The sequence below is a fragment of the Mustela nigripes genome, chromosome 5, assembly GCF_022355385.1.
Source record: "Mustela nigripes isolate SB6536 chromosome 5, MUSNIG.SB6536, whole genome shotgun sequence".
NCBI lineage: Eukaryota > Metazoa > Chordata > Mammalia > Carnivora > Mustelidae > Mustela > Mustela nigripes.
In genome coordinates this window covers 126375070-126447158 of record NC_081561.1, presented here as the reverse complement: position 1 = coordinate 126447158, position 72089 = coordinate 126375070, and the positions used below count along the sequence as shown (strand labels likewise).

The following is a 72089-nucleotide window of genomic DNA, read 5'->3' as shown; positions in this document are numbered from 1 at the left end:
GGTTTGTTGAATGACTGAATGAGAAGTCTTAGTAAAAATACAAAATGTATTGTTTTCGTCTCTACAAAAAAGCAAATAACTTGTTTCATGAAATCAGTTATATTCCTAATATTTTAAGCCCATTTTATTTTTAAAGACTTATCCATTTATTTTAGACAGAGAGAGTGTGTGTGCAAGTAGGAGGAGGGGCAGAAGGAAAGGAAGAGAGAATCTCAAGCAGATCCCAGCTGAATGTGGAGCCCAAGGTAGGGCTTGTTCTCATGACCCTGAACTGAAATCAAGAGTCAGATGCTTAACAAAATGAGCCACCCAGGTGGCCCATTTTAACAATTAAAAACACCATCAAACTTGGTATCACAGAAGTGGAATACAACCAGAGAGTATTTATTTTCCACTTATTTATTCATTGACTTGTCATTACACATGACTCCTCATAACTAGAGGGCCTCAAAATTATAGATTCTTCTAATTTAACAAAGAAATACTTTAGAGCTGCAAGAAACAATATGGTTCACTCAAAGACACATAAGGAATGATTTAAAACTATAACAACTCATTGTGTAGAGTTAAATAGAATCAAATATCCAGCTTTTAAATTCCAATGTTTGTATTTAAAGATTCTGAACCAAAAATATAATTTAAGTTACTTAATATCCACAAACTGATTAAATATGGTTAAGTGCCTTATTACCTATGGAAACTTCTAAACAAGATACACCTACTTCAGTAACGTGAATTAACATGAAGTATAAATTTTGTTGCAAGTAGTCCATTCCTTCTGATAAGTAAAATTATATATTTGCTGACTTTATAACAAAAGTTAATCATTTTTGTCCTTTACTGAAACATTGTTTAACCTGTAAGTAGAGACTGCCCAAAGACAAAATATTTGGAAGTCAAGTCCGGTGACTTGACATCTGTATTTATCTATATTTTTCCTCCTTAAATGTTCTTTACCCAACCTTTGAAGGAGGAGATGCAGCTTTCCTTATGTAATTTCTCCACATGCCCTCTCTGCCATCTTTCTTTTTAAAAGAGCAGTGACCCCTAACCAATTCTAATCTTCCCAAACTCCACATGCAATTGTGTAATCTGACCACCACCTTCAACTAGTTTCTGTTCCTCATCACTCACATCCAGTCTTTCATCAGATACACCTGAATACTGTCATTTTAATTAGGCTTAAATCCACCTTTTATCACTGGGTTTTCTTCCTGTCTTTCCAAGGCTAAATGCACTGGCTATAATTCTTTCCTCCACTCCAGGCTGCTGTCAGATTTGTTTCCAAAAATATGACCTATCTCACCACATCCCATCACAGATCCTAAATTTGCAATGCCTTCTTACTGTCGACAGAATTTAATTCAATTTCTTTATTATAAGTCTTTAAAAATCAAGCTTTGGCTTCTATCTAACTTAACATTTTCTCATATCAGTCAAATGATTTAGAAAACATGTCATGAGTGATCTACCAAACATCTCATTTGTTTTCATGAACCTTTATATATATATTATTTTGGAAAAACTGGAGAACCGATTCCATCTCCAACTCCCTACCTCCCCCCCTTTCTTTGTTTCCTAAGTGTGTTCTGGTACTTTCTGTAATTAGAAAAAAAAAATCATCTTGATAAAATTAATCACAAATTTACAAAAAAAATTTGAAGTTGAATACTTCTGGGGCGACTCCAAAGATGTTCCAGATTTAATACAGCATACATGCTCAGTATTCATCATTACAAGAAAAAAAAACTTCATATAAATGGTTATCCAGACTTAATGAGAAAAAAATGACTTACCAACAATGACACAGGTACTATTCCTTTTTGAAGTTAGTTTAGTAATAATAGGGGCTAATACCTTGTCTATTCAATGAGATAGTTTTTCAAAGAGCCCTTAAGTCAGATCTACATATAAACAAAAAACAGATCATGCTACGTAGAATTTTGATTGACACTCAGTGATGGTCAAAATAATCTAGTTTTGTTGGTTGGTCAGTTGGTACATGCAATGCATCCAGGCATTCAAACAGACTGAATATTTTTCAGTTCTATGGCCTGCTTATTCAGAGGAACTTAAGTTGGCCAAAAATGCAACCAGTCTTTGAAACTCAAAGATGTGATCATAAAACTGTATGAACTCATTTGTTCAAATCAGTATTAGTACTTGTGCTAATTAGTCTCAAAATTGGTCACGTTTTGGCCTAGACCTCAAAAGAATCAGCTGGGTTTTGTTTTGTTTTCAACTGGACATCTTGGAGAGATTACCTGGTTAAGTTTTAAATCAAGGTCAGTTTTATTTATCCAACTTTACTGACAACAGAGAAGTGTTGTTTTTTTATTAAATAATGTAATGTTTTGTTTTGTTTTTTAAGGATTTTATTTACTTATTTATCAGAAAGAGACATAAAGAGAGCAGGGGAGGAACGCCTGGGTGGCTCAGTTGTTAAGCATCTGCCTTCAGCTCAGGCCATGACCTCAGGGTCCTGGGATTGAGCCCGCATCAAGCTCTCTGCTCAGCGGGAAGCCTGCTTCTCCCTCTTCCACTCCCCCTGCTTGTGTCCCCTCTCTCACTGTGTCTCTCTCTGTCAAATAAATAAACAAAAATCTTTTTTAAAAAAATAAAAAAAGATAGAGAGAGAACAGGGGAAGGGGCAAAGCGAGAGGGACAAGCAGACCCTGAACTAGGTGCAGAGCCTCAACATGAGGCTCAGTCTCAACCCAGAGATCACTGGCTGAGCTGAAATCAAGAGTCAGGTGCTTTAACCAACTGAGTCACCCAGGCTCCCCAACAACAGAGAAGTTCTTAATCTAGACTCTCTAGATGATGAAACCTAAATACCTTTTAGTCATGGGACATATCTAATTCAAGAAGGGTTTATTCCAAAGTTGAGTATCTTCTGCCAAAAGCAAGACTGTGCGCAGAAAATGAAGAGAACAGATAAGGAAAGCATCATGAGACCTCTAATGTCTATACACACCAAATGTAAGGACTCAATTTTCCCAGCATGTATCTCACTTAGGCCAAGCAATTCTCATCAACTTCAAAGGGAGAGATGTGCATCCACAGATCCAAGTTTGCAGTACCCAGGGCTTACTCAGCGGGAATACATACTATAATTTCTGGTCCCAGGCTTCATTTTTTAGTCCAAATCAACTCAGCTGGATTTTGAAACTTTAGTTCTTGCAAATAATCAACTATCCCTTAAAATATCAAATCAACTTGGCTTTATTTCACACATCGATCCTATTGATTACTTAGGATAAGCCATAGTATGGGTTTGTACATTGACATGGACATGTACATGTACATGTACATTGACATGGAAGATGTAAAATACAGAGCAACATGCTATAATGCTACTGTGTAGCATTATAGTATCAAATTACCAAAATTGTTTCTGGAAGTGATCTTATGCATAGCAAAGAGAGAATAAGGAGATATAGTTTGCCATTCTGCTGTTCAAAAATTTTTTAAATATAATTCTGTTTACAAGTACTATTTTTCATGTTTAATTTGATACTTTACTACCAGATATATTATCTTCTAATGTAATTACTTTTATATGATAATTATGATCGTGAAAGTCTACAAAGAGATTAAAGGGCACTTTCTAAGAAATAGATGTCTGGATTTAAATTATGTAATTTTTCTGCTTTAGTTTTGGTGTTATCAATTTATTATTATCATTATTAGTAGTAGTAGTATTAAATAGTTATGAAGTGGCACGTATAGAAATAACCTTTACAAATAGCTGAGGCTTTAGGTCTAAAATATTTTTAATCACAGATTTCAAAAGTTGACACAGTATATCCCCGTTATCTTTTTTTTTAGTATTAGTTTTGACTCACTCTAGCACTTTATACACATCAGCACCTGTGCCCATTTAGCAAAGAATTTCAGTACAAATCATTTCTGAATTGAATAGACATCTCTAAGAAGCATTACAATTGTTGCAATATTTTTAGAAACCGAAAACAAGGAAATAAACAACTTCAGTAAAAGTGATTTAAATAACAAATAACGTATCTTTATAAACAGCTTATCTCCTTGAGAACAAAGAATAAACAAGGAGACAAGGGTTTTTTTTTTTTTCTCTTTCCACTATTAAAGCAGATCACAATATGAATGGGTGAAATGTCATGAATAATTGGAGAAAATCACAGAGTAATCTTCTGCAAAAACATCTGATTTATTTAAATTGTCGCTGTTTGTCTTATTAGAACCTTTATTTAACCTTGTTATCCACAATGCAGTATTCAAGCTGGTTTATCAAAAATATACTTTGGCGGGGCGCCTGGGTGGCTCAGTGGGTTAAGCCGCTGCCTTCGGCTCAGGTCATGATCTCGGGGTCCTGGGATCGAGTCCCGCATCGGGCTCTCTGCTCGGCAGGGGGCCTGCATCCCTTCCTCTCTCTCTGTGATCTCTTCCCTTCCTCTCTCCTACTGTGATCTCTCTCTGTCAAATAAATAAATAAAATCTTTAAAAAAAAAAATGCTTTGGAACTAACCATATTTTGAAAATTTTGACTTTCTCTGATGTAAGCTACGGTAATGTAAACCTCCTGTGACAGCTGTCTTGGTTGGGACCTAATTAATTGACATTGCGTTACACCGAAATGCATGTGAAAACCAATGTTTTGAATCTAAAACAGCAGTAAATAAATCAAGGCTTTGAAACATTCTGTTAATAAATTTAAGCTCAGGTTTCTGGTCAAGAGGGTCAACAAGCTTCCCACGACTAGATTCATCTCGATGCAATATTCATTTAATATCCCCTCCTCACAAACCTAGCCAATATCACCAGTCTCTCATGGTAATGATTCAGGGCCTCATCTTAGGATTTTCCATCCATATTCTTTCTTTCTAGATAAAGCCTATTTCCTTATAGACTACTGCACAGATTTCAAGGCTTAGCATGTATCTAGCACTGTTCTAAATGCTGTACAAATATTAACCCTTTAAGTGCCCATAACCACCTTGTGAGGAAGGTACTCTTATGTTCCAGACCTCATATATGAAGAAATGGAGGCACAGACAGGCAAAGTAACTTTTCTAGGGTTACACAACTATAAGGATTCGCCCATCTTCTCTCCCAAGCCCTGATTACACAGAATTGATTTTTTCATAGTATTGTCTTCAAGTCAGATGCATTTATATAAAACACAAAATTCTAGCCAAGAGATATTTGTAACATAAAAACATACCAGCATGGTAATATGTAAATAATGGCTGGGAAAGATTAGAGAGAACAAAGCACTATGGAGATCTCTCAGTCTAACATTAACCAAAACTAAGCTGTGGCAGGGGAGAAAAGCATGGATGAAAAGAAGAGAAAAAAGATGGCTCATAGTTATAAGTCTAAGTGATTAGAAAAATATTGATAATATTTACAGCAAAAAGGATGTAAATATTAGCTATTGCTTAAAGGTTAATGGGCCAGGATGATTTTAGACATGTTGAGTTGGATTTAGCCAATAGGAAAACAAATGGAAATAGCATATGGGTACCTGCTTAAGTACGTGACGTGATGAATGCCAAACATCGTAGTGATACACCCACTCCGAGTTGAGATCTTCATAGATTTGGGAGCATTAAACAGCCTAGTGGATCAAGCCCTGGTCCAGCAGGTTTGGTCAAGCTCTCTACCAAACCCAACCCACAAGTTCTGGGCAAATACATCTCTTACACAGATAAGTTTCCCAATGAATAGTGAGAAGAGTTTACTTTCTTTACAAATATGATTAGCAACCAACCTGGTACGCCTGGGTGGGTATGTCCTGGTGGCTAAGGTCTTTCCCTAGAACACTGGCACCAATTCACAGGGATTTGCCGGGACTTCTGTGTCCCAAAAGGTGTTGTGGTGCTGTTTGCCTCCTGACATCCTCCTTGACTTGGCATCTCACAAACTTGGTCTCAACAGTCTTCAGTTGCTTAGTGAAGTGGTTTCTTTGGGTCAAACCAGGGAACCCGGGGCAGGTATTTTTCAAGACTATTCACTTTTCTGCATTCCCACCGCTTACCATCTTAATTCCACCAGAGTGGTCTTTCTAAACCCAAAATCAATCAAATCACTCTTATTCAGTGGTTTCCTTTAGGAATTCTTTAGATAATATCCAGAACCATAAACATGGATTGTATGCCCCCTCACATTACCATTGTCCCTCTTGGCCCTAACCCTTTCTATTCCCTCTTCATTCCAGTGGTACTGAACTATGTGTAGCTCCGTAACGACGCCATGCTCTTTCTTTCCCCGGGGTCCCTGTGTGTGTTTCTCTCTATCTCCAGAATGCACCTCCTACACATATGCACACCCAAATCACAGGCACCTTGCCTCTCCAACACCAATGCTATGCCTTAGTTTTGCTGCTGCTTCCTTCTAGAATTCTTCCCATACTACCCTCAAGACTGGGCTACGTGGCCCTCATCACACTCTTATTCATGCTTATGTCTCTATGACCAGTCTGAAAGATCCTGGAAGCAAAAACTGTATCTTGTTTGCCACCTTCCCTCTTCTCCATACTCTCCCTTCCCCCAGCACTGAGCACACTGATTTATTGTGGGTGCTCAGTACCTATATATTTGCCACATGAATGGCCAGAAGAGCCTAAAAGTCCTAAGAGGGACATTATCTGTTTGGCTAAAGAGACCATGTGATGCCACTGGTTCTGGAATGCGACCCTCTCCCTACCCCACCAATTAATTAATGTATCTTGTATTCTTGAGACGCTCTAGATCTTTGCTACTCATTGTGGTCTGGGGACCAGCAGCATTGGAATTACCTGGACCTTGTTAGAAATACACAATCTCAGACTTTCTCCTGGAACTCCTGGATCACAATCTGCATTTCTACAAGGTCCCCTGGTGATTTGTATGCACAGTAATATTTGAGAAACTCTGCTCAATTGTGGGCACCACCCACATTGGTGGGCACACCCGGGTGACTCAGTCCTTAAGTCTGCCTTCGACTCAGGTCATGATCCCAGAGTCCTGGGATCGAGCCCCACATCAGGTTCCCTGCTCAGTGGGAAGCCTGCTTCACCCTCTCCCATTCCCCCTGCTTGTCTTTCCTCTCTTGCTGTGTCTCTATCAAGTAAACAAATAAAATCTTTAAAAAAAATAAGTAAAAATAAAAAAGATAACATTGGTGGTTCTTTCCTCAGAAAGCTGATATTCCATTTTCTTGAGGGAAGGAATGCAAATGCCTGGTTTCCAGGGCTCCCAGAGCTGAGGAATTATTTTTGCCCTAATCCATGTATACACCAACCTTGCCTGTCCTTACGTGTTTTAAATGAGTCACTCTGCATGGCAGGGGCCCTTCTATCTCAAAAGGAATCCTGTTCCTGCCTCCCACTCCCCCAGCCCTGGAAATCAACCACTCAGCTGGAAACAGGAATTTCTCCTTGTCGTGGCTGCTTTTGACTTCTAGACAGTGAATCCAATGTTATCTATCAGAAGAGCCTTTCCTCTCCCAGGAATGGGCCTTCTATCCCTGATGTCTGAGCAATCCTCAGCCATTGGCTGGGAGCAGCCTGTGGGAAATACAGCCTTGGAGCAAATGCAGTAATAAATTTCAGAGCACAGCAGCTGAGGCCATAGGTTAATTATGTTTCCTGAGGCTGGAGATCTGAGAGGCACATTCTCACGGCTACCACAAAGAGTAAGGAGCAGATATAGGGGGAAAAAAGGAATAATTAGTGGAGAAGAACTTGAAAAAAGCAAGAGAGAGTGGTTCTGATGTTAATAAAACCAGCTGGTCACTGCCTGCTTTACCAATACAGAAGAGGCACTAAATCACACACACAAAATAACAAAATGCAGAATTGTTTGTGTTTTGGAGGAGATGTTTTGCAAAGGATCTCAGGGTGGGGATTAAGACCCCTCAAGGGCATGCCTAAAACACAACAGGTGGTCACTAACCTGCCAGCTGAGAGTGAGAGTCACCTTACCACCAGGTTTTCTTTGCCTAGTAGTGTATGCAACCTGGACCTTGGCTAGCTCCAGCTCCAGTTCCAGCACCTAGTCTCTTTAAACAACAGTGTAAGCAAAAATACATAGGAAAGTAGTGTGAAGATGTATTCAGCTAAAGTATAAGCCTTCCGGGGATTTCAACTCTGAGACTAAGATGCAAACCCATGCTGATTCCCTGACCTCGGAAGCAGGGCACTTCACCTTTGAGAGGAGAGGAACGATGCGATGTGTGACTGGAACAGATTAACACCAGCCTCTGATTCTCCAATACCAACTTGGCGTCCCACAATTGAAATCAATTCTGAGACACATTACCTGAAGTTGGCACAGACCCTACAGGTTAAGGACTCAGTCCTATGCATAAGACTGTCCCCACAGCCACAAATGAGGTGCCAAAGCTAGCCACTTCTGCTCAGCCAACTTCGGATTTGGGGGTGGGTCTCATAATCTCCCCCTCAGGCTTGAAAATTTGACTCATGGATACCAGAAAAACATTTTACTTATGTTTGCTGGTTTATCTCTTACATTTGGTTCAAACACAGCCAAATGGAAGAGATGCATAGGGCAAGGTCTGGGGAAGGGGTGTGTGGAAATTTTATTTCCTCTTCTGACTGCCATCTTTCAGGCATTGAAATTTCCCAACCTTTCCTCAAGTATTCGGCCTTTCTGGTGACCAGTTCCCATCTTGAAGCTAACTAGGAGCCTGCCCTTGAGTCACCTGGTTAGCATAAACTTGGGTGTGGTCAAAAGAGGCTCCTCAGGAATAACAAAAGACACTTCCACTACTCAGAAAATTCCAAAGGTTTCAGGAACTCGGTGCTGGAAACCAGGGACAAAAAAAACAATATATTTTTTATTACACCAGATACAGTCACAGATAAAGACTCAAAGAGAAATGAAATTCTCATGTGACTTCTAGTATAATAATAAACCATCTCAAATTACTGAGTAAAGAATAAATTTTAAAAATATATATATAAATGGTGTTGCAACAACTAGGTAGTCAAATGGGGGGGTTAGATCCATACTTCTCTCATGCCAAATGAAATTCTAGGTGGATCAAATTTTTTTTAAAAAAAACCTACAAATAGGGGTGCCTGGGTGGCTCAGTCCAGTAATCGACTGCCTTCAGCTCAAGTCATATTCTCCAGGTCCTGGGATAGAGCCCTGCTCAGTGGGGAGTCTGAATTTCTCTCTCTATCTCCCTCTGCTCCTCCCCCACCACTCATTTTCTCTCTCTCAAATAAGTAAATTAAAAATCTTTATAAAAAATTTAAAAAGTTTAAAAAATTAAGAACCTGGGGCGCCTGGGTGGCTCAGTGGGTTAAACCACTGCCTTCGGCTCAGGTCATGATCTCAGGGTCCTGGGATCGAGCCCCACATCGGGCTCTTTACTCAGCGGGGAGCCTGCTTCCTCCTCTCTCTCTACCTGCCTCTCTGCCTGCTTGTGATCTCTCCCTGTAAAATAAATAAATAAAATCTTTAAAAAAAAAAAATTAAGAACCTATAAATAGTCTGGAAAAAATGTGTGTTTTTTTTTTTTGAAAGATTTTATTTATTATTTGACAGAGAGAGACACAGGAAGAGAGGGAACACAAGCAGGAAGAGCGGGAGAGGGAGAAGCAGGCTCCCCCCAGAGCAGGGGGCTGGATGCCAGGCTTGATGCGGGCCTTGATCCCAGGACTCTGGGATCAGGGGAAGACAGATGCTTAAGGACTGAGACACCCAGGCGCCCCTGGCTTTTCTTTTAAAAGAGGAGGAGGTCTTTCTAAGTATGCTTGGAAACTCAGAAGCCATAAAAGAGAAGATTGATAAATTCAACTACATAAATTAAATTACAAAATACACGGTAAAAAACCATCACCGACAAAGTTAAACTGGGGAAGATATTTGCAACTTATATCACACAAAATGGTTACCTTTTAATATTTTAAATTTACTTTTTAAAGATTATATTTCTTTATTTGATAGAGTGAGAGTGAGAGAGGGAACACAAACTGGAAGAGTGGGGAAGGAGAAGCAGGCTTCCCACTGAGCAGAGAGCCAGATACAGGACTCAATCCCAGGAGCCTGGGATCATGACGTGAGCCCAAGGCAGACGCTTAATGACTGAGCCACCAAGACACCCCAAACTTTTAATATTTAATAAACTCCAATATATCAAGAAAAAGAGCAAGTCAATAGAAAAATGGGCAAAGCATTTGAACAAATATATCACCAAAAAAAAAAAAAAAAAAGGAAGACTAAAAAGTTTGATAACATTTCATGTTGGTGAAGCTATAGACAAACAGGCACTTTCATACACTGCTGAACAAGGTATAGACTGGCTAAACCTGTACAGAAGACATTTGGCAATACCTCTCATAAACAAATATATCCTTTGACCTAGTAATTCCATTTATAGAAATTTAGCCTATAAATATAATCCTGTGTATGTGTAATGATAGAATATTCAGGCTATTCATTGCAATACTGTAATAATGAAAGGTTGAATCCCCTATATTTGTGAATAGGGGGTCAAGTTAAATTATGGCACATCATGTAATGGGATAGTTTGCTACAGTACAAATATGGAACTATCTTCAAGATACATTATTAAGTGAAATACAATATTATATAAATTTTTATGTTTATATATATATATACACGTTCTAGTATACTACTTAAGGGACCCAACTCTCACCTCTTATGCTTCCACAGTAACACAGGTACACTAACAAATTATTTTTCTAGAATTAGGCCATTTAGGAAAACATAAAGTTGGTAATAGATTTCTAACATCTAAGTCTATCCTTATAATATGCTGATGTCTTCCTATTCCTTTCCCCACTGCAATTGCCACTCTCTCTTGAATTACCAGTGTTAACAGCTTGATTATATCTTTCCATACTTTTTCCCATGCACATACAGAAATCTGCCCATATAGATGTACATATCTTTATATATTATTTTTGTTCTGTTTGTTTAACCAAATGACATCATACTGGACAGATTTTTCTGTGATCCTCACCAACGCATCATGATCACTCCTCTTCTAATCCTAATAATTAAAAATTGATATATTCTCCATCCAGACTCCATTTTTCTGCCCAGACAGAGAAAAGTATAAATAGTGTCTGTACTTTCATTCAGCCACTAAATTCTCTTGTTAATTCCAGTAGCTTACTCTTTTTGGATTATTCTAGGAATACAATCATATGTCCTGAAAAATAATTTTCCTCCCAATATTTATACCAGGAGGCTCTTCTTAGCTGTCTGGCTGCTATGTGGCTGTGCCACTCTCTTCTGTAGCTGCTTCCCACTGCAGCTACTGCCCAAAGCTGCTCTGCATGGCATCCAAGGAATGAGACAGAAGATTCCTATGAGAATATCCCATGAGGGCTTTGTTCAAGTGTCACAGATCATAGCACAATACAATGGTTCCTGGTCTCTTGGCTCACATATATTCTAATTCAAAGTGTCATCTCATAGGGACCAAAGGCAGGCTCTCTCAAAAAGTGCCACCGTGGCATATTATTTTAAGTAAAAGTTACTCAGGAAACAGTCCATGCAAGCACACTCAGACCCTCCTCGCTCCCCTCTGAGAGCAGGAAATAAATCTTCCACATGGAAGGCTTCCTTCCTGTACTAAGGAAAAAAAAAACCCTCCTCACTGGGAATCAAGACTGTAAAGTCTCCAAAATTATGGAAAAAACCTTGTTAATTTTTACTACTCTATTACCCCAGCCCAAATTCTGCTCAGAATTACTTAATTAGACCTCCCAACCTTCTGTTTTCTGTGTCCTATTAATTCCTCACAGATTTATTGTCTCATTTCTGAAAAGTATAAAAATTCCCTGCTTTGGTCATTTCTTTGGATCTCAATTTCATTATTGGGCCTCCATGAGCATGTAATTAAACTTGGGTTATTTTCTCCTGTTAATCTGTCTCACATAAATTTGATTCTTAAACCAGTTGGGTAATCTTGAAAGGTAGAAGGAAATTTTTTTTCTCCCCTACAATCTATACTCAATTCTTGAGCTCACTGCTATAATCATACCAGCCAAGTTCCCATTTGGTCTCTGGCAACAGGAGACAGGCTCAGCAGGGAGTCCTGTCTGCACATACTTATTCTAACTTTACCCTTACTCTTTGAAAGATACTCAAAGAAGGCTTCTTTGACCACCCTGTCTGATGAGCTTGCCTTAAGGGACTTAAGGGATACAACTCTCTATCAGATTATTCTAGCTTTATTTCCTTATAGCACCAATCATATTATTATTGATTCTATCACATTATTCTAGCTTTATTTCCTTATAGCACCGATCATATTATTTATTGACTTACTATGTTTCCCCCAAGGACTCGATAGCCAACCTGATGAATTCAGAGAATTTCCGTAACTTATTTACCCTTAACTCACTACTATCTACTCTTAACTCACTACTATTTACAGTTGAAAAATACCTACTAGACCTTCAAGAAATATTTGTTGCACTAATGAACGTTGATTTTTCAGAAAATAGTCTGTATTATATTTAAGTAATTTCTTTATTCCAACTGTTCTTAGTGTTATTAGGAATGGTTTTTAATGATCTGGGCAATTTTTCAACTTAAGGGTCAGATTATTCAAAGTGAAATTTCTGAAACTCAATATACTTTAAAAAATGCAGACATAGTTGCAGAACTATGCCATAAACAGAGATAACCCTCTAGGCAGGGATAGAAACATCCTTCTACCTCAAAGTTCGAAATCTCCATTTGCTACAGATGAACTACCATCTACTGTTTTTTTTTCCAGGTGGCTCCCCCCCATCCCCCAATTCTTAAAAATTCTTATCTGAGTTTAAAATGCTGTAGAGGGACGCCTGGGTGGCTCAGTGGGTTAAAGCCTCTGCCTTTGGCTCAGGTCATGATCCCAGGATCCTGGGATGGAGTCCCGCATCAGGCTCTCTGCTCAGCAGGGAGCCTGCTTCCTTCTCTCTCTCTGCCTGCTTCTCTGCCTACTTGTGATCTCTGTCAAATAAATAAATAAAATGTTGTAGAAATATGTTTACCACTTTTCTTTCTTTCTTTTTTAACTTACTGGAACTTTGTGGGAAATGAGGGAAGAAAGTTGCAGTTTACCCAAACACAGGTCATTAAAGGCAGGTTTCAGCCCACTTAACTACGTTATTTTGTTCTCGAGAGCCCAACAGTCTCCAAATGGTTTGACCTTAGTGCTGTGATCTGGCAAGGTCTTTGTCTGTATTCCACTCTCCTACTTAATCACCTACCATTTAACAATCTAGATACGCGTCTGGTCAAACTGTCACGATGATGTCAAAAACAGAATGTGAGGCACGTTAATGGTTATCTAGAAATGCATTGTCAGTGGTTCAAGGTAAGACCGGTGAAAGGTTGACACAGAGTTAGCTGGAGTTTCATTTCGACTGCGGGCAAATCCCACAAATCTAGCCGTTTAACTTTTGTTCTCGCAGCCCCCTAGACCGTGAAGATCATTTCCGTGCTCCCTCCCACCGCTCCAGGCCCAAACGACTGCAGAGAGACAGGAAGCGTCCACCCCCGGACCCCTAGGTCCCGCCGAACCCCGGCCTCAGCCTGGCGGCGACGCGCTCGCCCGGTGCATTGTGGGCACTGTAGTCTGGCCGGAACCTGTTCACGACTACAAGTCCCGTGACCGTCATTGCCCCGCGGCCTCCTCGCCCTCAGTTCCCCTCCGCGGCCTCCGCTGGGCCTCCCCGGCCCAGGGCGCGGCGTCCCGGCGAGTCAGCTGTTTCTCGCCGGGGCCCAAGAGGCGGAAGCCGGAGAGACGCAGGGAGGAGCTTCGCGTGCGGGGTGAACGCCCGTCCTACGTGCTCGTTCGCTTCGCGACCGCTGTGCGCGAGCCCGGTGTCCCCGCGGCGGGCAGCAGCGGCGGCGTCGGTGGAACGCGGAGGGGGCGGAGGGAGTCCGCGGCGGCGGCGGCTGCAGTAGAGAAATGGCGGAGACCGTGGCGGACACCCGGCGGCTGATCACCAAGCCGCAGAACCTGAATGATGCCTACGGGCCGCCCAGCAACTTCCTCGAGATCGATGTGAGCAACCCGCAGACGGTGGGGGTCGGCCGGGGCCGCTTCACCACCTACGAAATCAGGGTCAAGGTGAGGCTGTCTTTCTCCCCTTCGGAGAGACCCCTCCCGCCGTCCGTGGTCTCCCCCTGTCAACCCACGAGTGGTCCCCTCCGGCGGCTATAGCCGCCCAGGCCGGGAGCTCCGGGCTGACTCGGTCCGGCAGCCTTGTCCCCGGGCGGGGTCTTGGGCCAGGGCCCCGCTTCCTCTAGGGCTTACTCAAGGGGTCTGCAGAGTGAGCTGAGGCCAGCCCTGGTATGTGGAGAAGGTGCTCGAAGAAGAGGGCGTGGGTTGAGCGCCGCTTGCCCCTCAAGCAGCTGATCTGGGAATGACATTTGAGTTGGAAAGGTGTAGATCTTTCGAGAACACAGTGCTTCCTCGGGAGGAGAGCTGGATCTGACTGAGAAAGGGGCTTTGCGCAAAGTTGAAGTTTTCCCAGTCTTCTTGACCTGGAGACTTTTTTCCAAGCTGGTTGGTTGTTCCAGGCCTTTCCCGAGCTACCAAACTGACTAGGTTGTACACTTCTCGGAGCAAAATTTAGTGGGTGTTCATAAAAGCCTGACGAATTTGGTAGGGCTGAGCCTGGAGAGAACAGTGATAGACCTTAGCCTTCTGGGCCACCATCGTGCTAAAGGCTGAGGTGTGGCGAGTGTTGTCTACCTCACAATCCAAAACTACAACTGCTTTTAAGAAAGCCTATTCCCTTAGGGATCTTACTCTCTTAATTTCGAGATTTGCACTTAACTGAATGAAGGAATCAGCTGAAGTAGAAACACACTTATAATTTCGTAGCTAGTGTTTGATAGCAAGTAATTCAGATGATTTGAAAGATGCTAATTGAAAATAGTGCTTCACTTTCACTGTAGTTCAGGATTAAAGAACTTTCTTATGTATGAAAGTATCTTTAAAAGTTAATGACTTGAATTTAATGAAATGAATTTAGCTGTTAAAAACGGCAACAGATTTTACTAAAAATTAAGAATTTCACTTTACAGTAATCGAAATTTACATAACAAGTTACTAGTAATGTTTAAATGGAGTAATTTCTCATTAACTTGTGCATTTTTTTGTGCATATGGTTAAAAAACAACCTATAATTTGCCATCTTCACCATTTCTAAGTGTGCAGTTCAGTAGTGCTAAGTAGATTCATGTTGTGAAATTTATGCATTTAAAAAATATGTGTTGCTAAAAGAATTTTAATAATCAGACTTTAAAATGTGAAACTAAAGTTTATGTTCCAAGTCAACCTAGTGTCCCTACGGATTTGTAAACTGTGAGCTATATGCAGTTTTGTGAAAAAATCCAGCCTCCAGTATACTCAAGGAAGTGTTTTACCACAGAAGCCTAGTGAAAGAGTAAGGCCCCCGGCCCCTTTTTTTTTTTTTTTTTAACTTTTGGAATGATTTTAAAATATATGGCAGAATGTTCACTAAAAAGAACTTCCTCTTTTACCCTAATTCACCACCATGTTTTCCTTTATTTTTTGTGCTAAAACAGAAGTTGGTATTCCTGTTTCTAAACTTCCATAGTTAGTACTTCCTGTCATACAACTGAAGCAGAATCTTCTGCTTCCACTTCCTCCATTTAATAACTTCGTGTTTATCTTGCTGAGTGCATTGTATTAAAAGCATTGTATTATAATTTAATCATTTAAAAATACATCTGATACTTGATTACTGCATAGCTGATGGGACACTTTAAAAATAGTGTTTATGGTATGATCATTTACATTTTTAAGAATAATCCTTTTTAAGAGTGGTTAATAAGTTATGGAATGAACAAAGAATACACCTGCATTGGTTTGTATTATATAAAACAGTTTTTTGTGTTGTTAATGATGGTATTAGTCATAAATGCAGGTATCCCAAAAAAAGTGTAATTGAGTTTCTAATGGTTGTGAAATGACATTGGAGTTTTTAATATGTGGTGTGTTAACTTAAAATTCAGAACACCTTATAGTAAGACAGTAGGTCTTACTTAAGTAGCATATGATTTTTTAGAGTAATTACAGTCTTGTGTTAAGGTAAAATGGCCAAGAAGATGAATAGTTAAGTCATTTTGTAATTTTATTTATTACTACTTTCTAAACTGTTGCTTCTCTCCCTAGCCCCTGTTGCCTGCCCTTTGCTACTGAATTGCCATGTGGAGTTTGGGACCTTAAACTATCTTATAGTTACTTTCTAATTCTGGTCTTGAGTAAAGTGTTCAATTTTATAGAATCTGATTGAAATTACTCTAATTCACAAAGTAATTTTATCTAGATAGTGGTACTTTAGAATGGAAGTTTCCCAGTCTCCATTTATCTTTCGGTTTGAGGGTAGTGTTTAAGACTATTAGGATCACTTGATTAGTATCTCTGGCCTTTTGAAAATAATTGGTACAGTGTTAATGTTTTTAAAAATTGTTCTAATGGGTAGGTACAGCAGAGAGCACCATAAATGATGAAAGGTTTAGGAAAGCTCGGGGTTTAGAACTATTTTGGCATATTAAAGAGAAGTTTAAAGGAGAAACTCAGTCACTATTTTTGAAGTTTGTACCATAATGCCACCTTAATTTTCTGGGGATTTGAAGTTAGTTCAGATCTACTATTGTAGCTAGAGACAGTTGTTTCAAACAAGTTAAGGATCTTTCTTGAGCTTTGAGTTCATTGAATAGATTATAAGCAGAGTAAGGTCAACAATCTAAACTCCATTTCCCCTCTGTAAAATAGGTATGCTAGCAATAGCATGTACTCGTAGGACTAAATGAGATAATGTATGTAAATCTCCTTAGCATTGACTGGTACATATACTAAGCTTTCAAAAGTTACCTCTTTCTAAAAACAGTTAAGTTCTAATTTAAAAGGCAGTGATCAACTAACTACACTTTCTGAGTTACTGTGCAGTTGAGTTACTAAAATTGTTAGATTTTCTTGGCATGGAAGTATACTTTCATTGCGGCAGATGTAGTATAAAAGAAGCCATCTTGTTCAGGAGCTTTTTGGTTTGTTTGAAGTTTTTATTATTTTGTGTGATTCCATGTAGAAAGTTGTGATGTCGTTTGGAAGGTGGTAAATTTCATATTAAGCCCCAAAATATTTAATAGAATACTTCATATTTTAAGATTGTACATTTCTTGTGATTATAATAGTATTCTTACAGTTTTATTGAGATATGGTTGATATACAAGGTATTAAAGCTGTACAGCAAAATGATTTTTTATGTGCATATATTTTGAAATGATTACCACAATAAGGTTAGCTAACATGCAACTCCTCGCATAGTTACAGAAGTAGCCTTTTAAAATTGAGGCTTATTAAAATACAAAGCTGAATACTAAAGTTTAATCAACCTTTTTTTAAAAGATTTTATTTATTTATTTGATGGAGAGAGAGAACATGAGCAGGTGGAGGAGCAGAGGAAGAAAGAAAAGGGAGAAGCCGACTTTCTGCTGAGCAGAGAGCCGTATGTGGGACTTGATTCCAGGACCCTGGGATCATGACCAGAGTGAAAGGTAGACACATAACAGACTGAGCCACCCAGCCATATATTTTTTTTTAATTAAGATTTTATATATTTATTTTAGAGAGAGTGAGTGGGGGTGGGGGATGAGGGGCAGAGAGAGAAGAGAAACTCAGGTAGACTCCACGTTTAGTCGGGAGCCTGAATCAGGACCGGAGCCGAAACCAAGAGTGGATGGATGCTTAACTGACTGTGCCACCCAGGCGCCGCAAGTCTGATAAACATTTGGACAAGAAAGATGGTTAGTAAAAGTAGCATTTTGACAATTTTCCATTCTAAACCCATATTGGTGATTTTACTCTGTGTGAGTCCTCTCATTTTAAATTGGAAATTATTAATATCGGGATTGGAAACTAAGAAATACATTCTAAGGGGCTCCTGGGTGGCTCAGCGGGTTAAGGCCTCTGCCTTCCACTCACGTCAGGGTCCTGGGATCAAGCCCCTCATTGGGCTCTCTGTTGGGCAGGGAGCCGCTTCCTCCTCTCCCTCTGCCTGCCTGCCTCGCTGCCTGCTTGTGATCTCTGTCTGTCAGATAAATAAAATCTTTAAAAAAAAAGAAAGAAAGAAAGAAATTCTTAGACTTGCTATCAGTATTTATAAGAATGTTTTAGTAAAGGGCCCAGATATATTTTTTAATGATGTTTTAAAGAATCAAGGTATTTTATGTCAAAGGACATCTGCAGAATCTAGGTAGCTTTATCAGCTGGCCAGGAGATGTCTGATACGCATCTTTGCTGGTGGCTCCAGCTGGCTTCCGGGATCTCCATGAAGGATGGACATGTCACTAGCTTTCAAGGTTCTTACCTAATCCATGCCTTAAGATGGGGGAGGGAAGCAGTGACAGTTAAAAAGTAGTCCTGCTATATTGGGCTACTAGGGACTGTTCTGTATTGTTCATTATAGTACTTTAGGGAACCAAAGCATAGACAGTTGTCTCTCACCCAAAGTAAATTATCTGACTAGTGTCACAGCCAGGGTTAGATTGGAAGTAGTCTGGTCCTGGTTCAGAATTGCTTCACAGCTGCAGTTCATTTAATTTAAAACAGGACATTAAAACCCTTGTTGTCTGCAGCCTCGTTTTGGGGCACCCTTGGGTGTCTGAACACTGGAAGGAAATCCCAGGGTTGGTACTCTTGAGGCCTGAGTTGAGTCTTCAGTAATGCACGGCGGGTAAGACGCACCCAGGAGAGGCGAGCAGCTGCCAAGAGCTTGCTGTTAAATTCTGTGCTCTGATGAGACCTGGAGGGAACTCGTTGTTGACTGGCTGGCGGGTGATGTTATAAAAGGCAGGCCTTTTTTTCTGTGTGTGTTGAAGCCGAAGAGGGGACTTAGCACTTCAGTGCTTCTTCTATTCAAGGCGCTGTGCTATATATATGTGTCTATAAAATATGGAGTGTTTCATGAATTTGCGTGTCATCCTTGCGCAGGGGCCATGCTAGTCTCTGTATCCTTCCAATTTTAGTGTATGTGCTGCTGAAGCGAGCACTGCTGTATATATATAACACGGTCTTTGAGGTAACTGAAGAGAATAGGGAATATTCCTGTTTTGCTGATGTAAAAGCTGGGGTCCCTGTTGATCTGATCCTCATCTTTGGTCCCTTCCTCATTCTTGCTTTATGCTCCAGGCCTGTTGAGCTGCTTGTACCTCCTGAATAAGCTGAATTCTCTTTTATCCAGGCCTCTTGTGTCTACATACTTCCTCCGCCATTACAGACCATCTTCCTGTGGTGCCTGGCTAGTTCGGTTGGCGAAGCGTGTGACTCTTGATCTTGGGCTTGTGAGTTTGAGCCCCACGTTGGGTGTAGAGATTACTTTTAAAAATAAAGTTATTTATTTATTTATCTTTAAAGATTTTTCTTTATTTGTCAGAGAGAGCGAGAGAGCACAAGCAGAGGGGGAATGGCAGGCTCTACTGTAGGCACAGGGGTAACTGGCCCACCAGGTCCCCCTTGCTATCATTTTTCTAGAGATTTTGCTGATCCTTGGAATTTAGATTGGATTTCCTTCCTGTGTAGCCTTGTAGCCCTATGAGGATTAAATTTATTTGCTTATTTGTGGCTTCCTTTAGTTCTTGTGTCTTCCACTATAAGCTCCTAGAGGACAGGGACTGTCATGATCACCCTTATTCAACACCTGGCACTGCACTTCCACGTAGTGGACATTATGAATAATGACGTTTAGGAAGGTTAAGTAACTTGCCCAAAGTCATAGGTATTAAATGGCAAAACTGGGATTTGATCTACGTTTTCTGACCTTCAGAGCCTGTATTGACCATTCTCCTGGGGAGCTTTTGAAACCATTGTCTTCTTTCATTGGGCAGAAGTGGGATTTGGGAAATGGTAGTTTCTTTATTTATTTTTAAGATTTTATTTTTTTAATGTAAAAAAATATTATTTTTATTTTATTTTTTTTTAGGAGAATGAATGATGGAGAGAGCATGAGCCGGGGGAGAGGAAGGGGGAGAAGCATACTCCTTGCAGAGCAGGGAGCCCAGCTAGAATGCTTCTTAAACTGTCATTTCCTGAGGTGCCTGGGTGGCTCAGTGGGTTAAGCTTCTGCCTTCGGCTCAGGTCATGATCCCAGGGTTCCTGGGATTGAGCCCTGTGTCGGGCCCCCTGCTCCGCAAGGAGTCTGCTTCTCCCTCTGCCCCTGCCTCTCTGCCTGGCTCTTGCTCTCTCCCTTCCACTCTGTTTCTCTTTGTCAAATAAATAAATAAAATCTTAAAAAAAAAAAAAAGCACCCTAGCAAGGACGCTTTACTGATACACAGGAAGGCTCATTCCTGGTTGCACCATGCTCTCTGTCTCTGAGAAGTATGAAACAAATATTTGGAACCACAGTAGTTGGTAGTTAGATGTGATTTAGAAAGGCAAATTCTAAGTAAATAAATAGAAACAAATCAGCCAACCAGAACAAAAAAGCAGATCCTGATAGAGATCTGAGAGTGGAGAGGAAAACCAATGACACTTACCAAAGATAGAAAACTGTTTTTGGAGGGGAGGCAATTTAGATACTAGCTGAAAGTGTAACAACCTGTATAGCTCAGCTTTTTCAGAAGAAGGGGAGGCATTGGCTGTATTCAGCCAAGACAGTTGTTTTTGCCACTTGTACTGTGTTCCCATGTAAGAATCAGGGGGGTAAGCCAGGAGTTAGGGAAATATAAAATATATATCCATCTAAGGAAGAAATAATAATAATAATAATTATTATTATTATTTCAAGTGTGCACATGAGCCCAGGTGGGGAGGCAGACAATCTTTTTTTTTTTTTTTTTTTAAGATTTTATTTATTTATTTGATAGAGATCACAAGTAGGCAGAGAGGCAGGCAGAGAGAGAGGAGGAAGCAGGCTCCCTGCCAAGCAGAGAGCCCGATGCGGGGCTCCATCCCAGGACCCTGGGATCATGACCTGAGCCGAAGGCAGAGGTTTTAACCCACTGAGCCACTCAGGCGCCCCCCCCCCTTTTTTTTTTTTAAGAATTTGTGTACTTATTTGTCAGAGAGAGAGCACAAGTAGGGGGAGAGCCAGGGTCCTTGCCAAGCAAGGAGCTTGATGTGGGACTTGATCTCAGGACTGTGGGACCATGATCCAAGCCGAAGGCAGATGCTTAACCGATTGAGCCAGCCAGGTGTCCTGGGACAGAGAGAATCTGCTTTCATGTAAGCAGAGCCAGCAATTTTTTGAACATCAGATAAGAGAGATGGTGTCCAAGAAAAGCAACACTGTAATCTCAGTACGGTTATTTACTGATTTCATAGTTAATGACTTAACCCATTCAACCAGAATTTTACATCCTTAAAGAAATATTTAGAACCTAGGAATTTTGACATGGTAGTAAAATGTGGCATATGATGTAACTTTCAAGGAAGGTGGTATCAGGATACAGTTTGGGCTGTTCTCACAGAGTCTTCAACAATAGAGTCTTTATTTTTTCACATGACAGGTTTCAGAGGCAATCTTGGGCTGTTACCCTGGCTTGACTGTCAGCTCCCAGCATCACATCCATCTTCTAGCCAAGGGGAAAATGTATTCCTGCCCCATTGCCCTTTTCCTCAAAAAGAAGCTGGGAATTTAGTCACATCTTCAGCCATGTGAAGAAAGGAAGAACACAATAAAGAAGTAATTGGGATCAGCCCTTCTAGGGTGTGGCTTTAGCAACATTCTGATAATCTCTCTTAATTCTTTACTTTTTTGCTGATGTCTGATTTCAAAGTTTAGAGGAAGGTGGGTAAGAAATAAAATTGAGTTCTCATTAGTTCTGACAATCTTTTTTTTTTTTTTTTAAAGATTTTTTGTTTATTTTATTAGCATGAGTGGGAGGGCCAGTGGGAGAGGGAGAAGCAGACTCCCCACTGAGCAAGGAGCCAGGGATCCCAGAACCCCAACCTGAGCACAGATGCTTAACCAACTGAGCTACCCAGGTGCCCCAGTTTTTACAATCTTAAATGTGAATGAGTTTTGATTTCTTCCTGAGAATTAATTTCGATAAGTTGAGAAAGACTATTGTTAAGACATGGTATATCTGATAGAGGCATACCATGAGATTGGGGTTGGATTAGAGGTGTTGAAAATACATGATTAATCTTTTTTTTTTCTTCCATGGCTGTTTAAAACTATGGAGGCAGTTCTACTTAGGACCAGCATTTTAGTTGATGGTATTGAATGTTAGAGTATATAATTTGAGATACCCGAATAAGTGAGATCATTGTCTCTTACCAGAAAATCATAGAAGACTTGAAATAATTTTCATAAAATTATTTTGTGTCTAGCAGTATCGGAACGGGCACTTCCTAATTCTTTGCTCTCTAGACTTTGATTTTATCACTGATGGATCATCTCTGTTTGCTTGGATTTCCTTAAATTATTTCCACACTTGCCACCTATAGATTGTTTGCCTTCTGTTTTTTCCCCACTCCTGCCTTGTGGGATAGTAAATTTGGGGATTTTGATCCATGCAGAGGAGGAGAGGAGTCTCAGATCTCCTCTCCTTACATCCATTTCTTTGCATCTCACTCCTCTTTTGCCTTGACATTATTCGTTATCTTGAAGTGAAAACAGAAGTAGATAAAAGTCTTGTTGGCTAGGCATATATTATGTATTGTCAGGTCTTTATTTAAGTTTATACCCAGGGGTGCTTGGGTAGCTCAGTTCATTGATCATCTGACCCTTGGTTTCAGCTTAGGTCATGACCTCAGGGTTGTGGGATAGAGCTCTGTGTCTGGCTCTGTGCTCAGCGCAGAGTCTGCTGGAGATTTTCTCCCTCTCTCCCTTAAGCTTTCACTTGTGTGAGTGCGCACACACACTCTCTCTCTTTCTCTTAAATAAATAAAATCTTAAATAAATGTATTTATAGTCAGAGATGCCTCCCATATTGTGTAACTTGAGAACTTTTTTTTTTTAAGATTTATTTATTTATTTGGAAAGAGGGGCAATGAGTAGGGGAAAGGGCAGAGGGAGAGAGAGAGAGAGAAAGACTTGAAGCCAACACCCTACTGAGTGTGGAGCTGGACCTGGGGCTTGATTGATCTCTCTGTCCTGCCCTGAGATCATGACCTAAGCTGAAATCAGGATTCAGAAGCCCAACCTGCTGAGCCACCCAGGCACCCCACTGAGAAAATTATTAAGACACTAATAGATTTAAAAGAAAAAAAAAGGTACTAATAGATCTAGAGCAGTAGTGAGTAAGCTGTGGACTTCCCTGTTTTTATAGTTTTATTGGAAGACTTCCACAACTCAAGGCAATAAATTTGTGTTTTAAGCTACTAAGTTTGTGACAATTTGTTACAGCAGCAATAGGAAATTAATAAGAATGACCATACCCTTTTACTAAAAGTCATTTCCCCGGGCACCTGAGTGGCTCAGGTGGTTGAATGTCTGCCTTTGGCTCAAGTCATGATCCCAAGGTCCTGGGATTGAGCTCCAGATCTGGCTCCCTGCTCAGTGGGGAGTCTGCTTTTCCTCCCTCATGGTCTTCTGCTATTGCTTGCTCGCTCTCTCTAAAATAACTAAAATCTTTTTTAAAAACTGGGTATAAGAAAAAGAACCACATAATCTTTAATAGGGTTTTTTAACCCACTGAGCCACCCAGGTGCCCCTTTAATAGGGTTTTTTATCCTTGCTGTTATCTGGTGCTCTTATATGAGAGGGGGCCAACTTCTGAGACTAGACAGATGTAAAATTATGCGTACTTTGTGATGAATACTGTGGATTATTGGCTCTTGGTTAAAATTTAGCTTAGAAAAGGTATAATTCTTTATTATTAGCCTTTGACCCTCCATAATTCTAGGCAAGTTCTTGGAAGCAATAGTATCTTATATTTGTAGCACACATTGGAAGAAAAATACTTTTGAGTTTGTATCTTGTGATTCTAGGTTTCAAAGTCTAACATTTAAGTATTTCAGGCAATAAATGTATAACTACACGATTTCTTCTGATGTTACATTTTTTTTTTCTTGGATTTCTATTTTGGAAAGAAACCTGCACGTTAGCCTCAGGCATTTATTTATAATGAGTAGGAACAGGCGGTTCTTTTAAAATATCCAGATCCATTTATGACAGGATAGATCTTAAAAATCCAACTTTAAAAGGCTATGAGGTATATGAACTATATCAAATACGTAAGGCACCCAGAATTTCTATATGAAGAAAGTTCAAGAATGTCAAAGCTAAGGAAGCATTGTAGAAGAAGGATTTTTAACTATAAAATCTGATAAAACATTCATAAAATTAAGAAAGTATTTATAGGTTGGAGTAGGCTATTAGTTATGAATACTATTCAGTGGGTTATTTAGAAGGATGTTCTGTATATATTCTTTGATTTGCTTTTCTCTAGAACATTTGATAGCCCTTTGTCTAGAACTGTTCTAATACAGTAGCCATTAGTCATAAGAGGCTATTTAAATTGAGGTGTTAGTTAGAAGCTACCAGACATCTATTTCCTTGGGATTAAAGTTGAATTGTTTGACTTGTCTTTAGTTTATTACAAGTGATAATTGGGCTTGAATATACGGTATGTGTCATATATAAAGGGACCATTGTATCAGGGCTTTTTCCCTTGAGTTTCTGTAACCTTTTGCCCCATCTCGTTGTCGTTTCCAGTCATTGGTCACTCACAGTCTGTTCACTGTTATCCTTCGGCGAAACTTCCCAGCATGCGCTGACACACACCCCCTGTTCTCTGCTGATTAAGATAGAGAAAATTTCCTAATCCAGTCAAAGGTTAGAGACTTACTTTCTTTATAGGATAATTTTAATGTTTTAGGAAGTTGAGCACAAGTTTGGAAACTTTAGTTAAGCTGTAGCTTAACCAAAGAGAACTGGGATAAGAGTAAATGGTGCCTTTCAGAGTGGATAGACTCTTACTTCTCTTCAGTGTTGTACAGGTACGTGTAAAATATGAGTGGTTTCAGTAGGTTTCAGTTACAGTTGCCTTCAGGTCTGTTGAGAGCACTGGGCCTTCCGGTGGTATTTAGCTCAGGCCCCTGAAGTAATTTCCTGTTCTTCACAGAAGTTGGATCTCTTACAGGTCTTGCTGTGGCCAGTAGAAGAGGAAATCCCTTCCTGCCCCACTTCCTCAAGGGTTCTTAATAAAGGCCTCAGGAAAATCTGCTAGATTAAATGTTAACGACTAAATTCTCCTGTAGGCAAATGAAAAGCAACTCAGCGGAGGACATTAAATTCAGATTGTAAAGCACTTTGATAAATCTCATTTGGGATGCCTGAGTGGCCCAGTCAGTTAAGCGTCTGACTCTTGATCTCAGCTCAGGTCTTGATCTCAGTGTTCCTCAGGGTTCCTATCTCATTTAATATTAGCTGTTGCTATTATTTAATTACTGAGTTGGCTTTAGCTTTCTATTGCATTATCAAAGAGAAGGAGGCGCCGGACTGGCTCAGTTGCTAGAGCATGTGACTCTTGATCTCAGGATTGTGAGTTTGAGCCCACGTTGAGTGTAGAGATTACTTTAAAAAAAGAGAAAAGAAAGTACTGAATTTAGTAAAGGATTGGTTTTCTTTCTTTTTTTTTTTTTTTTTTTTAAGATTTTATTTGTTTATTTGACAGACAGAGATCCCAAGTAGGCAGAGGTGGGGGGGAGGAAGCAGGCTCCCTGCGGAGCAGAGAGCCTGGTGCGGGGCTTGATCCCAGGACCCTGGGATCATGACCTGAGCCGAAGGCAGAGGATTTGAACCCACTGAGCCACCCAGGCGCCCCTATCATTGAAATGTTGTTAAGGAAAAGTAAAAACTCTATAGAATCTCTTACACTATTGCAGAGTATATTATTTAAACGTGATAATGGATGGTAATGATGGTTGTACAACAGTGTGAATGTACTTAATGCTTCAGAGTTCTGTACATTTAAAAATGTATACTCTGTGACATATAATGGTAAATTTTATGTGTGTTTTATCACATAAAAATAAAATATGAAAACGGGCGCCTGGGTGGCTCAGTCATTAAGTGTCTGGCCTTCAGCTCAGGTCATGATCCCAGGGTCCTGAGATCGAGCCCTACATCAGGCTTCCTGCTTGGCGGGGAGCCTGCTTCTCCCTCTCCCACTCCCCCTGCTTGTTTCCTGCTCTTGCTGTCTCCCTCTCTATCAAATAAATAAAGAAAGAAATCTTAAAAAAAAAAAAAATGGAAACAAATAATGGAGGAGGAGCAGTTGAATAAGTTAATGTAATGTTTTCTTTGAAGTTACCAAAGCAGAGAAGGAAAGCAGTTTTTCATGACCCCCCCCCCCCTTTTTTTTAAGATTTTATTTACTTATTTGACAGAGATCACATGAAGGCAGAGAGGCAGGCAGGCAGAGAAAGAGGGGGAAGCAGGCTCCCCGCTGAGCAGAGAGCCAGTGCGGGGCTCGGGGCTCAATCCCAGGACCCTGAGATCATGGCCTGAGCTGAAGGCAGAGGCCTTAACCCACTAAGCCACCCAGGTGCTCCTCTTCATGACCTTTTAACAAGAATCTGTCCTTACCCATTTATCTTGGCTTCACCTCTATTTTAGAGGTGCCGGGGTGGCTCACTTGATTAAGCAACTGTCTCTTGGTTTTAGCTCAAGTCATGATCGCCAGGTCGTGTTCTGTGGTCAGCACAGAGTCTGCTTCAGTTCTCTCTCTGCACTCTCCAACCCCCCACCCCCGCCGCTGCCCCTGCTCCTTCCCCTACTCACAGGCCCTCTCTCTCGCTCTAAAAATAAATAAAATATTTTTAAAATTTTTTAAAGTTTATTTTAGTTGTTATTCATATAGTCACTCAAGCTTTTTTGTGATTATTTGTAGGCTATATCATTTTCCATCCTTCGCTTTTAACCTGTTTATGTTTTTGAATGTTAAATGTGACTCTCGTGGACAGGATATAATGGTAATCTTTTTTTTAAAATCCAGACTGACAATCTCTGTCTTTTGATTGAAATGTTTAATAGTTATATGTTTAATGAAATTATTGGAGTGATGGGTTTATTTCTGCCATTTGATACTTTTTTCTTTTTTAAAGCTTTTATTTTAATTCTGGTTAGTTAATGTATACCATGTTAACGTTAGTTTCAGGTGTGCAATACTGTGATCCAGCAATTCATACATCACCCACTGCTCATCACAAGTGCACTTTTTTATTTAATTTATTTATTTTTAAGATTTACTTATTTTACTACTTCTTTTAGAGAGAGAGCGCGCACAAGCGGAAGGGGCATAGGAAGAGGGAGAGAGAATCTCAAGCAGACTCTGCTGATTGCAGAACCCAACACAGGGCTTGATCTCACAATGTTGAAATCGAGACCTGAGCCAAAAGCAAGAGTCAGACTTTTAGCTGACTGTGCTGCCCAGGTGCCCCTTTCAATTTGTTTGTTTGTTTATTTATTTATTTATTTATTTATTTTGAGAGAAAGCATGAGCTGGGTGGGAGGGGCAGAGGGCAAGGGGAGAGAGAATCTCAGACAGGCTCCGTGCCCAGCGCAGGAACAGGTCTTAGAACCCTGAGATCATCACCTGAGCCAAAATCAAGAGTCATATGCTTAACCAACTGAGCCACCCAGGTGCCCCACAAGTGTACTTCTTAATACTTATTCATTATATCTCATTGTTTTTCTATTCCTCCTTTACTGCTTTTTTTTATTAAATAGATATTTTTAATATACCATTTTAATTCCTAAGACCTTTTAAAATTCTTCTTTAAATTATTAGTGTTTGAGCTAGGAATTTACATCATAGTATGATTCACTTTAATGCTAACTTAATTCCAGTAAAATATAGAAACTTTGCTCCAAATATAGCCAGTTCCTCCCCCTTCCTTTGTTTTATATTGTCATGTGCATTATGTCTTGACATAGTACAAGGGTAACAGAAGAGGTTTATAATTGTTTTATGCAGTTGTCTTTTTAATGATCTAAGAAAAGAGAAAAACACATTTCTACATTTACTGTGTAATTACCTTTACTACTGCTCTTATTTCTTCATGTGGATCCCCGTAACCATCTGTTGTCATTTCTTTTGAGCCTGAAGGGCTTTCTCTCTTTTTTTTTTCCTTTCTTTTTTTTCTTAAAGATATTTATTTGAGAGAGAAAGAGATAGTGAGAGACAGCACAAGCAGGAAGGAGAGGGAGAAGCAGGCTGAGCGGGGAACCTGACATGGGGCTTGATGCCAGGATCCTGGGTGGTTGCTTAACTGACTGACCCATCCAAGCACCCCTGAAGGGCTTTCTTTAGTGTTTCTTGTAAGGCAGATCTTACTATAAATTCTTGCAATCTTTGTTCCTCTGGGAACAGTTTATTTTGTATGTATGTATGTATTAAGTAGGCTCCATGCCCAGTCTGGAGCCCCTTGTGGGGCTTGAACTCACAACCCTGAGATCAAGACCCGAGCTGAGATCAAGAGCTGGATGCTTAACAACTGAGCCCAAGGTACCCCTTCTCTTTATTTTTGAAGGATAGTTTTGCTATCCTAATAGTGAATAATAAAACTAATAGATATATTAGATTTCTATTAGTGCGTGAAAAATTAAAGTAAATGTAGCACCTTAAAGTACTACCTCACCAATTTCTGTAAGTCAGAAATCTGGGCTTGGCTTAGCTGTGCCATTTGCTCAGGTCTTAAGATCTACAGTCAAGGTTTGATCTGGGTTGTGGTCTCATGTGAGGCCTGGGATTCTTTCCATGCTTACATGGTGTGGTTCTTGGGAGAAATCATTTTCTTGTAGCTATAAAATTTATAGTGGCCTTCCTCTTCAAGGCCAGTGGGAAAAAGTCTTGATTTCAGGGGAACCGAAGTTCTCTTTTTAATTGGCTCACCTGATTAAGTCAAGTCGAGTCAAAAAACTCTTGAGGAACTCAAAGGTGGATTAGGGACTTTATCTGCAAAAGTGCTTCATCTTTGCCATACAGTGTAACTTAATCATGAAAGTGACATCCATCATATTTGTGGGTCTCACCCATACTCTCATGGGAGATGTATACCACTCATATGGGAGGGGTGGGAATTGGGACAGGTGCATGTCAGATTTCTGTCTACCACTGAATTTATAGACTTTGTGGTATTTTTTTTCCAGCTTTATGGATATTCCAATGCTTCCTAGTTTGTATTTAAGGGGAGAAGTCAGCTATTAATCTTGTATGTCTCCCTATCTATGATTTGGTTGCCATTTTTAAGATTTCTAGATGTCTTTGGCTTTTAATAGTTTGACCATGATGTATGTAGGTATGGATGTGTTTATGTTTCTCCTGCTTGGAATTCATGGAGCTTCTTAGATGTGATGTATAAAGGTTTTAGTCAAATTTGGGAAGTCTTCAGTCATTAATTTATTTTTTCCTTTTATTGTCAGACTCTCATTACTTGTGTGTTGGTACCTGTGACAGAGTCTCACAGGTTTCTAAAGCTCTGTTCTAGTTCTTTTTGTTCTTCAGAATGAACAATTTCTATTGATCTGTCATTTGCTGATTTCTCTTGTCTGCCAGCTCAAATCTGTTGAGCCCCTCCGGTGAATTTTTCATTTCAGTTGTTTCACTTTTCTCTCTTTTTTTATATTTAAGATTTTACTTTTAAATAATCTCCACATCCAGCCTGGGACTTGAAGTCACAATCCTGAGGACGAGAAAGGTGCATGCTCCACTGACTGAACCAGCCGAGTGCCCCAGTTACACACTTTCAACTTCAGAATTCCAACTTGGATCTTCTTCTTCTTCTTCTTCTTTTTTTTTTAAAGATTTTATTTATTTATTTGACACAGAGAGAGAGAGCACAAGTAGTCAGAGAGGCAGGCAGAGAGAGAAGGGGAAGCAGGCTCCCTGCTGAGCAAGAGAGCCTGATGTGGGGCTCTATCCCAGGACCCTGAGATCATGATCCAGGCTGAAGGCAGAGGCTTAACCCCCTGAGCCACCCAGGCGCCCCAACTTGGGTCTTCTTTATAATCTTTTTTTGTTGAGGGGCTCTGTTCCTTGAGTTATTGTCAACATACTTTTCCTTGAATCCTTTAAGCATGATTTCTTTTAGTTATTTGAGCATATTTATTGTGATAGCTTTGAAAGCCTTGGAATCCTTGTCAGCTAAGTCCAACAGCTGAGCCTCTTCAGAGATAATTTCTGTTGAAAACAATTTTTTCCCTGAATGTAGAATGCACTCTTCTGTTTCTTTGCATGTTTAATAATACTTTTATTAATAATAAAAAGCTGAACTTTTTATTTTGTTTGAACATTTTAGACTATTTATTTATTTATTTATTTTAAAATATTTGTGAGCATGAGCAATCACAAACGGGGAGGGGCAGAGGGAGAAGCAGCGGCAGACTCCCCTCTGAGCACAGAGCCCAACATGGGTTTCAGTCCTGGGACCCTAAGATCATCACCCAAGCAGAAGTCAGACACTTAACCAACTGAACCACCCAGGTACCCCTTAGATAATATATTTTAGAGACTAATGAATTCTGTCACCTTTTGCCTCTCCCACACAGGACAGGGTCTATTTCTGTATATTTTTTAAGGACCTGCCTGCACAAAGTCTGTGGTGTGCTATTGCCAATATCTCTGATCCCCCCCCCCCCCCAGTTCTTGTTTTTTAAGCCTAGTTTCCTAAGGGTCACTCTTGGATTAGCATAGCTTAGTGGTTAGCCAGTGACTGAGTCGGAGGTTCTACATAAGCATGTTGAGCCATTAAGGCCTCTGCCCTTTGACAGTGAATTAATTTGTAGGTTGGGAATGAATTCAAAGCATAAGCAATTTACAGATTCCAGCTTCTGGTTTGTGCCAAGTCTTCTCACGTCCGTGACTCTTCCTTATCTGTGAAAGACCTTACAGCCAGGGATACCTAGATGAGTAGGGTCCTTGTCAGTCTTTCCTAGGCCTGCAAGCTTTGTGCAAGCACACAGCCTCTCAGACCACCAGGGATAACTTACTAAGACCCATCGTGGTTGTGCCATTCTCAGGACATCTCTGCTGAGTTTCTGTCAGGTGTAGCCATTTGTTTTCTTGCCCTAGTCAGTCTTGGAACCATTGGCTGCTGCAGTTTTGGCCTTCTTGACTGTTTGCAACCAAGATCACTATTGTTCTCAACAATACCCCCTGCATATGGAACTTTTCTGCATTTTTCTCTTAATCACTTATCCCCCTCTAGTAATGATGATGCTGGTTTTGTCCCACACTGGTGAAACTACCAGTGATGGAGCTGGTGGGTGGTGGTTAAAACACAACAGACTTCCACTCTTATCTGAGGTTCACTGTTTTTTCCTTGAATAGATGCTTTTCGATTTGTTATATGTCTTCAGCCAATTTTCAGAATCCTGATACTGTTTTATCATTGATTTGGGGCGAGGGAGTCCGAGACGTTTTACTTAGCTCTTCACCATTCCAGCAGCTCCCACCCTTACTGTTTTGCATTCTATCTTTTTTTGAGGTTTTATATTTTGAAAAAGTCTTACTAATATTATTATGCTTTTAATGTTAGTTTCTATCTGCTCAGGAGCACTCTTTGTGCAACGTTTAAATGTTTTTAAAGGCCTCTTGATAAAATATTACTTAGCTTCTTGTACATAGTAGTTGTTCAGATATTAAACGCTTAAGTGGGTTTTTTTTTAATATTTTATTAATTTATTTGACAGAGAGAGAGATCACAAGTAGGCAGAGAGGCAGGCAGAGAACGAGGGGGAAGCAGGCTCCCCGCTGAGCAGAGAGCCTTATGTGGGGCTCGATCCCAGGACCCTGAGATCATGGCCTGAGCTGAAGGCAGAGGCTTAACCCACTGAGCCACCCAGGTGCCCCTTAAGTGGGGTTTTTAAAGCTTTATTTAACATCTGCTTTGGGTCAGGTACTGTAACCATAGTTTGCCTTAGGATCATGAACTTTGAACTTGAAAGAAAAAACTCTGTCTCCTCTCTCTTTCTCCTCTCTCTCTCTCTCTCTCTCTGCCTATTTGTATGCATATGACCCTAAGCAAGTTACCTCACTCTGCTTTTTTGAGTTTCTTCAGCCATAAAATGAAACTTCAGAGGATAAAATGTGACATATGGCTATACTGCCTAAAGCAGTCTACCTATTAAATGCAATCCTTGTCAAAATACCACCAGCATTCTTTACAGAGCTGGAACAGTTTGTATGGAAAAATTTGTATGGAACTGGAAAACTACCGGCCAAAGCAGTTCTGAAAAAGACAAAACAAAACTGGAGGCATCATGATTCTGGACTTGAAGCCGTGTTACAGAGCTGTCATCATCAAAATAGTATGGTACTGGCACAGAAACAGGCATGTGGATTAGTGGAACAGAATAGAAAACCCAGAAATGAACCCACAGCTATATGGTCAACTAATCTTCGACAAAAGATAGAATATCCAGTGGAAAAAGGCAATTCCTTAAACATACACTGTTAGGAAAATTGAACAGCAATATACAGAAGAATGAAACTAGACCCACTTTCTTACATTACATTACATCTATTCAAAATAGATGAAAGACCTAAATATGAGGTAGGAAACCATCCAAATTGTGGAGAACACAGGCAGCAAACTCTGATGACCATAGCAACTTCTTACGAGGCACATCTCTGGAGGCAAGAGAAACAAAAGCAAAAATGAACTTTGGGGACTTCATCAAGATAGAAGGCTTTTGCACAGTGAAGGAATCAACCAAAACTAAAAGCTATGGGGCATCTGGGTGGCTCAGTGGGTTAAACCTCTGCCTTCGGCTCAGGTCATGATCCCTGAGTCCTAGGATCGAGCCCCACGTTGGGCTCTCTGCTCAGCAGGGAGCCTGCTTCCCTTCCTCTCTGCCTTCCTCTCTGCGTACTTGTGATTTCTCTCTCTCTCTGTCAAATAAATAAATAAAATCTTAAAAAATAAAATAAAATAAAAATAAAAGCTAGCCTACGGAATGGGAGAAGATATTTGCAAATGACATATCTGATAAAGGGTTAGTATCCAAAATATATAAAGAACTTACCAAACTCAAAACCCCAGAAGACCCAAATAATCCAGTTAAGAAATGGGCAGTAGACATGAGTAGACACTTTTCCAAAGAAGACATCCTGATGGCTAACAAACATGTGAAAAAATGCTTAACATCATTCATCAGGGAAGTACAAATCCAAACCACACTGAGAAACCTAACACCTGTCAGAATGGCTAAAATTAACAACAGAGGAAACAGCAGGTGCTGGCAAAGATGCGAAGAAAGGGGAACCCTCTCGCACTGTTGGTTGGAAAGCAAACTGGTGCAGCCATTCTGGAGAATAGTATGGAGGATCCTCAAAAGTTAAAAATAGAAACTACGATCTAGTAATTGTATTATTAGGTATTTACCCAAAGGATACAAAAATACTGATTTGAGGGACACCTGGGTGGCTCAGTTGGTTGGACAACTGCCTTCGGCTCAGGTCATGATCCCGGAGTCCCAGGATCGAGTCCCACATCAGGCTCCCAGCTCCATGGGGAGTCTGCTTCACTCTCTGACCTTCTCCTCGCTCATGCTCTCTCTCACTGTCTCTCTCTCAAATAAATAAATAAAATCTTTAAAAAAAAAATACTGATTTGAAGGGGTATGTGTACCCCAGTGTTTATAGCAGCATTATCTACAATAGCTAAACTATGGAAAGAGCCCAAATATCCATAGACTGATAAATGGATAAAGAAGTGGTATGCATGCACACTCAAACACATACAATGGAATATTACTTAGCCATCAAAAAGAATGGATTCTTGCCATTCGCAGTTATGTGGATGGAGCAAGAATGTATTATGCTAAGCAAAATAAGTCAGAAAAAGACATACTGTGTGATTTCACTCATACGTAGAATTTAAAAAACAAAACAGATGAACATACGGGAAGGGGGACCAAAAAAAGAGAGAAGGAAACCGTAGATACTCTAAAGGTAGAGAACAAACTGAGGGTTGATAGGGGGAGGTAGAGGGCGATGGGCATTAAGGAGGGCACTTGTTATGATGAGCAGTAGGTGTTCTATGTAAATGATGAATCACTGATCTGCTCATGAAACCAATATTGGAATGTATGTTACCTAACTAGAGTTGATATAAAAATTTTGGAAAAATTTGGCATGATATTTGTCCTACACTCAATATCCAATAAGTGATAATATGTTTTTTTAATTTTTTATAAACATATAATATATTTTTATCCCCAGGGGTACAGGTCTGTGAATCGCCGGGTTTACACACTTCACAGCACTCACCAAAGCAAATACCCTCCCAGATGTCCATAACCCTACCCCGCCTTCTTCCAACCCCCCTCCCCCCAGCAACCCTCAGTTTGTTTTATGAGATTAAGAGTCACTTATGGTTTGTCTCCCTCCCAATCCCATCTTGTTTCATTTGATAATATGTTTGAAGTAATAAAAGTTCCTCTTTAATTACTGAGGTAAATGACAGTGTCTTCATTTTAAAGATGATGCAACTCAGAGAAGGAAGGTAACATTTTTTTTTTAAGATTTTATTGATTTATTTGATAGAGACAGACACAGCAAGAGAGGGAACACAAGCAAGGGGAATGGGAGAAGGAGAAGCAGGCTTCCCACTGGGCAGGGATCCCAACGCAGAGCTTGATATGAGGACCCTGGGATCATGACCTGAGCCGAAGGCTTAATGGCTTAATGACTGAGACACCTGGGCGCCCCTAAAGTAATGTTTTTGGGTTTTTTTTATTTTTTATTTTTTTAAGATTTACTTATTTATCTGAGAGAGAGAGAGCTGAGGAAGGGCAGAGGAAGAGAAGCAGACTCCCCACTGAGCACAGAGCCTGATGCAGGGCTCGATCTCAGCACCCTGAGATTAGGACCTGAGCAGAAACCAAGAGGTGAAGTCTCAACCTACTGAGCCACCCAGGAGCCTCAGAAAAAATTTTAATGAGTCTTAAAGCCTCTAAGCTTAAAAGGTTGTACATACATGTCTGTGTTACAATTATGCACTCCCCAGATTGGGTACCATCTACAGAAATTTGCCCCATTGTATTCTAGTATCCTTAATTTCCCTCTCCTTAACCTTACCTATCCTTGTCTGTATAAAGTCTGCCAATCAGGGACCACGTCCATATATTTAGCCAGTGTTTGTGGTGGATTCCCAATTAATACTTTTATTCTGTATAGTTCTTAGCATTCTAAGTAACACCAGTGGCTTAAGAGATACATAATATTTATAAGTGTCATGACTTAAAATATATTTCCCACAAATATTTTCCAAATAGTTTGGAAATGTATTATGAAGGTCTGTCAAATAAATAAATAAAATCTTAAAAAAATAAAATAAAATAAATAAAAAATAAATAAAATAATTAATAAATAAATAAAAATTAAAAAAAATAAAAGCTAGCCTACGGAATGGGAGAAGATATTTGCAAATGACATATCTGATAAATCACCTGATAGAGGTGAAGGATCTGGAATGATTTCCTTTTCTTAGAAACTTTACAACTCAGAGGACAGGGTAAGGGAGGGAAAGTATGAGGGAAAAAAAGAGGCTAGACTAAGTACTCAGAAATGAACTTAAATTGTGAGGGACAGAACCCAGAATACCCTGCTCTGCAGCCCCACCACAGTCACTTAATAGTTAAAGACAATATGCTGGCAAGAAATTTTTTTAAAATTACTGACTTAATTAATAATGTATTGAAATCTTTGATGACATGTTATAACTTGTGATCTGTGCTTTTTCCAGCTGTTTATTATGGGGGTTCTTAAGAGAGTTACTTACTGTATCTAGTAAAAGGATTTTGTGTTAGTAATTTGAGTACTTTTGGGTTATAAGAACAGTAATCACTCTTTGTGGGGCTTTATGGAAGGAATGAAGTATTGTAATGACACTGCTGCCAGTCTAATGTATATAGTATTTAATGCCATTGTCTGGTGGTCTTATTATAGCTAGTCACTCTCACAAGAACAGAAGAGACTTTATTAACAGAAGCATTACTCTGGTCTTAAATAATTAAGACTCGGTAAGTGCCCTCTTGTTTTTGTGTCCCAGGTACTACTTCATACTTTGAAGAAACACGTCGGTTTCATTCTTTTATAATGTAGGTGGCCAATTATTTCATACTCTGTTCTTAGAGGTTTATCACGTTAGTGCAGAGAAAGCACCTTAAATTACAACTTACTTTAGGACCTTGCTTTTGTTTAGAGTAGAAAAGTTTCAGTTCATTTTATCACCTGCTTAAATTCTGGAAAAACACTTCCATAATTAATCCATAATCAATGAACTGTTTTAGATTTTTTGGGAACCTCAGCTGCTCAGAACATAGGAGGTAATAAGGAAGCAAAAAAGTTAAGAGCAAAGTGTTAAAAATAAAGAAGTCTATACACTTACTAAGTACCATGTTTTTATATATGAAATACTGTCCTCTCAAAAATTATGCTTTTTGTTTAGCATAATTCTACCAAAGTCAGGTTACTCATTCAGTTGTCTGTTACTATGTAATAGACAACCCCAAAAGTTGGTGTCTTAAAACAACTAACTTTCACTTTATCACAATTCAGCCATCTGGTCAGGTCTTAGAAGGAGCAGTTTTCTCTGTGTTTTCCTTGATACCTGCCGGAGCACCTTGATTGGGGCTGGAGGATTTATTTCCAAGATGATTCAGTTCAATGGCTGGCTGGCAAGTTGGTGCTGGCACCAACTGGGAGTTCAGCTGGGGCTGTTGATCAGTTCCTGAGTTTTCCTTCATGTGAATAGCTGGACTTCTAACAGAATAGTGTCTGGGTTCCAAGAGAGAATGTCTTTTCGTGAACAGATGCTCCAAGAGGACAAGCCTCAATTCACAAATACTTGGTAATGTACCATTCATCAAAGGCAGTTACATGGCCGAGTCAAGAGGGGAAAGGATACAGAAAGCGTGACTTACTTCAGGTAACCAAAGTAACCGCCTGCTCCAGTTCCAGACCTCCCCAGTCTAGTGAAGTAGCCTCCCTTGAGGCCATTGTGAAGCATTAGCATTCATAGCCTTTGGCTCAGTTATTTCACCTTCAGGGGTTTGTCTCAAGGAAAGTATATAAATTCCCTGGAGCTGTATCAAGGCTTCATCTAACTCTCTCTTCCATAGCATTTTGCCAAGGGTGAGGTAGCTGGTTAATGCAGGAGTTGGGATTAAAACCAGATTGTCTGGTTCCAGAGCTGTGTGCTTCATCATTGTTTGACCCACCTCTCATGGAGATAGCTTCTGTATAATCCTGTTAATGATACAAATGAGACTCTCCTAACATATTTAATAAAAATAGAAGTTGTATATATAGAAGTCTGAAAGGATATGTATCAAAATGAAATATCTAGAAAGGAATGTGTATTACTGTTTTAATTTTTTGAATTGTAAGGATACTTTTTATGAGCCTATCATGCAAACTTAACCTAATGTGTTTTTCATATGTATATTGGTGTGGTTTTTTTTTTAAGATTTTTAAATTTTTAAGTAATCTGCACCCAGCCTGGGGCTTGAACTCACAGCCCCAGGATTTAGAGTTGCATGTTCCACAGACTGAGCCAGCCGCGTACCCCTTAAATTATTTTATTTCTACTCTGCTTCTTTAATCCCTCCCACCTTCCAGCTTCATGCCATGCACAGCTCTTGAGGGGGAGATCCTGTTGAGATCCCTGTAGTCCGCGCATGCCTGATGTTGTGTATATAGTTGTTCAGAATACACTTACTGAGTAGGTGCTTAGCTAATATTCTTCCTCTGGTTTCCCCATTATAGTTTTACCTGCAATGACTTTGCATCTCATTCCCAGTTAGTGTCATAAGAGTTAGTTACAAATCACTGTCCTTGAAGAGGTAAAATATCATGGCCTGTAATTATCTTGGCTAAACTGAAATGATGGGGTCATCATGCAGATTCCTTAGCTCCCTTTCCCTGTCTCACAGTTAGTAGGTGTAGGGCAGGGGTTCTGGGGCAGTGGTTCTCAACCCTGGCTGCCCCTTAGCATTGCTTAAAAACCCCAATGTCCGGGTTCCACCTCAGACTACTGCGAATGAGATTCTGTAGGTTGTGGCACTTGGGATATGTGGGAATTGGGGGGTGTTTACAGCTCTTGAAACAGTTCTCACCATGAGGCAAGTTAGGAAGATACAGAAAATAATTTTGCACTTTTAAAATAGTTCACAAAAGGTCACAGACTGTTAATAAGCAGTTTTCTTTCAGAAGCCTATCTGGGATGATATAAATGTTCATGAACTATGAGGAACCAGTTTTTCTTTACAGTAGAAGTATTACTGCGGTTTCCTTAAAGGCGAAAACCTTTCATAGGCTCACAAATGAGTCTTGTTGCCAATTCACAAATGAAGAATATGGTCAAAGTAGAAAAAGTATATGGAATTACTTGATTTATGCATTAAAGAAGTCTAGATAATTTCTTCTCTACTGTTTTGGATATTATGCTGTAAAGGATACTTCTTTCATGTGGTACACTTGAAACTAATATCATACTGTATGTCAGCTATACTTCAATTTAAAAAAAAAGGATACTTCTTTTAAAATAATGGGAAATTGTATCACTGGAAAGCCATGTCCTTTTTTTTTTTTAAAGAAAGAAACTAAACTAAATACCTTGGCTTACTGACAATCTACATTTCAAAGGTTCTCTGGACTAAAAAGCTTATTCTTCACTTAAATGACTTCTCCCCAGCCATATTTAGAGTTCATCTAGGTTATAAACCATATCTGCAGTTATTCATGCTGTTCCAGATGGGGTAAAACAAGTATCAAAAGTACTGACGGGGGAGGTAATAGCTTAAGCACTTCTCAGCTTATCCTTTATCTCTAGATGTAGATATTTGGAGAAATGCAGCCGTTTAATGAGAACAGGAGTGAGGCATCCATTTACATCTCTTAGGATTGGTTAAATAGAGTATGGTCTATTGAGTATACTTTTGATGTTGTTGCCAGTCTCTTTTCTCAAATGTATACATGACACTATCTGAAGAAATACTAGAAACACCTAGTAAACATTTTTCTAATATCTATTGTTGAGCTATATTCATGTGATCACATTTTGAGGCTTGGTTTTCTCTTTGGCTATCAGTGATCATCAGGTTACATATAGGGTATCTGTGAGCTGCTGACTTTTAATAGGTCAGCCTGTGGAAGCGTGTCAGCCTCAGGTTTTTGGAGACCAGTGTGACCGTTTCCTCTGCTTACATGTGAAGGGAGCACTTATTTTCTAAAATAGTGGTCTGTACCATGGTTTCAAAACTCTGCTCTATAGTGTGTAGTATCTGTTTGGATTTCTGAAGATTTTACTCTGTGTCATTAATTACACCTTCTGGGACATTGGCTGGTTTCTCTTTTATACAAATGGTAGGGCTTAAAATTTTTTATATTTGCATGCGGTTGCAGCAGTGTTATGTTAGTTTCAGGTGTACGGCTTAATGACTGAGCGTGTCTGTAGGTTATGCTGTGCTCTCCACTAGATAGCAGTCGTGCAGTACAGGCGTACAGATACTACGTTTCATCCCTTCGGAGTTTTGTTTCTGGTATATTATTATAACATAAAAGACAATACTGAATAGTTTTCTTCAAGTTTTTAGTCTTACACTCTTTTCGAGTTTTCTGAATATACCAGGTATCTTGTATAATTAGTCCGTTACCTTGTCATGTGCTCTGCAAAATATATTTTCTTCTTGCAATTGATACACAGAAGCTTGAGAATCATCCTGAATTTCTCCTAAGGCAAGTACAAATATTCTCCTAAGGCTTCATTTTAGCCAAATAGACTATCAGTCCTCTTCAGGATCTGTTTACTAAGTCAAATTGTGAACCAAACGTCCTTAACATATCTGTATGTTGGTGCTATTATTTGGCAGTCCAGTAAGCTCATCTCCTTATGGTTAAAGTCAGGCATATAACTTCACCTAAAAATGTGAATTTCTCCAAGAAGCAGAATTCATTTTATGCTCTGACAGTTCTTGAGCTTTAAATTAGGTGGATAAATTCCAAATGGCCCTAAACTTTATTATAAGGGCAAGCACAAGAATAAGAAAAAGACTTACTGTAAAGAAGGAAAAAAGGTAACTTTACACTGGAGAAATCTGGCTAACTTAACCTTAATCAGGTGACCCAGTAACAGGACAAACTGACATCATGTCTTTCTGATGTGATGTGCTGAGACAGATTCATCGTTCCAGCCATTAGGAACATACATTACTGCCAGAAATGCAGGACATATGGCTGGTTAAGAGGAAACAGATGAACTCAAATGTATAATGCATCTCAAATATCTGGCCTTCGGTGTTTAAAATTGTCAGCATCTTGAATGATAATACATCAGGAAGAGTGTTCTAAATTGAAGATCAGAGACACAACAGGCAGAGCTTGATTCTTAATTAGATTCCAATTTTTAAAAAGTTTTAAAGGGACGACTGTTAAAGTTGAATACAGACTGTACATCAATGTAAATATCCTGTATTTGGTCCTTGTTCTGTGGTAAATAAGAGAATGTTCTTAGGGAATGCACACCAAAGTGCTTAGTGGTAACGGATTATGATGTCTGCAGTTTACTCTCAAATGGTTCAGCAGAAATAACTGCTGCAGAAGATTAAGAAAGCAAATGTAGGGGTGCCTGGGTGGCTCAGTGGGTTAAAGCCTCTGCCTTCGGCTCAGGTCATGATCCCAGGGTCCTGGGATCGAGCCCCACATCAGGCTCTCTGCTTGACGGGGAGCCTGCTTTAATTCCTCTCTCTCTGCCTGCCTCTCTGCCTGCCCCTCTGCCTACTTGTGATCTCTGTCTGTCATATAAATCAATAAAATCTTTAAAAAAAAAAAAAAGAAAGCAAATATAACTAACAGTTGGTTAAAGGTAAAGGAGGGTATTATAATAATAGAAAGTTTTGCTGATACAAAAGGGGTGATGTAAGAAAAGCAACTTAGACTTTGCAGTTGGGTGCTATGTATGGTTCTAGCGTGTTTATATTACATACCTCATTTCATCATTACAACAGCTGTACGAGATAGGGTTATAAGAGCATGGCCTTCAAGAACCACATATCTAACTTATTTCAAAATATTTATCCCTTGAATGATTTCCCAAGCAGTAGAAAAGAAATTATCTGGGCTAGTTCAACTTCTAAACCATTTATTTTTTATATACTCTCACACTGTTATCTCCAGTTTATAGATGAGCAAATTAAAAAAATAGATAGACTAGCCCAATTCATACAGCTAACTGACCATGCTGGAATTTGAACCTAAACAGAGACTGAGCTCTTAACCACTGTTGTAATATAGAATATTATAAAGTGTGTACTTTTATACTGAATGATTGATTCAGTATAAAATGTGAGATTTTATAAATGTGAGATTCAGTATTAAATGTGAGATTTGACAGAATGAGAAAGAGTAGGGTTACTGACTTTAATTTTCTTTGACCGCAGAAGGAATAGTATGAGTACTATAAAGTTTTATAAAACAAGATATTAAAATCTTAAATTTTTTTAAAAGATTTTATTTATTTATTTGACAGAGATCACAAGTAGGCAGAGAGGCAGGCAGAGAGAGAGGAGGAAGCAGGCTCCCTGCTGAGCAGAGAGCCTGATGTGGGGCTCCATCCCAGGACCCTGGAATCATGACCTGGGCTGAAGGCAAGGGCTTTAACCCACTGAGCCACTCAGGCACCCTAAAATCTTAAATTTGATTAAAATTCCATTTCTTTATTTGAAGCATTGAATTTTTTAAAGATTTTATTTATTTGAGAGAGTGCGCAGAAGCGGGGTGAGGGGCAGAGGGAGAAGCCAACTCCCCGCTGAGCAGGGAGGGAGCCGAATGCAGGGCTTGATCCCAGAGTCCTGGGATCATGACTCAAGCCAAAAGCAGATGCTCAGCCACTGAGCCACCCAGTGCCCTGGAATGCTTTTCATTTGTATTTTTTCTGTTTTTCTATTCTCTGTTTTCCACTCAGTTGTTTTTCACTCTGATTTCCACTCTGATCTTTATTATTTCCTTTCTTCTACTTGTTTTTAGTTTGTTCTAGTTTCTTAAGGTGGAAGTTTATTCACTTGAGATATTTCATCTTTTTTAATGTAGACATTTACAGCTGTAGATTTTCATCTGAGCACTGGTTTAGCTACTTGTTGGGTGATTGTTTGAACCAGTCATACATGTTATAGTTAATAGTTACTAAAATTGTATATTAATCATCTGGGGAACCTTTTTAAAAGGCTCGTTCCCAAGGCACCTGGGTAGCTCAGTCAGTTCAGCATTGGTCTCTTGATTTCAGCTTAGATCATGATCTTGTGGTTGTGGAACCAAACCCTGTGTCCTGCTTCTGCACTCAGTGTGGAGGCTGCTTGTTCTTCTCGCTCCCTCTGCCTCTCCTTGAACTTGCCCTCTCTCTTTTTCTCTAAAATAATTGAAATCTTGAGGTACCTTAAAAAAAAAGTCTTGGGGCACCTGGGTGGCTCAGTCAGTTAGGCATTTGCCTTCTGTGCCAGTCATGATCCCAGGGCCTTGGGATCGAGCCCTGCATTGGGTTCCCTGCTCTCTGGGGAGCCTGCTTGTCCCTCTGCCTGCCGCTCACCTGCTTGTGGTCGCATGCGCTCTCTCTGTAAAATAAATAAAATCTTTAAAAAAATTAAGTAAAATCTTTAAAGGGTTCATTCCCCTTGAAACTGATCTAGTTGCTCTGAGGCAGGCCTCAAGACTGTTTTTGTTTGTTTGATTATAAAGACTGCCCAAATTGCTACCATCTGAAAACTTAACCAAGCTATACCCTCGGTGTTATTTGCTCATATGTTATACTTCCATTTAAGAAATTGTTTCAAGGTACTTAGGTAATTCTGAAGCATAACTGGATTTAGGAACCACTGATGGGCACATGGATGACTCAGTTGGTTAAACGTCTGCTCAGGTCATGATCCTGTAGTCCCAGGATCGAGCCCCACATTGGGCTCCCTGCTCAGTGGGAGTCTCCCCACTCCCCCAGACATGTTCTCTCTCTCTCTGTCTCTCAAATAAATAAAATCTTAAAAAAAAAAAAAAAGAACTACTGATGTCATTGATTTTAGTAGTGGTAAGATACAGAGTGGAGATTTTGGTTTGTCTCTTTCTCTGTGACTTAACATTGCACCATTTATTTATTTACCTTTCTATTTATTTATTTTAATTATTTTAGAGTGGTGGGGAAGAGCAGAGGGAGAGTTTTAAGAAAACTCTGCACTGAGCACTGAGCCCCACTAGGGGGCTTGATCTCATAACCTTGAGGTCTTGATCTGAGCCGAAACCAAGAGTCGGATGCATAGCCAACTGAGCCACCCAGGTGCCCCCCCAAAAGTGTCAATAAGTAGTGCTGACACATTAACTAGTATTTGGGTTGTATAATAATTAAAAAGGTATATTTTGGAATGGTGAATAAAATTGGTGGTTTGTTTGTTTGTTTGTTTTTTTTAGATTTTATTTATTTATTAGAGAGAGAGAGCACATGAACAGTGGCAGAGGGAGAAGGAGAAGCTGATTCCCTGCAGAGCAGGGAGCCTGACTCAGGGCTCAATCCCAGGACCCTGGAATCATGACCTGAGCTGAAGGCAGATGCTTAACCAACTGAGCCACCCAGATTCCTTAGTGTATAAAATTGTTTCTACAGACTTAATGAATTCCTGGCAACTTGCTTAGCTTTTTTAAGAGGCAGATAATTATAATTCTTTGCTTTTTAAATGTAAAGTTTGGGCCTGACATAGCTTCAAATTATTGTTAATACTGGGTTTCTTACATAGAAGCTATAGGAATAGTTGATGTGTTTGTAGGCGCGTCTGTCTTGCTTCAGATTTATAATGAAACAAGTTGTACAACTTTCACAGTTACATGGATACTATTGAAAAGACCAAGTTTGGGTGCCTGGGTGGCTCAGTGGGTTAACCCTCTGCCTTCAGCTCAGGTCATGGTCTCGGGGTCCTGGGATCGAGCCCCGCATCGGGCTCTCTACTCAGTGGGGAGCCTGCTTCCCCCTCTCTGTCTCTGCCTGCCTCTCTTCCTACTTGTGATTTCTCTCTCTCTGTCAAATAAATTTAATTTAATTAAAAAAAAAAGACCAAGATTACTCACACCTTCAGCGTTTACTAGTAATAGGTACCTGTGCACATAAATGAAGATTATGGCTTAGTTTATGGTTCTTGCCTGATGATGGACTTTATTTTACTTGTCTCTGATGTTACGGGCCTCTGATCACTGTTCCTACAAATAAAATAACTGTGGTTCTATAGGTAAAATAATAGTAGCTGGCAGAAAATAGTGGCTTCTAGTTTATGCACAGTCTGAGCAATTTAGAACAACTACGGGAGAAATATGAATGTCAGGATAAGAGAATACTAAATGTTGCCTTTTGGAAGTTTCAGAGTTTTAGTCATTTAAATAAGTTAACCATATTGAAGTCTGATTTACATTTAATTTCAGAATTCACCACTTTATTTCTCTCTGGATAAGTCTATAAAGCATTTTTAAATGAAATCTAAAGTAAAATCTATTAGGAACTTTTGCTTTAATTTGCCTCAGTAGTCTGGCTCTTGTGCATTTTCTTCAAGCCGGATAAACCTTAGAAGTGGCTAGAACAGCTGTTCTTTTTTGTTTATTTGTTTGTTTAAGATATAATTGACATGGGGCACCTGCCTGGCTTGCTCAGAAGAGTTAGTGACTCTTGGTCTCAGAGTTGTTAGTTTTGGCCCCATGTTGGGTGGAGAGCTTACCAAACGAAAGAAAACTAAAACTAATAATAATAATAATTGACATACTACATTAGTTTCAGATGTACAGCGTAATGAATGATCCCATATTTAGCATACTTTGTGAAATGATCACAGTAAGTCTAGTTAACATCTCCTACCATACATAGTCACAAAAAATTTTCTTTCTTGGGATGAGAACGGAACCAACTTAGGAACGGCACCCGTTGTTAGGCCCCTCGTGCACCAACATGTAGCTAATCTGTCCAGTTCTGTGGCTTCAACTTCATGGCAGTTTCTCTCTTCTGTTTTTCTATTTTGAAGTTATTTTCCTGTTTAGAGATGTTTATTAATCCTGATGCTCACAGAGACACACCTTAGCCACATACTCAGGGCATAGTTTAACCTTTTCAGTTTTCCCATGACCTACGCTTTAGTGTACCCAGCATGTAGCTCACACTATTTAACTTTTTCCAAGGTCTTCCTACAGTGTGGCTTACTCCATGTGTGAAGAGAATACTGGCCAAATCCAGTATCAGTTCCCTTACGCTTTAATTATACAAATGGTATCATAAAATGGTATCATACTGTATGTACTGTTAGGAAACTTATTTTTAAAGGTTTTACTTTTTTATGTAATCTCTGCCCCCAACATGGGACTTGAATTCATTACCCTGAGATCAAGAGTCACATACTCAAAAAAAAAAAGGTCACATGCTCTTAAACGTCTCTTTAACACATCTTAGGCTTTCTGATCAGCCTTTGGCTGAATTTTAGTTTGTAAAAGCTGTATAAAGTTTCACTTATGTTTGTAGCAGTTGTATTAGATTTTGTTTTATTATCACATGAACAATGCTTAAGTAAACTACTGAGATATATAATTATGATATAATACTGGTATCTTTTTGTGTATGTGGAAATATTTGTAGGATTAATTCCTAGTGGAACTGTTGGCTTAGAGGATATATGCCTTTATTTTATTACTGTTTTTAGTTTTAGGGGTATAATTTAATGATTCATCAACTGCATACAACACCCAGTGCTCATTCCATCTAGTGCCCTCCTTAATGTCTCCCAGTTCCCACCGCATCATCAACCCTTCTCCCCTCCAGGAGCCTTCCCTCAATTTGTTTCCTACATTAAGAGTCTCTTACGGTTTCCCTCCCTGTTTTCATCTTATTTTTAAGATCTATGCATTTGAAAGAATGAGAGGTGTTACCAGAATGCTCTCCTTACAACTTGCTCCCGTCAACCAGATTTTTCACGTGTCTGTCCGTCTGTCTGTCTCCGTTCCATCACTAGGTATTAAAATGTAATACCTGCTGGTCTGAATGAAAATAGGATCTTCCTGTTTCAACTAGCATTTCTTGTGTGAGTGAAGTTGGTGAACGTTATTGGCCTTTAGTCTATGTTCTGCCTGTTTTGTCAGGTTATTCATCTTTTCCTTAATTGGTCTCTAAGTTCTTTACATTTTAATAAAATTATCCCTTTGTTTTATGTTGCAAATATTTGTCTACAATTTGTTCTTGGTCTTTCAACTTTGTTTTTGTTTATGGTGTATGGTATTTTTAACCACATAAATTTTTTGTGTTCTTATTCTTTAACCTCCCTAAAACAAGCTTCAAAAGGTTAGGGCTCCATCTCAGTCTTTACATTTCCTCAACTTACCTAGCACTAGCCCTTTTATAAATGTTCCCAAATTGTAAAAATAGTTGAATCCTCCTAAACCTGTAGTTTTAAAAAAAAAAAAAAAGGTAATCACCCTCACTCTTCTCTATTTAGAAAAACAAAATGGAACATTTTATGAGGGTTAAATAAGTTGTAAGTGACTGATCAAGAGTTTATAATCAATAGTGGTTTAACGAAAACACCTCCACGTTTTTTTCAGTTTTATTTTGATCAAGTTGTGTTGATCAGGAGGAAGTTAACAGGCAAACTTGCCACTCCAAATGTAATGGGTAAATAATATTAAGAATTACATGATGTGACTTTATCAAAACTTTAAAGGAATCATCATGTAAAGAGAAAGCATAGCCCGTTGAGCAGACTAAATAGAAGAATTTTCTTTAACTGTGAACCTTTTTTATATATAATCTAAAAAATTACTAGCTAATCATAGAATGGAACGGACTTTTTCGCCTTCCCACTCCCCTTCTATTAAAGTGAATCAGATATAATCATGATTGTGTCAAAAGTTCAAAAGGGAAAATGGAAGGTAAAATGAGCTGAATTGGCACTCTTCCCTCAACATTGTACCTGTAAGCTTGATATGTTGTTTCAGAGATTAACTTTATGGACTTCCGTACCCAGAAGTATGAAAATTCGCAGGGAACTCTTTTCACAAGCTTGATCTTAACGTATTGAATAAAGAGAGCAGCTAATCCCTTTTGTAAAGTAATTTGAGAGGAGGGAATTCAGAATGTAAAATCTCACCTGCAGAAAACACTCAATTCTGTAAAAGCCTTTCTATCTTTAGACACTTACAAAGACTTAATATTTTAATGCGGAAGGGTGAACTTGGTTAAAAAGCCAATGGGTGAAATTAGAGAGAAATAATCCAGTGCTTTCTTTCTGGGAATTATCATCCTGCTCCCCAGGGGACCTAATTTTATTCCCTGTGGGGAATGAGAATACCCTTCTGTAAACAGCAAGCCAGCATCTCTAAATATAAGCTTGACTTTTAGTATAATAAGAGTCTTGTTAGGTGCAATTTTGCTCTTAGTCATTAATACAATGAACAAATGTTGTGGTTACCTGGGAAAGAAAATCCAAGTGCTTTTAAACCTCTTGTGAGATTTGGTTTCACGCTTGAAACCTATCCAGTGTTATGCCCAGTAGCATCTGTAGAAGATTCCAAGCTATAAGGTATACAGCATGGAGAAGTTAATACACTTTGGAAAAAACTAAAATCTACTACAAAATGGGTTTAGGGCCCTGAATAAAAAGCTTTTCTTGTGCTGAATGACAATTATTTATCAGTGGCATTAAGTTTAACAAATGATCGACATTTTCTGAAGAGTAAGGTTTACATGATGGTTGATGTCTCTTCTGGTGACACTTAACTTTTCTTTTCAGCTGTAAAACGGTTTGCTGTTCTACAAGTACAAAGAGCAAATTAGAGACAAAGTATAACCCATCAGTATCTAGTATTAAATAGCATTTTCAGTATGGTACAGCATTAATTATGTTAGATCATTTCTGTCCCCTATAAACTTTGTGATATTATGTGCACTTTAAATTCTGTTCTTGCTAAAAAAGTCATGGGCTTCTGCTAATAGCCCTTAATCATGAGCCATTTTAAAGTGGGTTTGGTGGTGTATTTTCTCTTTTTCTAGGGATCAGTAAAAGATAACAAATCTTTTTTATTACTTTTAGAAGTAGACATAAATGGTCCTTGCAGTCTTGTAAAGAGCAGTCTCCATTCCAGCATAACCTCAGAGTTCTGGGCATTATGTTTTCCATTCTTTTTTTTTTTTTTTTAAAGATTTTTTTATTTATTAATTTGACAGAGAGAAATCACAAGTAGACGGAGAGGCAGCCAGAGAGAGAGAGAGATAGGGAAGCAGGCTCCCTGCTGAGCAGAGAGCCTGATGCGGGACTCGATCCCAGGACCCTGAGATCATGACCTGAGCCGAAGGCAGCGGCTACACCCACTGAGCCACCCAGGCACCCCTGTTTTCCGTTCTTAAACTTGCCCTCAGTCTATAAAGCTGTGGATCTATGAACTCGATCTAATGTGATTGACTCCTGATTTCCTACTAGTAATAATAGTGCAGACTTTGCACTCTTTCCCTGTTAGTTTCTCGCATTTTTTTAGAAGACCATTAAGCATAATCCTTCATTCATTTCTTTCATTGTGAAACATCTAATCCAGTCATCACAATAAAATATTATGTATATCATGTCAAAGTAGTTAAGGTCTCTTCCCCCCTTTGAGCATTGTATGGTACAGTACTGTCTAAACTGGACAGCCATCGGAGCTAGCTTTATCCCACTCCTGTCCACTTGACATTTCTACAGCTCACCAAAATAGGAAAAATGCCCTATATTTACGTAACTGACCTCAGGCAGAATGACCTTCTAAAGCATATGTGCAGACGTGCATTTTTAAAAATTGTACTCCAGCATATATAATACACTTTAATGTTTAGTCAAGTTTTATTTTGTTAGAGGTAAAATGTCATCGTAATAACTTCATGATTTTCTTAAGGTAACCAGGCCTGCCATGTGATCAGTTTGACAGATTCCTCACCCGAGCTCTGTTTTTGAAGTCCCTATCCTGTGCTTCAGCTTAGGAGTGATTTTTTTTTTTTTAATTTCAGACAAATCTGCCTATTTTCAAGCTGAAGGAATCTACCGTTAGAAGAAGATACAGTGACTTTGAATGGCTGCGAAGTGAATTAGAAAGAGAGAGCAAGGTAAGAACTATTTGTAATGGGACTTTAAAGCCAAAGACTCTGAATTTTAATGTTTCAGAAAACTTACCTTGAATGAAGGGGGTAAAAGCAAGTATAATTTCTTTTTTTCTGGTAGTTCAGTTTCCTCTTATTTTTTGGGCGATGGGGGAAGGCTCTAATGTTTCTTTAAACCTCAGTCTTCCCTTGTCTACTTTAATGGCCCAGTTGAGGCCTTTACGGACTCATGCTTGGCCAACACTTACTTCTCAGAACTCTTTTGCTATTCCTTCCTTCCTTTCCTTCACCTTCCTCTTCCGTCTTGCCCCTCCCCTTCCCTACACCTTCCGAAGTTTCTCTTCCTCAGTACATCTCATATATCACTGTATTTGCAGTTCTTTTTCTTTTACTGATTCGTAATACACTTTTTCATTGTCACACATGTACATATAGCCAGAGTTTTCATAAACCAGTACTTACCTTATCTGTGATATGTGCTGATATTGTTCAGCTTAGCTTTTCAAATGATGGCCATGGTCTCATTGGTTGCTACATGCAGTTTAAAAACACTGCTGTATACTTTGGTAAGAGTTATCTTCTCTTAAAATTTAGTGGCTCTGGCTGCAAAAAAAATTACGGCAAGGCAAGGTCTCATTCTAATGACCCTAATTTCAGCCTGGTGTCAGAAGGGCATCAGAAGTTGGTGTGTTGGAGCCCGGAAGCAGGTGAAGGCTAACTTGTGCTCATTTCTCAAGTGTGACAAGTTGAAATGGAAGGAAAACTTCCTTAACCAGATACCTGTGGCTGGATAGAAGAGCGATATATTACACAAATCATAGCATTCTATCGAAATGTAAAGCAGAATCAGTTGGCTCAAAAGAATATCAAAGAATAAAATATCTATGAATAAAACTAGAAATTTAAGACCCATGTAAAGAAAACTTCAAAACTTTACTGAAAGACAAAAGCATAACTTAATAAATAGAAATGCTACATTCTTGGTTTGGAATAGTCACTTTTGAAGATTAATTTATTCTGTAAACATTTGAGAGCTATCCTGAATGTCCTTTGACTTACGGATAGATCTGTGAACACATTAAGACCCCACTTTCATGGTCCTTATAATCTGTTGGGGAAGTCGGCTGGCAGTGATGGGAAAGCAGAAAAAGTAGATATCTAGTATGTCAGATGGTGATACGCTCTAAAGAAAACAAAAACCGGGGCACCTGGGTGGCTCAGTCGGTTAAGCCTCTTCCTTAGGCTCAGGTCATGATCTCAGGGTCCTGGGATCAAAGAGCCCTGCATCCAGCTCTCTGCTCAGCAGGAAGCCTGCTTCCTCCCCCACCCCCCTCTCTGCCTACTTGTGATCTCTGTGTGTTACATAAATAAATACAGCCTGTAAAAAAGAAAGAAGGAAAAAGAAAAAACAAAAACCAAGGGAAGTAGGGAGTGCCAGGAGAGTACTCTTTTTTAGAGTTGTCAGAGGAAGGCCTCACTTAGAGGTGACATTTTAGCAGTAGACCTGATCAAAGCAAAGCATTATCTCCTCTGATAGAAATCTTAGTGGTTTTTTTTTTTTAAATAAACTTACAGATTTATATATGAGCTTTATAATCAAAGAGAACCCCAAGAAGAGTCAAAAATTATTTTCAGCATGTGCGGAACACCTGCAGACATCAGAGTTTCTCTTAAGGCTGCAGTAATTAAAACAGTTTGGTATTGCTTTAGAGATAAGCAGATAGATTAGCAGAATGTAATAGAACTTAGGGGCTAACTTGCATGTTTATTGGAAATTTAGTAACAAAAATAACATTGTCAATCAGTAGGGAAAATAATTTATATTCAGTAAATGGGATTGAAACATTTTGGCTGTCTATTTAGGAATAAAAATTTATAACTCACTATATATGAATTATGGATGGTTTGAAGATCTAAATGTACAAAACAAGTTAGGAACATTTTGGGTAACAAGAAATTAATTATGACCACAGGGAAGAATTCCCAGCTTTATTGAGATATAATTGACAAATAACACTGTGTAAGCTTAAGGCGTGCAACATAATGATTTGTTATATGTATATATTATGAAATGATGATCACAGTAAGCTTAGTTAATATATCCACCTCACATAGTTGTTAATTTTTTTTTTTTTATTAACACATAATGTATTATTTGCTTTAGGGGTAGAGGTCTGTGAATCATCAGTCTTACACAATTCACAGTATTCACCACAGCACATACCCTCCCCAGTGTCCATAACCATAACCCAATCACCCTATCCCTCCCGCCTGGTTTTTTTTGGTGGTGGTGAAAAAATTTAAGATCTACAGTCTTAGCAACTTCTAAATGTACAGTAGAGTATTGTTAACTAGAGTCACCATGCTCTACATTAGACTCCCAGAACATCTTTATAACTGGAAGTTTGTACCCTTTGACCAGCAGCCTGCGTTTCCCCCATCCCCCACCCCCTGGCAACCACTATTCTGCTACACTCCGTTGCTAAGAGTCTCATTTTTTTAGATTCCACACATAAATGAAATGATGCAGTATTTTTCTGTCTTTGATTGATGGGAAGAAGTGTCTTGATAGGTTTTGGGCTTTGCTTATCATAGCATGTGCTGCCCTGGAGTGTTTAGTAAACATTTGGGGCATGTAGACCTCACTTCTGGAAAAAATAATGGCTTCAATGACATAGAATTCACATGCCATACAGTTCACCCATTTAAAGTAAAATTAATTGGTTCTTAGTATATTCACAAAGTTGTACAACAATCTTTACTGTCAATTTTAGAACAACTTAGTCATTCCATAAAAGAAACCCCGTGCCCATTAGTAGTCACTACCAGTTTCTCCCTCGGCCCCTCCTCACCCAGGCCTGTACAACTGCTAATTGACTTTCTGTATGGACTTGCCTGTTCTGGACATTTCATATAAATAGCATAGAGTATGGAGTCTGATGTGTCTGGCTTCTTTCACGGAGGGTGTTTTTAACATTACTCCCTCATTTTTTTTTTTCCTAGTTCATTTCTTTTTGTTGCCAGATATTCTGTTGTATGGATATGCATTTTATTTATTTATTTTATTTATCCTTTCGTCAGTTGATAGACATTCAGGTTGTTTCTACTTTTGACTGTTGCAGATAACACTGCTTGAACATCTGGTACAGGGTTTTTTTGACATATATTTCTGTTTCTCTTGAGTGTATACATAGGAGTGGATTTACTGGGTTCTGTGATAACTGTTTAAGGAACTCCTAGACTGTTTTCCAAAGCAGCTATACCATTTTTACAATCCCACCAATGTCTGAGGGTCCCGCTTTTCTCTCTGTCCTTACCAGCACTTACTAATAGCTGTCTTTTTTTTTTCTTTTAAGACTTACTTGATAGAGAGTGAGTATGTATGCACGCTTTGGGGGGTGGGGGAGAGGGAATCTCAAGCAGAGTCCTACTGAGTGCAGAGCCCCATGCAGGGCTTAATCCCACAACCTGAGCCGACTGAGACGCCCAAGTGCCTCTACAGCTAGCTGCTTTACTATAGCTGGCCTAGCATGTGTGGTGCGGGGTCAGTGTGGTTTTGATTTTCATTTCGCTGAGGGCTGGTGATGTTGATCATTTTTCTGTGCACTTATCGGTCATTTATATATCTTCTGTGGAGAAATACTTTTTTCAGATCCTTTGCCCGTTTAATAGAATGTTTTGTCTTTTTATTATTGAGTTGTATCTAGAATATATTTTAAAAGTCTTACAAGTTCCTTATCAGACATGTGATTTGCAAAAATCTCGCATTTTATGGATTGTTTTCATATAATTACTGTCCTTTGAAGGTCAGTACTGCACTTTTAGTAATAGGCCAGTTAAATATCTGAAGGGTTTACTATGAAAGTTGTACTTGTATTACAGTATTGCTAAAAACAGTTATTTTCATTTACATATTAGTACTTTTAACCAAAATAATGGTTTTTGAGGCTAGAAAGTAGGTGATGTTCAGTATACTCGAACGAGATCATTTCAGACTGCTTAAGCAAAAATAATTTGATGTTGAAGAGGATCTTTGGAATCTTAGCCGAACAAGCCACTCATGATTTTTGTAGGTTATTAATCCTACAGCCTCACCATCCATTTCAGTGACAGCTTTGAATATTATGTTAGGAAGAATATATCTCTGCAGATAACACATAGTAATCTTAAGTTTCATGCTAAATTATGCCCTGAATTAATGGTAGTTATTTGTTTAGTATAGTTCTGGCTTCTTTTTTTAACAATAGCTTTATACATACAGGTGTTTTTCCCTGCCCGTCAGATAGCCATCGTACTGGAGCTCAGTTAGTAGTCACAATCTCTGCTTCTCAGTTATATGGTCCTTACAGGTTTTAACACTCAACTTCACAAATGCTGATATAGGGAGAGAGATTTGAGAATGCTAAGGCAGAGTTAGGAAGGTAAATCTTCAGACGTCTTAATCATTGGTCTTCTGGGGAGAAGAGTAGTTGAGTCTGGGAAGGAATTAGGAAGTTCATGTTGGGCATTTGGTTTTCTGTTCTCTTTTGCTTTTATTTTGTTCTTTGCTATTCTGTATGAAGTGTTGATCTTTTTTTTTTTTTTAAAGATTTTATTTATTTATTTGGCAGAGATCACAAGTAGGCAGAGAGGCAGGCAGAGAGAGAGGGAGGGAAGCAGGCTCCCTGTTGAGCAGAGAGCCCAATCCAGGGCTTGATCCCAGGACCCTGAGATCATGACCTGAGCTGAAGGCAGAGAGGCTTAACCCACTGAGCCACCCAGGCGCCCTGTGTTGATCTTTCTTTTTTCACCCTAGTTCATTTCTTTTTGTTTCAGGATAGAAACTGCATCAAGGGTTTAACATTTTTAGAATGCATATAATTTTATTACTGGTGTTTACTATTTATATTTCTTCTTGTCTGAATTGTTTCCTTACACCTTTTCTGTTTTGTGTAAGATACGGATCCAGCTAAGTGGTTAGTCACATAACAGGTCTTTGAGCTTCTGTTTTGTGCCCAGGCTTTCTTAAAATTTTTAAGACCTGAGACGGGATCGTTATTTGAAGGCATTAGGAGCTTAAGTTGGTGGTTTTCCACCAGGGGCAGTTTTGTCCCCCAGGAGACATGTGACAATGTCTGGAGACGGTTTTTATTGTCACAACAAGGGGGTGCTCCTGGGTGGCAGCCAGCCTGGTGGGTAGAGGCCCGTGATGCTGTTAAGCATTATGCAGTGTGCAAGAAAGCCCTCCCCTGCCCCACCCCACCCCCAGAGAATGACCTGGTTCAAAATGTTAATAGTGCCATAGTTTGAGAAACCAAACTCGCCTGTGAAATAGAGCTTTGTGCTGTTTAACTCAGACAAATATTTGAGCTTCAGGTAATTCCTGATCTGGAGAGAGATCAGTATGAGTTGGTCCTAGAGGACAGTTAGGCTCTAAAGGGGAAAATTAGGATATTCCTTTGTCAGAAGAAAGAAATGACAGGTCCTTGGGGAGAGAGAGGGTAGTGGATGTGGGAGAAAGTTGACATGTTTCTTAGCCTAGAAAATGGTAGAGTGGTGACAGAATTGTTGAGTATTTTATTTTTTAAATGCTGCTCGAACACAGGTAGGAAAGACTATTTGTAGATGGTATGAGGTGGAAGAAAGAGACCATGGAATTCTGACCTGCCCAGGCTGGAAAGAGTTTGTTACTGTTGTAATTGAAAGTTGATCGTGGTCTCTGCAGTTTCAACTGTAGGAGCATTGTCTCCCCTAAGTGGCATCCGGACTGTCTGGAGGCATCACAGCCTTTCCTGTAGCATTGCTCGAGTGTTCTCTTGGTACACTTGTGCCTCGACAGGTTCAGGGAAAACGATAATTAAGCTATAGGCCATGCCATTGAGGAGCCGTACGTAGTCTGATGGGTTATTCTGCGTTTCGGTTATCTTGCCTCCAAATGTTGAATCTTTTTTCAGTGTGTTTTTTACTGATTTTCTTTTATATTTAAACTGGTGTAACAGTGGAATGGCTGTCCTAGTGAACGTATACTTGTCTTCATGTTGTGCTCTATATATTTTCACAGCCTGGTCAGCATCTTCAAGAGCTTTCTTTCCTGTGTTTTTTCAGGTTGTAGTTCCCCCGCTCCCTGGAAAAGCATTTTTGCGCCAGCTTCCTTTTAGAGGAGATGATGGAATATTTGATGATAATTTTATTGAAGAAAGGAAGCAAGGACTGGAGCAGTTTATAAACAAGTGAGTACTTTCTGTACCTCGAGGTTTAAGAGGGAATAGTGTTCTGAGACGACTTCAGGTGGATACTAGTAGTTTAGGTCTGAAGCTGAACGGTAACACTACTTTTCTTTTTGGCCATTTCCTGTTTGTACCATTTGAATAAAGTAGAAGTATGTAACAAGTTGAAGATCATGTGATAAATATTAACACACTTGAGTGATTAAAATGAGTAGCTTTGTGTTGACCTAAGTTTTGTATTTGTTTTTCATAGTTAATTTATGCAAATTACATTTAAAATTGCAGCATTTAAAAAATACAGTTTTACTTATGATTCTTTCTCATTTAAGGTATGTTCTAGCATGAACAATAAAACTTACAGTACACTTGCAATCATTTTGTTTGATTGCAAATGGAGGTATTATCAGCATGTCTTATGTAAAGGTACACATTTAAAATGTTCATGGCAGAATGTATTTTTTTCAAAATGTAAGAAGACCTGAGATTTTGGTTTTTAAACCAAATTTCTAGCTTTTAATTTTACTCCTTTGGAAATACAGCAGTTTTTAAAAACCAAAGTAATAGAATTATGCCAGGAAAGGGATCGCTGTAATTGTGCATTGGCCTTAAATTTAACCAAATAAAATCAAATGCTGGAGAATATGGTTGTGTGAGCTTACGTATTAATCAACACTTCAGTTTTTACCTAGTAATAAAGATTGAAGATCTGTGAGTGGTTAAACAGGAGGGAAAGTTGTACAAAGCCTTAAACTTTTACTTAAGTGCTGTAGCACGTCACTTTTGTTGTCTTACGAATATGTTTTCCTGTAGGAGAAGGGAACGCCGCCAGCTGAGGTGGTTTTGTAATTCAGAGATAGAAGTCTGGTCACCCATCTGTATCTTATGTGTAGTCTGCAATGGAAACCTTTAAAGCAAGCCAAAAAGAAAAAACTGGACACTTACATCTCTTTCTTAATATTTTGAGCTTTTAGTGAACTTCAGTATATTTCTAATTCTGATCCTGTAGCTTTTCCTTCTTTAAAATGTGTTCATAGAATTAATGACATGTTTTACCTTTGACATTAAAATTCATTTAGGTTTCTTGTGAATATACCCAGTAATATATAAAGAAGTGAATTGGTCACTTGTTCCAGAAGCAGTGCAGAGCAGGTGATTAAATGTTTTCTAAATGACCCCAGTGAGCCAAAGGAAAGGAAATATCAACCATTTGCTGAGAGAGCATAGCCTTGTGAGCAGTCCAGACTAACACGTAGTATTACTAAATCATACATGCTTCTTAACCTTAGAAAATGTGTGTTTGACCCACCAGGCTTTCTTTTGAAAAATACTGGACTAAGTGTGTGTTTTTTAATTCCTAGGGTCGCTGGTCATCCTCTGGCACAGAATGAACGTTGTCTTCACATGTTTTTACAGGATGAAATTATAGATAAAAGCTATACTCCATCTAAAATAAGACATGCCTGAAATTTGGTGAGAAGGGGCAAAAAAAAAAACAAAACAAAAAAAAACACACCTCTCCGTGACTATTAATGGTTCATACGCACCAGTGAAGAAGTTCTAACTAACTCTCAGCATGCCGCACAAAAACTGGTATAACATGCCCTCGGTATACTAACATCCATACGCTCAGTTTGGTTTGGTTTTGTTTTGGCAGTTGACAAGAAGTTAATTTGCTTTAGTGAAAATCCCTCCTTCCAGCCTTTCTATATAAATAGCTCTTCCTTGCCGTTCTAATGTGGTCCCCATGATCACCTCGCAGACCTGTTACTCCAGTATAACCCGCAGTGTCCTAACTAAAGTTACTGACTTGGTCTTATCTGCACAGTTTTTGTGTCCTGTTTGCTTCTTGAATCTGATTAACTAGAATATTTCTCTTATCCTTTTTAATATGTGATGTCCCTTGACCTAATTTATGTGTAGAAGCACTACACCATTGGTTTCCAGTCCCCTGTGTGTAAGATACACACTTGTGTGCAGAAAAGTCTCCCTTCAGGCTTGTAATACCCTTCACGTGGAAGATTAATGAGGGAAATCTTTATATTCTGTATAAAAACAAAATCAAATTTATATACTAAAATCATTTGTCTAAAAATTTAAGTTGTTTTCAAATAAAAAATAAAAAAGCATTTCTGATATACACTGATTGTGTTGCCTCCGGCTGCTCCCCCCCCCCCCCCCCCATGGCTTTCCTGCTTAACTCACTGTTGAGAGGGATTATTTACTAATTATATACTTCTCATTCCTGTAACTCCATTCCTCTTAAACAGTGGTGATATCAAATATGCTACCACCTTTTGAATTGGGGTATTTTCTTTTATACAACAAAAAAAGTGATGTACTAGAAAAAGCATTCCTTAAAGCTTACTGAGTTGTTATGAAGCACTTTGTGTATTTGAAAAATGCTTTATAATCTTAAGTCATTCTTCTTAAAAGGCCTTTTAAGATAAGTCAGTACTGTGCCTCCTATTTTTCACAGGAATTTTTTTCCTAGTTTTCTGAGTGACTTGTTTAAACACACTTAGCAAGGGTATAATAACCCTTTTCTTGGTCAGCAGAGTCATGCTTTCTCTTTAATTTGGTTTGGGGTCGTGGCACACTTCATCCTCTTTAACCAAGGCAGAGGGGCACAATGTTCTAGCCTGACTTGTGTAAGTGATAAGAAGCCAGAAAATGAAGGACTCCTTGCTCTCTAACTTGTGTTGTAGCCAGACCATTGCAGTCAGAATGTGGTCTCTAATTTGAGTCTGTACAACATCTGGTGGTTTGGGGGGGTCTCGTTGTGACCCAGAGTTAAACCCCAAGGTAAGGAAAGTTGGTCCTCCTACTCCAGAGCTGTCTCTGGAAACAGTTCAGTCCATTTGAGAGGAAACCAGCTTAGGTCTGGGCCAAACTAGGATGTCCACCAAACAGACTGGAAGTCCTAGGAATTAGAGCTGCCCTCTAAAGCCTTTTGTTGCTTAAATAATACATCACAAGGGATGCCTGGGTGGCTCAGTTGGTTAAGCAGCTGCCTTTGGCTCAGGTCATGATCCCAGCGTCCTGGGATCGAGTCCCACATCAGGCTCCTTGCTCAGTAGGGAGCCTGCTTCTCCCTCTGCCTCTGCCTGCCATTCTGCCTGCCTGTGCTCACTCTCTCCCCCTCTCTCTCTCTGATAAATAAATAAAAATCTTAAAAAAAAATAATACTTCACAATTCCATAAACTGAACATTTCACTTACTATAAACTAAGGTATAAAGCTAAACAACAGGTGATTTCAGTGAGCTGGAGAAGTAACATCAAAGGCCATTGAGTTTTGGTATGCAGGACGAACAGTGGCAGCTCTGAATTCATTCCTTGCAAGCAGTGGTTTTCAAGCAGGTATGGTTTTGCCCCCAAGGCACATGTTGCACTATCCCAAGACATCTTTGGTCGTCACAACTGGGGACTGCTGCCGACTGTAGTGGGCGGAAGTTAGAGACACTGCTGAGCCTCCTACAATGCAAGGGGCGGGCTCCTACATCAGAAAACACCAGGAGTACAGAGGCTTCCACTCACTGGAATTCTTTTGATTTTGGTCATTTATAGGCAAGGAAATAACATGGCTTCGGAGGGATGGTATTGGCCTGCTTACTTTTAACCTCTGCAATTGCCTAAGGGCAGGCATGCTCTTAGAAAGTTGAAGTTAGGTGAAGAGTTGGTTCTTTCAGATACGTTTTTGCCCGATGCGGGAAAGTTCTTCTCAGGGTTGTGTCAGAGAATTGAAACCATGGTCCCTATTAGAATAACACCTTTGAGGTGCCTGCGTGGCTCAGTTGGTTAGGTATCCCACTCTTGATTTCAGTTCAGGTCATGGTCTCAGGGCCCTGGGATGGAGCCCCACTCCCAGGCCTCAAGCTCAGTAGGGAGTCTGCTAATCCCTCTCCCTGTGCCCCGCCCCCTGGCTCGTCATGTGTGCATGTGTGCATGTGTTGTGTGCACGTGAACACTCTCATTTCTCTGAAGAAGAAATGACACCTTCGAGCCTGTGAAGTAAAAATGCAGGTGCTGTTAACTCCCACCATAAAGGAGGAGGTTCTAGAAGTCCTTAAGGCTCTTCCTAGAAGTAGAAATTAGCCTGGCAGTGAGTTGTGCTATAAGAGCCTCTCAGTAATTGCCTCGTCTCGGCTGTTAGTTGTGAAGCATCAGCATCAGTGATTAAAGCCTCCAGTAACTTACAGTGGTGGCAAACCGGATGTAAAATCCTTAGCACAGCAGTATCTGGGACACCTAAAGACTTCGTTATCTGATGGCAGTGCTCATCATTGAAACCACCACGAAACTCATGGCTGTTCCTGCATAGGTTCATCTGGTATTTATTTGGCTTCCTTATTGGAGGTTCTGCCATCGTGCCCCTCAGTTGTGGTGATGACCTCTGAGAGGGGACGCAAGGGAGGATCTTTTTATTACATCATGGGGCTTTTGAGCCCCGCCCTCTTGTAGATTACAAGCCCTTGTCCTGCTGCTGCAGCCCGCTCTGTCAGTGTTCGGTTGCGGGAGTGAGGATAAACAGCCACTGGAGAGAGGAGGCCATTGGCCTGTAGACCTTCACAGATAACAGTGTGACATCTGGATGGACAGATAGCATGGCGCGCTGCCGGGCACGTGGGTGGGCTGCTCGGCGGATGCTGGCTGTGATGATTACAGTGTGCCAGTGCCGGGCCTGAGAAATGAGTTAGAAACCATTTTAGGAGGATGAAGTGTGAATTTCCCTTGGTACTTGCTTCGTGATCTCTGTCGCAGAGCATCAATCTCACACATGGGAAGACTGAGGCCGTGCACGCCCAAGGGACACACTCACGGTTACCCAGGATGCGATGGCTCTGGATGAAGACTGTAGGGACGTCTGACTCTAAAATCTGTATGTTGGTGCACTTGCTGCTTTTGAACGGGTCCCGAGACCCGGTAACAAGCCTTTACTTGGTGCTCAGTACATTTACCGAATGAGTGAAAAATGAGTTTTCAGTAACATTTCCTGTGTCTTCTAAACTGAACATGAATGAAGAATGGATGGGATTTGTTTTGGTTTTTGGTTAGATTTAAGTGTGGGTATACAAAAACACTATTTGGACATGAATAACTTGCTGATCAGGAGTTTATTTTTCTACACTTAGGTGTGTACCATAATTGCTCCCTAAGACTGAGTCCAAGATTTTTTTTTTTTAACTTGCTAGATAATTCTGAAACAGAACTGTTCAGACACTTAGCCAGAAGGCTCTTTGCCTAGAATTTGGTCAGATTCCATCTTAACCTAGCTACTTAAGTCATTACAAAACAAAGTCAAGAAATCCAAAGAAAGACAAGTACCATATGATTTCACTCATCTATGGAATTTAAGAAAACAAGCAAAAGGGGAAAAAAAGAGGCCAACCAAGAAGTAGACTCTGGACTATAGAGAACAAACTGATGGTTTCCAGAGGGGAGGAGGGTGGGGGGAGGGGTTAACCAGGGGATGGGACTAAGGAGGGCACCTGTGATGAGCACCAGGTGTTGTGTGGAAGTGCTGAATCACTATATTGTACACCGGAAACTCCTATTACACAGTATGTTGACTAACTGGAATTTATTCATTTATTTATTTATTTGGCTCCACACCCAACAGGGGGCTTAATAAACTCAATGACCCTGAGATTAAGGGTGGTGTGCTATTATCAACTGAGCCAGCTAGGTGCCCCTCCCTGGAATTTTAGTAAAAACTGAAAAATTTTAAAAAGAAAGGAGTCAGGACTTACGAGATCTTGAGAAGTTACTTTTGTAACTCAACTCATAGTGCGTGAAATTTGTGTTATTCCAACTTTGCTAAGAAAATAAGACCCCAGGGGTGCCTGGGTGGCTCAGTGGGTTGGGCTTCTCCCTTCAGCTCAGGTCATGATCCCAGGGTCCTGGGATCGAGCCCTGCATCGGGCTTTCTGCTAGGCAGGGAGCCTGCTTCCCCCCTTTCTCTCTGCCTGCCTCTTTGCCTACTTGTGATCTCTTTTAAATAAATAAATAAAATCTTTAAAAAAAAAAAAAAGACATCGTCATGAAAGAACTCACTGATAGTCTAGCCAGAGAGATGATACGGCAAATGTGAGGACGAGAAGGGATCTAGGAGTTCAGATGGAGGCAAGGCAATGGCTATTCAAAATAAAGGGACTTCCGGTTCCAACTCTGATGTTTAAAGAGGTGAAAGTTGGCACTCTTGTCCTTACAGGAAAAAGCTGGTCAGGGGAGCTGGGGTGGCTCAGTTGGTTAGGCATCTGACTCTCGATTTTGGCTCAGGTCATGATCCCGGGGTGGTGAGATCAAGTCCTGCATTGGGCTCTGCGCTGGGAGTGGAGCTTGCTCAAGATTCTCTCCCTCGGGGCTCCTGGGTGGCTCAGCTGGTTATGCATCTGCCTTTGGCTCAGGTTATGACCCCAGGATCCTGGGGTGGAGTCCTGAGTCAGGCTCCCTGCTCAGTGGGAAGCCTGCTTCTCTCTCTCCCTCTGCCTGCTGCTCTCCCTCCTTGTGCTCTCTCTCTCTCCCTGTCAAATGAATTAAATACTAAGAAAAAAAAAAAATGTCCTCCCTCTCCCTCTGCCCCCAGTGCCCCACCCCACATGCACGGGTACACTTCTCTCTCAGAAAAGCGGGTCACACTGAAATTCCGTGTCTTTCCTTGGACCCACCCATCAGAATTGAGGTTGCAGGGCAAACCATCATCCCAAAATCTGAAGAAAGAGGCTCCTCTAGAACGGACAGTCAAAATCTGTTTACCTGGAGCAGACACTGCTGAGCCACAAACTGGCAGGAACACTTAGACGCCGATACTGGGTTGCTGCAAGTTGAGCGTGGCCCAGCACGAGAGAGAGAAGTTCCTGGAGCCTGCAGTTTTGAGGGGCTGCAGGGCTCAAAGCCCATGTCCCTGGGCTTTTAACCTGCAGGCACCCCACCAGATACCACAGTGAAGCTTAAGATCTCCTTGTGGCTCTGGCAGGGAGAGGAGATGAATAATCATTGTGAGGTACACCCAGAACCTTCTTTACCACCAAGGCCTACTCTCCAGGGCAAAAGACTTTGCCAGAGCTGAATCCCTGTCGGGGGAAGGGCACTCCCTGCCCACCAGCCCCTCTAGCCTTCCTCTCTTACCTAAGGAGGGGGGGATACATCCAGTCAACCAGGTTGTCAAGACTTCAAGGAAACAGGTTGGGAATGGTGCTGTCAGAGAAGGGAGGGCGGGCCAGAGGGGCGAGGCTCTACCACTGCGGGCACACTGGGGAGGGTCACAGGCCCACTACGACAGGGAGATTTAATCTGGGCCTAAGAACATGCATACACTCCCCCTACTTCACCACCACACCCCAGAGCTCTGGTAGAGCCCTAGTGATTGCCGCTGACTGCTGTAAGACTCTGAGAAGTAATGAGGGAAACCCAAGGTTAAGAGAGAGACAAAAGCAGACCTAAAGGAATTTGAAGTCTCTGGTACCTAAAACCACAGCAAAAACTGAACATATCCACTCCCTAGCCAGATTACCATAAATCACAGAGGCCTACTTACCTCACTTCCTGTTACCCAATGCAGCAAGTCTGGCTTTCAACAAAACTTCCCAAGGCATGCCCAAAGGCAGGAAGTCTGGAGAGAGAGAGAGAGAGAGAGAGAGAGAGAGCAGGCATCAGAACCGGAGCCAGACTTGGCACAGATTCTGGAACCGTCAGGCAAGGAATTTAAAATAACTACGAGAGATATATATATATATATATATATATATATATATATATATTTATATTTATATTTTATTTTTTTTAAGATTTTATTTATTTGACAGAGATCACAAGTAGGCAGAGAGGCAGGCAGAGAGAGAGAGGAGGAAGCAGGCTCCCTGCTGAGCAGAGAGCCTGATGCGGGACTCGATCCCAGGACCCTGGGATCATGACCTGAGCCGAAGACAGAGGCTTTAACTCACTGAGCCCACCCAGGTGCCCAACTATGTTATATTTAAAATAATTATATAATATGTGAAAGGTTTTAAGACCACATGCAAGAACAGAAGGGGAAACAGAACAGAGCCATGGTCGAAAACTTTCCAAAATTAAAGATACCAAACCCCAGGTCCAGGAAGCTGAGAGGGTAGCAAGCAGGACCAATTCAATACAAAACAACCCGGGGACGCCTGGGTGGCTCAGTTGGTTAAGCAGCTGCCTTCGGCTCAGGTCATGATCCCAGCGTCCTGGGATCGAGTCCCACATCAGGCTCCTTGCTCGGCGGGGAGCCTGCTTCTCCCTCTGCCTCTGCCTGCCATTCTGTCTGCCTGTGCTCACTCTCTCTCCCTCTCTCTGACAAATAAATAAAATCTTAAAAAAAAAAAAAAACCCATAGGCATATGATTTTCTAATTGCAGAAAATCCCAGACCAACAGGAAAATCTCGAGAGAAGCCTCAGAGTCAAAGGAATACTGGCCGGATGGTTTTGAAATGCTTTTCATCTGCAGTCTGGAGGCCAGAGTGGGCGCCGTTGTTTCATCTGGAGTCTGGATTCAGATGGGGGGAAGGTTGCATGTCTATACTCCACATTCTCTAACTGGGATTTAGCATTTCTTCCGTTGTGAAGGTGGGAGCCACCCAGAGAAGTAGTTGAATACGAGTATGTATGTCCCATGTGTGGCTGCAGATCTTGAAATCCACTGGTCACCACTTGAAAATGAGTGCAGTTGTCAGACCCACCCCTGAATCTTGTTTAATGTTTTACAGAGTGGCCCGGATGTTACCTTATCACAAGTTTTAAAAAACACGCTAATGGGGCGCCTGGATGGCTCAGTCAAGCATCCAACTTTTGGTTTCGGTTCAGGTCCTGATGTCAGGGTCGTGAGATGGAGCCCCGCATCTGGCTCCATGCCCACCGGGGAGTCTGCTGGAGATTCTCTCTGCCCCTACCCCTGCTCGTGTGTGTGTGTGTGTGTGTGTGTGCGTGCGCGTGCGTGTACGAGTGCACACTCTAAAAAATAAAAATAAAAACCACTTTAATAAATGATTTCAACAAATTCGTTTTCTTCATAATCCGGTGTGTTTTATTTTATGCTTTTATAAACATCCAAGGAGGGAATGTTTGGCACAAATAAGGTCAGGAGGTGGTGATGTCACAACTCCTGAAGGCTCCTGTCCCAGATCGAGCCCTGGACGTGTCCTGAGTCTACATGGAGCGAGGCGGGGGAGATTGTGCGTGTGTAGAGAGGGCGGGGGAGATCAAAAGACAACTGACCTACTACTGTCTGTCATGGGCTGAGGTTCCGGCCTGGGCTTTCACGTGTATTATCTCATTTAACCCACAAAATAGCCTGTTGGGTGGTTATTATCCTCATGTTACCAAAGAAGAGTTGAGACGGTGTGATTGATCAGTCCAAGGTCATCCAGCCAGTAAGAAGTGAAACTGGCGTAGAAACCCATGTCCTGGGGAGATGGAGAGGAGAAGGGAGTTGAGGGAAATTGGAAGGGGAGATGAACCATGAGAAACTATGGACTCTGAAAAACAATCTGAGGGTTTCGAAGGGGTGGGGGTGGGAGGTTGGGGGAGCCAGGTGGTGGGTATTATGGAGGGCACGGATTGCATGGAGCACTGGGTGTGGTGCATAAACAATAAATTCTGTTACACTGAAAAGAAATAATAAAAAAAAGAAAGAAAGAAAGAAACCCATGTCCTTCTAATTCTGGAACCGGGGCCAGGGCCATGCTGACCCCAATACGGATTGCATGGGCCCTCGGCCGTGAGGGCGGGACCCATGCTAAGCATCTGCCCTGACAGCCCCGGCCTCCAGATCCTGGGGTTGCCAGGGCCGTGGCCTCCACGGCATCCATGCCCTCTCCCCCCTCCAGTGCTCCAACAGTTGCCTTGATACCAGCGTTGTTAGCACAGAGGCCAACGCAAGCAGAGACTCATTCTCTTGATCTAAAGGAAAGTTAAACAGTGAAGAGAACCCAGTTATAAAACTGGAATGTCCGTCCACGCTTGGCACATACAAACACTGCAGCTTTGTCATTACTTAGCTTCCTCGGTACATTTCCTCTCCTTTCTAGCTAGATTATACTTTAATCCAGTTGTTTTCATGTTCAGTAAATCCAAACCATGTTTAACCGGTTTATTCATTGGAGAATCTCTGAGGTGAAGAAAGTTTTGTCCTTTCAACTGCACTGGGGATTTGCTGTCTTCTTTCTGTAAAGGGATTTTCCTGGACCTGTAATCTGAACATTCTGACCCATGGGGAGATTTCCCCCCAATTATGAGCAAGTTTGTGAGGCTTGACCCTTTGTGTGCCATGGAGCCGATACAATGGCCTTCTGTGAAATGGCTTCTCCCGAGGACAGTGGTCATGGCTGTGAAGAATGTTAACCACCTGGCTGTCACTCCCCACAGCCTCGCTGCCCATGGCCACTGCGGCCACCCCCCACTCACCTTGGCTACGTGCTTCAGAAGGGACCCACCGTTCCGGGAGAGCGTTCTAGAGAGGTCTGCAGTTCCGCAGGCTCTAGAGAGCTGGCAGTCTGACTTAAGCTGAGGTGAGTTGGTCTCCCGGACACATCTGTGTTGGTGAAATGGCGGGGCCTCATACGTGTTGTGGGCCGGCAGGATGAACTGGCCCAAATTTCATAGAAGGCAACTTAGCATGAAGCCTGTGGGCCCAGGAATTCCGCTCGGAGGAATTTATCTCACAGATGTACTTTCTGCTTTGAGAAATGGTATTTATACAATATGGATATTTTCTTACATAATCTGTGAAAGATTATGAAAGAAAACAGGTACCATTGGCTGCCTGGTTGGGGGGCAGACTGGGCGGCCCAAGGGCAGGGGTGAGAGGACAATGTCTCACTGTATACGCAGACAAAACCAGACCACTTCTTATTTCGAAATCATTTAGATTTACCGAGTGTTGGTACAGATAACACAGAGTTCCCCTATGCCCCCTCCCCTGGCTGCCCTCGTGTTGACATCTTCTATGACCACGGGATTTTTGCCAACTCTGAGAAACCCAGCATTGGTACATCACTCTTCACTAAACTCAAAACTTTGACTTCCACCAGCTTTTCCACTAATAATCCTCTTTCTGTTCCCGGATCCCATCCAGGAGACCACATGGCAGTTAGCGGTCACATCTCTTTAGCCTCTCTGGTCTGTGACATGGACACCCTTTGGAAATTTTTGGGTTGTGTCTCATGTGACTATTAACTATTCCAAAAAAATAAGTATATTTTTTAAAAGAAAGAAACATATGGAGTTACAGGATGTTAGAACTGGAAGGAATCTCGGGAACAATCCAATCTGAGCCTCTCATTATTCAGACACAGGAAAGGACTTGTCCAAGGCCCTCTGCGAACAGCAGACCCAGAGCCCAGACCAGAAGCCAAAAGGTAGGGCGAGGGAGTAGTAGAAAGAGAATAAGCTTCAAAGTCACCCACGCTTGGGTTCAAGTCCCAGCTCTATGTCCTTGGACCAGTAGGTATCTTTAAAAAAAAAAAAAAATTCATTTATCCGAGAGAGAGAGGGGGGCAGAAATAGAGGGAGAGAGAGTCCTCAAACAGATTCCCTGATGAGCCCAGAGCCCAACTCGGGGATCCATCCCCGGACCCTAAGATCATGACCTGAGCCAAAATCAAGAGTTGGGCGCTCAACCGACTGAGCCACTCAGGCGTCCCAGTATGTACTTTCTTGTCTGGATTCTTTCACTCAACATGTTTTAAGATTCAGCTATGTTGTTGCATGTATCCGTAATTTGCTTAAAAAGACCAAACAAATAAACAATAGCTCTTTGAGGAAGTAGTCGTGATTTCTAAGAATTTGTTGAGAAAAGAAAGTATTCTTGATCTCTACTTGTGCAGAAATGTGACACCATGGACCAAACTCTCTTGCCTTCCTGGAAACACTCAAGCACAGTGAGTGGTCAGGCCCCGCGCCGCTGAAGGGGGAGCCCCAGGGATATAGAGGGGCTGAGAAGAAACTAAGCTCCTCATAGAGGCACTGAGTAGACGCATTCCATACTAAGAAGCAGGGAATTGGTTTTTTATATGGATTGCCAAATTCAGCTGGAGAAGTTGTAGAGACCTGAGCCCTGGGGTCAGCCGGCTGCGGGACCGTGGACATGTCCGTCCTGCCTGCGCCTGCGTTTGAAGCAAGGGGAACAGAGAGCTCATCTCTAAACTCTGGCGGCTTCTCGCTGTTGCCTCTCTCACTACTCGCTCCTCTCAGTGTCCATGCCCTTGTGTTTCCTTGGCACTCGTCAAACGGATCAGTAGAACCTATCTCCTCAGTATAATTGACCCCATACACTCTACTGAGGTCTTTACTCAGGACATAGTGACTGTTTTCTAAGCACAGGACACGGAACTGGATGTCGCCGTCTCGTAGGAGACTGAAGGTGTGTACAGACCTAACAACTCAAGGCAGAAAGTGATGTCTAAAGCAAGGTGTACATACTCTTCAGAATCTGATTCCAGTCTTGTTTCAAACATATCTCCTACCTTCATCCCCTACCAACACATCCTCCAGCCTCTAAGGCTTTGAACTCAAAATACCAGTCGAACGGGCATTTGCACACGCTGTTCCAGCTAAACTGCTGTTCCCGGCTGGTCAGCACCTCATTCACCCCTGCTCATCATTCAGGAGTCAGTGTAACTGTCACCCGCTCAGCGAAGGCTTACTGTGCCTCCCAGGGAAGAGGTTCTTCGGCTCTCATGTCCCCTTAGCAAGGTGGCCACATCTCCATTCATGATGGCTCTCGTCACTGCGTGTTTCGCTTACTAGACCACGAGCGAGCTCCTTGAGGGCTTTACCATTCCTGTCTGTGTCCCGCTCTTCTGGTGTCAGCAGACCCTCAGTCAGCCTTACTGGCTGAAGAAATGAATGAGCGATGAATACCATAACCGGCGAGGTGGTGGCAGGCATCCCATTCCCTTCCGCCAATCAAAATTCTTCTTTCGGATGACGGCGCCGGAATGCCAGAGTTGGCCAGGAGTTTGGAGATCTAGTTTCGCTATTTCACAGTTCCAGTGATTCACCCAGCTCCTTAGAGCAAATGGAGGAAGCCCAAATGAAACTCCCACTACAATTCAGTTGCAAAGTGCGCAATTTCTTCAGTTTATCTACAATTCCCCTGGTTTTCCCAAACTCACCTGCTGCTTCGAGATAAAAGCTCACTTTGCAGCTTATCTTGTGGGGGTGATTTCCATAGCTTTTTGACTATTTTGTAGTCCCCCAGAGAATGACCCCTTCTCCCTGCTTTTCTCCCCAAGAACGTGTCCCCATGTCATGCGGGTTAGTGCAGCAGAAATGTGCTCCCAGTGTCCGGAAGAACTGGGGTCCTCAGGCACAGCGCCTCTGAACCACTGGTCTCTGGAGCGGTTGCTGCTGAGGGGTTGCCCACCCATGGGTATTTGCACAGAGCATTGCAGCAGCTCTAAGTCGTTGTCTGGGCTCCAGGTTTGGTCCCTGAAGGACAGGGCAGCACTTCAGGTCTTGGTGGCTGCTGATCCCTGGACCTCTGCAGAGTTCTTCAGATAGTCGTAGACCCAGGGATCCACCCTGACCCTCCGTGGACCAGTCTGTCTCCTTGCTCTGCCATGGCCAGCCCCTAGTTCTTGGGTTAGCTTCCACTTAACAGGAAATCTGAGAGACACTGAAAGCTTAGGACCTCACTTTTCTTTCCACATGCTGGGGCCAGTTGCTATGGCCATCCCAGGACGATCATGGAAGCAGCCTCCGAGTACTGGGGCTCACCAGAATCCAGATGTGGACACAGAAAACTCCTTTTTCCCAGGAAGTTATCCTAACTTCTCCATGTCCCTCCCCAAGCACCAGGTGAAAGGTCTGGAAGTTAGGACACAGACATGGGTCTGGTTCATTCTGCTTCACCCTCTGGTTTTCCCTCTCCCCTCAAGAAACAGGAAGGTAGGAGCTTTTCTTTTACTTCTTCCCTCTACTTCAGCCATCAGGCAGCACACCCCATGACTTCACTGTCATACACCAAAACAGAGTTTTCTCTAGACTACAGAACTCAGAAAACTCGGTTCTCTAGCTGCTGCCTTTGAAAAAGGAGAGAATGGGGCACCAGGGGGGTTCCATCGGTTGTGTCTGACTCTTGATTTCGACTCGGGTCATGGTCTTAGGGTCATGAGATCGAACCCCATCTCAGGCTCTGCTGGGCATGGAGCCTGCCTGGGATTCTCTGTCTCCCTCTCCCTCTGCTTCTCCCCACCCTGCTCACGTGTGCTGTCCCTCACTCTCTCTGTCAAAAAAAAAAAAAGAAAAGAAAAGAAAAAAAAGAAAGAAAGAAAGGAAAGAGAAAAAGGAACACTGAAAATAATAAGCCTGGTTTGTAATGGTATCGTATTGTTGTTTAAACTCATTTTGGTGAGCACCTGGGTGGCTCAGTCTCTAAATGTCTGCCTTTAGCTCGGGTCTTGATCCCAGGGCCCTGGGATGGAGCCCCGCATCGGGCTCTCAGCTCAGCGGGAAGCCTGCTTCTCCCTCTCTCTCTCTCCCTGCTTGTGTTCCCTCTCTCACTGTGTCTCTCTGTCAAATAAATAAGTAAAATCTTAAAAAATAAAATAAAATAAACATATTTTTTTCAGATCAGAAGCAGAATCCTCCCCCTCCTCCCCAACCTGCTCTCCTTTCATTCTTTTTAGAGCAAATCCCAGTATTTCTCTCCGCCCAATGGACATCTCAGCTAGACAAAGGCAAGGGTGAAATGCTAGGGAGGTGGAATTATAGATGATTTTTGCCCCTCCAGATTTTCCTATATTATCATCTAATAAAAGAAAGTCACTTCTATCGTTGTTATAATGTTCTATTTAAAATAAAAATAACTGGGGCGCCTGGGTGGCTCAGTGGGTTTAAAGCCTCTGCCTTTAGCTCTGGTCATGATCCCAGGGTCCTGGGAGCGAGCCCTGCATTGGGCTCCCTGCTCAACAGGGAGTCTGGGGAACCTGCTTCTCCTTCCCTCCTGCTGTGTTCCCTTTCTTGCTAGGTCTCTCTCTGTCAAATAAATAAATTAAATTAAATCTTTTTAAAAATAAAATAAAATACCCCTGGGGCTAATAATACATTATATGTTAATTAAATTTTTTAAAAATGCAGACAAAAAAATAATAAAATAAAATAAAACTAACTACCCTATCACCCCTGGCCCACAGTGCACCTCCTGTGTATGTGTGAGATAATCCACCAGGCACTGTGTGCGCTCGAAACCAAATCAGCCAAGCCAACTCTCCCAGGAGGGGGAAATGCAGCTATTATCCCCGGGCCACCCTGATCACAAGCCTCCAGCCTGGAGATACTCGAGCCTGGGGAACGGGGCACAGGTTGTGCACTGCTCCAGGCTTAGCTGCTGTCTATCGGGTTCCAGAGGATCTCTGAACAAAGGGATTAGGGAGGAGTGGTAGTCCTTAGGCCTGACAGCCTCAACACCCCGTTTCTGAACTACAGATAATCTGGACCCACTGCCCTTGCCCAACATGACTCTGAGTTGCCCAACATCTAAAGAATCCATTGCTCTCTCTCCTAGTCCCGAGTCCTGAAGAGAACCTGTTCCCCTTGCAGAGAGTGTACGGTGGACAAGGGGGTAGCCTGAAGTGTTATAGGCAAGGGCTGGCTTCGTTCTTTTGACATGTGGGGCTGGTGAAGCCGGCAACTGGCCACAAAGAGCTTGGGGAGTCAGTTCAAGGGAGCACAGCCCCTCCCTGCACACCAGGCCCTCCCCTACTTCAGCCTCCCCACCGCCCCAGATGCTCGCTCTGAATCACAGGCTGCTGCCAATTACAAAAGGACTCTTAACTCTGCTTCGCGGCCCCTTGATTGATAGCACTGGTGAGTGAAATTATAAGCCTTAATGATCACGTTAATTTCTGGGGAAAGGGAAGCGGTCAGAAGAGGTTCTCAATCACAAGCGCCACAATCAGCTGGGTGAGTTCAATGACAGGCCAGAGCAGGGAGAGAGGGGAAAGAATTAACTTTTTTAAAGGTCATCAGCAAGTAGTGGGAGAGTAACCAGGCATCAGACGATCCTGGAGCCTGGACGCGAACCCCCGGCCCGAGGCTCCTGACTGAGGGTGGGCCTCGCGGCTTCTCCTCCTTAGCCTGGCTCCCAGGACGATGCCCAGACTCTGCCCCCAGAGATTCTGCTGTCACCGTGCTTGGGACACGGCTCAGACACTGACAGCTGTGAGGGCTTCTCATGGGATTCTTGGAGCAGCCAAGATGGAGAACGACTTGTCTAAATGAAAGGATCTGGGGGCAAGTAGTTAGGATTGAGCGCATCTGGGGATCCACTTAACCTGACTGGTTTTTGCCACCGAGGGGACTTTCTTCTGCTGGTCTCCTGACCCCACCTGAGGACAAGAATGAGAATAAGTCCCCCTGGCTCTCCTGAGAATCAAACCTAGGACTTCAGCCTTCTCGAAGCACTGACCCTACTCACAGTTTCCCAGGAGAGCATTGCAACACCGGGGTAGGTCAGGCAGCTGCCCAGGCGATGTGGCAACATCCTGGTTACCACATTAGGGAGACTGCCTTGTGCACGCGGCCGGGGAGCCCAGCTCAGCAGTGGCGAAAATTCTGATGACCCTCACTGATGGTCTCTGTACTGGTCAGCAGTCTTCAGAGCAAACAGCCACTTCACGTCCCAGTACAGGCTTCACAAATCTGAAAAGATTATTTATGGGGCACCCAGGTGACTCAGTTGGTGAACGTCTGCCTTCAGCTCAGGTCATGATCCCAGGGTCCTAGGATCGAGTCCCGCATCTGGCTCCTTGCTCAGCGGAGAGCCTGCTTCTCCCCCTGCCTGCTG

General features: G+C 41.1%; 1 protein-coding gene and 1 non-coding gene across 2 annotated transcripts; one reads left to right on the top strand and one right to left on the bottom strand.

Annotated features, from left to right (window-relative positions):
- Positions 1-13635: 13635 nt before the first annotated feature.
- Positions 13636-57417, top strand: SNX3 (sorting nexin 3). The gene is made up of 4 exons (XM_059401154.1): positions 13636-14088; positions 48987-49082; positions 55161-55285; positions 56641-57417. Exons 1-4 carry the CDS (start codon positions 13927-13929, stop codon positions 56744-56746), a joined length of 489 nt encoding a protein of 162 aa, XP_059257137.1. The 5' UTR covers positions 13636-13926; the 3' UTR covers positions 56747-57417.
- On the bottom strand, positions 18940-19043 carry LOC132018830 (U6 spliceosomal RNA). The gene has a single exon (XR_009404611.1). It is a non-coding gene; the product is annotated as a U6 spliceosomal RNA (small nuclear RNA).
- Positions 57418-72089: the final 14672 nt, after the last annotated feature.

Bases quoted from the DNA above. Each gene is read 5' to 3' on its own strand.
- SNX3 (XM_059401154.1), top strand. From the start codon at position 13,927: ATGGCGGAGACCGTGGCGGACACCCGGCGGCTGATCACCAAGCCGCAG. The intron at 14,089-48,986 runs GTGAGGCTGTCT...TTTTAATTTCAG, and splicing joins CCTACGAAATCAGGGTCAAG to ACAAATCTGCCTATTTTCAA. The intron at 55,286-56,640 runs GTGAGTACTTTC...TTTAATTCCTAG, and splicing joins CTGGAGCAGTTTATAAACAA to GGTCGCTGGTCATCCTCTGG.